The following is a 70,750-nucleotide window of genomic DNA, read 5'->3' as shown; positions in this document are numbered from 1 at the left end:
ATCTCAAAGATGTTGTTACATTTTCCTTTAAAAACTTTGTTTTACCTTTCTCATTTTTTTTAAAGTTTTTTTTTTTTTTATTTTTTAGTAATTTCTTCTCCCAGTGTAGGGCTCAAACTCACAGCCCTGAGATCAAGAGCCACATGTTCTACCAACTAACCAGCCAGGTGCCCCTACCTTTCTCATTTAAATCTGCAATCCATCTGGAAATATTTTTGTATATTGTATGAAGTAATAATTGAGATTCATATTGGTTCATGTGTATATCTGCTTCACCCAGCACTGCTGGTTGAGAAGAGCATTCTACCCCCATTGGTTTCAGTATCCTTTTTGTGGATCAGTTTCTGGACTCTCTATGCTATCCCATTCTTGACTTTTTCTATCCTTGAGTCTACCACACTGTCTTAATTATTATAGCTTTCTATTGGGTAGTCCTCTTGCTTTGTTCTTCTTCAAGATAGCTGCTCTTGGTCCTTTTGGTCCCACATGAATTTTAAAATCAGCTTGTCAGTTTCTGCCAAAAAACCCACAAAACTTGTTGGTATCTTGATTGGATTTGCTTTGAATGACATCTTCATGATACTGAGTGTTCTGACCCATGATATATACTATCATTCCATTTATTTAGTTTTTTTTTATTTCTTTCTGTAATATTTTGCAGAATCCTAAGTGCTCAGAATACAAGGAAACAAGATAAAGTCTCCTGCCCTTATGGAGCTTATATTCAAGTGGGGAGTTAAAAAAAGAGTAAGTCTGAAATCTTCAGTATGAGTAATATAATAAGCCAGCAAGACAGCTGAGTGTTGGACAGGCATGATGAATGTATTAAATCAGAAAGATGCTATGACTTTCTCTAGCAACACTAGAAGAGATAAAACCAACAGCAGAGGGTTGTAAATTAGAATGAGGGAAAAACAGTAACTTTGACTTGATATTCCTGAAATATATTCTAGTCTCCAAAGGTTATTGCCACAACTGATTTGCTTGGCTTTAATAAAATATAGCAAGGCCCAGATAATCCAGTGGTCAAATTTTTGGCACAAATGGCAACCAGGAAATGAAAAAGATCTTAGTGAGGCCACTAAGCTTTAAGACAAACGGCTGTTACACAGCCTTTGTCATCCTTATCCAATAACATCATGCAAAATCAGACAAAAGATTAGAAAAATTAAGATACATAGAAACCATCAGAAAGTAGTGGCTCACAGGAAGAAAAGTGAAAGCAAATAAATGCTTGGAAAGTAAACAGAATTAAAAAGGCACAGGGGTGGGGGGAGTACAGTCTTTAACTATTAGGGGAGATCAGCCTGGGTGAAAGACTCCTTATGAACATTTCCAAATCATAATAAGGTCAATCACTTAACCTAATAGAGTCAGTAAGAGAAGGTTTGTTTATATTACTTTCTTTACAAACTCAAGGACACATGTCACACTCTGGAGGGAGATACTTTTTCCCCCCAAAAAATGATATTTCTTTTTTTTTTTAAGATTTTATTTATTTATTTGACAGAGAGAGAGATAGCGAGAGCAGGAATACAAGCAGGGGGAGTGGGAGAGGGAGAAGCAGGCCTCCCATTGAGCAGGGAGCCCAACATGGGGTCCAATCCCAGGACCTTGGGACCATGACCTGAGCTACCCAGTCACCCCCCTAAAAATGATATTTCTAAGTTGTCATAAAGGAGAGGGAAAAACGATAGCTATAAAAAAAAATAGATCACATAATTGGTAATTTTTAGAGTTTTGGACACTCTCGCTAAAAGAAAGTCATGTATTTCCATATAAACACAACTTTGCAGACAATTCCAGGACCCTGATGCCTAACTTCGAATTTCAGATTGCAATCTCCAGCTCGTTTCCCAGCAATGCAAATAAATAATGTTGCTATTTTTATTCCACTTTGCCAAAGTTAATGAACCTTCCAGGAAGTCCTCTCTGCAGTTACACCCTTTAATAATAACGTGCTTAGAATCCATATTTATGACTCTAGTGTAATCTTGGCTGATCTTCCCAGCTCCATTTCATTGTACCTGTTCAGTGTACCACCTGGTTGGCCTCACCTACGGGAAACATCTGGCTTGGTCTCAGCTTCCATCCTTGCAGGTCTACATTTCCAGATCCCAGCATGCCTCCTGCCCAAGTACACCTGAGTGTTGAACCCCTGTCTCCCACTCCCACCCCACAATGTTACATCTGTGTTAGCCAAGGTTCTCAGAGAGACAGAACCAATAGGAGATGATGATAGATAGATAGATAGATAGATGATAGATAGATAGATAGATAGATGATAGATAGATAGATAGATAGATAGATAGATAGATAGATAGATAGATAGATGATAGATAGATAGAGACATAGAGACACACAGAGAGATAGATAAAGAGATTTATTTTGAGGAATTGGCTCACACAATTATGGCGCTAAGAAGTCCCATGAGCTGCAGTTTGCAAGCTGGAGACCCAGGAAAGATAGAGACATAGTTTGAAGGCTTGTGAGCCAGAGAGACAATGGTGTAGATTCTAGTCCAGTTCTGAAGACCTGAGGTCAGGAGACCAGTGTCTCAGCTCAAGCTGTCAGGCAGAGAGCGAATTCAACCTTCATCTACCTTTTTGGTCTATTCATGTCCTCAACAGATTAAATGATGCCCACTCACATGGGGGAGGACCAACTGCTTTATGCATCTCACCAATTCAAATGTTAATCTCTTCAGGAAACATCCTCAAGACGCATTCAGAAATAATATTTAAATAGCTCTCTGGGCATCCCTTGTCCCAGTCAAGGTGACACATAAAATTAACCAACACACCAACCCAGCCCCACACTTACTCCTTCTGGCATTCATCCCAGGTCCTCAGTGGAGTCAAACAAGCCCCATTGGTCCTTGATGTTCCTTCCAGGTGACCCTCTGGGCTACTTTCTCTGAATTCATCAAAGAAAGAGCTGATCTGATGGATCACTCTCCTCTGACTGGGAAAGAAGTTTTCCTAATGTGACCAAATGGTGTTTTGAGTCATTGAAGGAACTTTTTAGTTTGTTTTTTCTTTATTTGCAATGGGTGGAATATTTGACTGAGTGGAAGCACAGTGAATGGAAAAATAGAATAAAAACAAAAATAAGAAGGTAGATGAGGAAGAAAACCTGTACTACTCATGAGGCAGTCCAGCTGTGGTTAGTACCCAAGTTCCCCTCTATTTATCCTGATCACAACTTCTTTATTAAATGTAAAAGTAATGTCCTTTTTTTATGGAGAGGGTCTGTGACATCCCCCCTGCCCAGAGCTCCCTTGAGCAGCCTCAATTATCCGGAAGATATCCCAGAACTGGAGAGTCAGTAAAAAGCATTCTGTGCAGTTTTTGGATAATGTAATGCCTACAGGTGACAGCTCATGTTTCTGCTCTTAGAAAAGCCTCTCAGGCTCTACTCAGAGCCCATCTGCTTGCATATCACACACACAGGGTCCCAAGAAATTCATGACTCTTTGTTGACAAAGATTAAGAGCAAACACTTGCAAAGTTCAATGAAGGAAGCTAGCATATTTGGGGGCAAGGGTAACACTGCATTCTGTGTGTTTGTATGTGTGTGCACTTGTGTGTATTGAGTCTTTGAAATCCAGTGTGTACTTCATATCACAGCAAATCTCAGTATAGACTAGCCACACTTCCAAGTGCCCAGTAACCACATGTAAATAGTGGCTACATATTGGGCAGCACATCCATGGAAATTTACCATACAGATGCCTCCATAAAACTGTTCTTAGAGGAATCACTCCATCAAGAAGTGAAACCAGGATGGAAAAAAACATATAAGATGTAACAGTAAATAAACATTTACGAAGTGTACTGCTGTCTAAGAAATGTCCAAAAGTAAATTGGAAGCTCAAGGTCACCAGGCTTTAGCACAGGTCCCCGGGGTGTAAACTGCTTGGCTGGTCCATTACTTCTTTGAGTTTCTGCTCTCACTTGCTTTGGCCTCTGATTTATTACTTTCTTGTCAGTTCAGTGATGCATTTAGAAAGATTTTTGAGACACGTTTTATCTAGAATTTTCATTGTTTTAGCTGAAATATTGTTCAGACTATCTACTTTATCTTATCTATCCAAAAACAGATAGCTCTTTACATCCTGTTTTTAACCTTCTATTAGTTGCCCTAAACTTACATTTAAAGGCATGTTTTTCATAACATAACATCTAAAGTTAATCAGTTTATTTATTCTCCCCTTAAAGAAAAGAACCTTGTTGGGGGCACGGTGTCTGGCTGGCTCAGTCCATGGAGCATGCAACTCTTGATCTCAGGGTCATGAGTTTGAACTCCATGTTGTGGGTAGAGATTACTTAATTTTAAAAAAAAGTAAAAAAAAAAAAAAGAAAAAAAGAACCTTGGAATTTACTTACGTTGCTTCATTCTTTTGACCCCATTTCCACTCCATGTTAATGTCTAGAATTTTATTTCCATATTTTAAGAAAAAAAATGTAAAACTACTTTTAGACAATATTGTTGTTATTATTGCTGTTGATGATCTTCCATTGTGGCTTGTATCTCATTTATTTCTTCTGGAGTTTTTCCTGTCCTACTAAAGAGCTGCCTCTATGTGCCAGATAGGGTCTGGGGAGTGAGGGTAGCTCACATTTCATCTTCACATTCGAATGATAGTTTAGCTGGATATATAATTCTAATTCAAATGCATTGTGGAGACATTTGTATTATAGTCAGTGAGAAATCTGTGTGCATTGAATTCTCTGATCTTTCTTCTTGTTGACAGAATTTTTAAAAACTTTTATCCTTGACATTTAATTATGGTGTGTTTAGCTATCTTTCCCCTTACTTGTTCTATTCTGATAACACCAATCTTCTTTAGTTCTGGGAATTTCTCAGTTATTCATTCAAACATTTCCTCCCTTTTATTCTCTTTTCTCTGCTGCTGGAATTCTTCTGATGTAAATCCTCATAAGTGTAAATTTATCCTCCACATCTCTTAACTTCACACTTTCCACCTTTCTACCCATCTCTGGCACATTTAGGAAGAGTCCCAGATAACTTCCAGGCTTCCAGGCTATTCAACATACCTACAGAGTCTTTTATTTCAAAATTGCATTATTTTTGTTTCCAAGATAATAAGAACAAACATTAATTGAGTACTTAACTGTATGTCAGGTGCTATTCTAAACAATTTACAAATATTGGCTATTCAATCCTTGTGAAAACTCTGTGGAATAGATGGGATATTATTATCCCCATCTTACAAACTCACAGCACAGAGAAGGCGAGTGACTTGCCCAAGGTTACAGACCTGATAAATGGCTGATGTAGATCCAGGCAACCTGATTCCAGAGGCTGTGCATGTATCCCTACAGTACTGCATCTCCAGGAGATGGTTTTTTTTAAATAACCACTTACGCTTGTAAATAACCACTTATGCTTGTGTCATTGCCATAAAACATTATCTTACTTTCTGTGGGCATATCAATTATGCTTGTTTTATTTTTTTATTTTTTATTTTTTTTAAGATTTTATTTATTTATTTGATAGAGATAGAGAGAGGGAGAGCACAAGCAGGTGGAGTGGCAAGCAGAGGGAGAGGGAGAAGCAGGCTCCCCGCTGAGGAAGGAGCCCGACATGGGGCTCAATCCCAGGACCCTGGGATCATGACCTGAGCCGAAGGCAGCCGCTTAACTGACTGAGCCACCCAGGTGCCCCAATTATGCTTGTTTTAAATACCTGTCTGACTGCTCTGATAGCTCTAATCCCTCAGATGTAAGTTCTTCTGTTTGTTGCCTCTCTTTTCTGCTGTGTGTGTTCTTCCACCCTCCCGTGATTCCTTTCTGTGAGTTCATCTAGGAAGTGATGCTCCCCTACAAAAGTTCAGCTGTCCTGCTTTTGGAATCTATCTGGGGGATGGGCAGAACTTCCATGGGCATATTTCTTCCTCCTTTCCAGGGATAAAAAGTTTGGCTGGGTGTCCAGTGGGTAGGAGTCCTCTGCTTATTTATGGACTCCTTGTTCCTCCCTCTACTGCTATCCCTCTAGGGCACTGCCCCAACTCCTACCCTGATTACCATTCTCCCAGAGGGTAGATGTCACTTTCCCTTTAACCAGGGGCGGTGGATGTGGGGGGTGGTGAGCTCTTCATGTCAGCTGGAACAAATGCTCGTGCTGTAAAATTCTGGATAATCCTTTCATGAATGGCCACCAACCCATTCCCACTCTCCCCTCCCACTAGGCATAACCATCTCTGGATGTGGGAATTCCCATCTTGTTACTCCCACCTCATTTAGATGGTACTGTCTTGCAAGCATGCTGCACTGCTCTTTCTCTTTCGGTTGGAAAAAAAAAAGAAAAAAGAAATAAGCAAAGAAAATAAAGAGAACGAAAGATAGTATTTGAAGAAATAATAGCCGAGTACTTTTGAGCTCTAAAAAAAAACCCAATGGAGGTCTCATGTGCCAGAACTGAGGCATGTAGCCACCCCAAACCAAGCACTGCCTTAGAGAAATCAGGCTTTATCCATCAGCTGGGTCATCCTTATTCTCAGTTACATAAAGAGGTTAGAGGTAGAGCCAGGCAAAAGTGAGCATTCTGCAGCAAGGAAGAAGAGGGAGATGAGTGCTGGGTAGGCAACCTGCAGGATGTGCTTCACCACAGGTGTAGATCATTTCAATAGAAAAGGCACCCAATACCGTTCAACACATACAGTAAAGAGCTTAAGGATGAAGAATGGTAGGACCTTTTCTAACCGATAACGCTTATCTACCAAAACTTTCATCTAACATCCTGCTTACTGGTTAGACTTTAGAAGAATTTTATTAAAGACTGGAACAAGAAAGGAATGCCTGCCATCACCCACTCCTGTTATCTAACATATTTTAACAGACACTAAAAGTTAATGAGACAGAAAGAATTAGAGGCAGAGAAATAAAGGGGGGGAGTGGATAGAGAGACATAGGGAAGCATAAGGATTGGAAAGGAAGGGTGAAAAAAAAACCTATCATTTGCAGATAAACCAACCATCAAAACTAATATGAGAGTTTAGCAAGGATGCTACAAAGTCAACACCAAAATTTTATGCCAGAAAGTAGCATTAAAACATACCATTCACAAAAGCAACAAGGGTATAAAACATCTAGAAGATAAACAAAATATGTAACACTTTATGGAGGATATTATAAAATGTTATTAAAGAACACCAGAGGTTTTCCTCAACTGTACAAATTCAATGAAATGCCAATAAAAATCCCAAAAGTAGTAAGAAAAAATTCAGAGATGCAAAAGTACAATTTTGAAAAAGAACAAAGAGGGAGGACCTATTCCACCAAGTATTTCAAGTTCAAATTCATAACTTTTTAAAGTGTGGTTTTGCCATAGCAACAGACAAATGGAACAGAACAGAGCCCAGAATCAGACCCATGTCTACATGGGAACTTGGTATTCAATATTGGTAGTGTCAGAAATCTTGTGTCGAAGGAAAAATTATTCAGTAATGTTTGGGAAATTGGCTAAATATTTGGAAAAATTAACATGCAACTAGATTATGACCTAGTATACAAAATATACATATTAGAAGATAGTATAATAATATTTGTACACCTCATATATAAAAAGAAGTTCCACATGATATTGACAAAATCCTTTTTAAAATATCCTAAAATTGATATTAGCAAACTAAATCCAACAACACATTTTAAAAAATCATTTACCACGATCAAATCAAATGGGATTTATTCCTGGGAAGCAAGGGTGGTTCAATATCTGCAAATCAATTAACATGATACATCACATCAACAAGAGAAAGGATAAGAACTATATTATCATTTCAATAGATGCAGAAAAAGCATTTGACAAAGTACAACATCCATTCATGATAAAAACCCTCAACAAAGTAGGTTTAGAGGAACATACCTCACCATAATAAAGGCCTTATATGAAAAACCCACAGCTAACAATCAATGGTGAAAAAAGAGAGCTTTTCCCCTAAGGTCAGGAACAAGACAAGGATGTCCACTCTCACCACTTTCATTCAACATAGTACTGGAAGTCCTAGCCACAGCAATCAGACAACAAAAAGAAATAAAAGGCATCCAAATTAGTAAGGAAGATGTAAAATTCTCACTATTTGCAGATGGCATGAGACTATATATAGAAAATCCTAAAGATTCCACCAAAAAAAAAAAAAAACAAAAAACTACTAGAACTGAAAATTGAATTCAGTAAGGTCACAGGATACAAAATCAATATATAGAAATCCATTGCATTTTTATACACTAATAATGAAGTAGCAAAAAGAGAAATTAAGAAAACAGTCCCATTTACTATTGCACCAAAAATAATAAAATACCTAGAAATAAACTTAACCAAGGAGGTGAAAGATCTCTACTCTGAAACTATAAAAGACTGATGAAAGAAATTGAAGAGGACATAAATAAATGGAAACATATTTTATACTCATGTACTGAGAGAACAAATATTGTTAAAATATCCATACTACCCAAAGCAATCTATACATTTAATGCAATCCCTATCAAAATGCCAACAGTATTTTTCACAGAACTAGAACAAACAATCCTAAAATTTGTATGGAACCACAAAAGACCCCAAATAGCCAAAGCAATCCTGAAAAAGAAGAACAAAACTGGAGGTACCACAATCGCAGATTTCAAGATATACTACAAAGCTGTATTAATCAAAACAGTATGGTATGGTATGGGCACAAAAATAGACACATAGATCAATAGAACAGAATAGAAAACCCAGAAATAAGCTCACGATTATATGATCAATTAATCTTCTATAAAGGAGGCAAGAATATCCTATGGGAAAAAGTCCCTTCAACAAAAGATATCAGGAAAACTGAACAGCTATATGAAAAAAAAAAAAAATGAAACTGGACCACTTTCTTACACCATACACAAAAATAAACTCTAAAGGGAGTAAAGACCTAAATGTAAGATCTGAAACCATAAAAACACTAGAAGAGAGAGCAGGCAGTAATTTCTCTGACATCAGCCATAGCAACATTCTTCTAGATGTCTCCTGAGGCAAGGGAAACAAAAGTGAAAATAAACTATTGGGACAACATCAAAATAAAAAGTCAGCACAGCATAGGAAACAATCAGCAAAACCAAAAGACAGCCTACTGATGGGAGAAGACATTTGCAAGTGACATATCCGATAAGGATTGGTATCCAAAATATATAAAGAACTGATACAACTCAACATACATTAAAAAACACAAATAATCCAATTAAAATATGGGCAGAAGACATGGACAGACATTTCTCCAAAGAAGACATACAGATGACTAACAGACACATGATCACCCATCAGCAGGGAAATGCAAATCAAAACCACAGTGAGATATCACCTCACACCTGTCAGAATGGCTAAAGTCAAAAACACAAGAAACAACAAGTGTTGGCAAGGATGTGGAGAAAAAAAGAACCCTCTGGTGCACTATTGGTGGGAAGGCAACCTGGTGCATTCGCTGTAGAAAAGAGTAAGGAGGTTCCTCAAAAAATTAAAGAATTACTATATGATCCAGGAATCACACTATTGGGTATTTACCCAAAGAATAAGAAAACACTAATTTGAAAAGATATATGCACCCCAATGTTTATTACAGCATTATTTACAATAGTCAAATTATGGAAGCAGCCCAAATGTCCATCGATAGATGAATGGATAAAGAAGATGTGGTCTATATATGCAATGGAATATTACTCAGCCATAAAAAAGAATAAAATCTTGCCATTTGCAACAACACGGATGGAACTAGAGGGTACAATGCTAAGTGAAATATGCAGTTAGAGAAAGACAAATGCCATGTGGTTACATTTATATGTGGAATTTAAGGAACAAAACAAAGAAATAAAGAGACAAAAGGGTAGACTCTTAACTATAGAGAACAAACTGATGATTACTAGAGGAGGGGGTGGGCAAGGGGATGGGCGAAACAGGTGAAGGAGATGAAGAGTCCACTTACTGCGATGAGCACTGAGTAATGTATGGAATTATTGAATCACTATATTGTACATCTGAAACCCAATATAACATTGTATGTTAATTATACAGAAATTAAAAATACATATATATAAATCTAAAAAATAAAGAAATTTATTAATAATTAAAAAAATAAATATTGGAAATACAGCTAGCATATGATCCAGAAATCCCACTTGTGGGTATTCATCTGAAGGGCATAAGAATACTTTCTTGGAAAAAAAATAAAATATCCTAAAATTGAAAATCTAGGTCAAGAGTTATCGGATAAATGGTATAGAGGAAATTTTCAGTGTCGAAGCTGAAAGCAGTACCTAGTTAATCATTTATCTCAGCTTATATATATTAGAAGCATGAAGATTATGAGCCAGTTTTCTAGAAGGAATAAAGAGATATGTGAAATATTTTTCTGAGGCCAAACTAATGCAATCAAATTAAACTGAAGAATAATTGAAGTGGAAGAACCAGAAACAAGCCAATATGTAGGACCAGCCACACTGTGAGCATAATACCCAAAGTATGGAATAAATCCCAGGGTTGAGAAATATTTCTGATACAACTTAGGTAAACTTGAACTCATCAGGGCAAATGGATGCCTCATTTCTAGCTCAGTGTCATTGCAATTCTCCTACATGCTGCTCACTCCCCCAGCTTGTCAGGGTCAACTATTCGGTGCATTTTGAGTTAGGGCTATGGGTGTCTTTTGCATTTGTGTGGTGTGTGTATTGGGTTAGTAGGGGCCTTTGCTACCCAGAGGTGGTTCACAGACCTTCAGCCTCAGGCTCACCTTGGACCTTGTTAGAAATGCCGAGTCTCAACCCAATCCTACTGAATTAGAATCATTTTAAAGAGATCCTCATACACACCTTGAAGTTTGAAAAATGTTTAAAACATAAAGAAAATTCTGTTAAGCGTGAAGAGAGAGCTAGTAGCCAGCCATGCAGTGGGTAAGGCTATGATCAGTCCCCGAGTTCCACTTGGAATATCCTTCCCACACTCTCCATTAATCTACAGATAAAATTTCATCCCCTGGGAGAAAGGCCATAACATCCCTTTACTCCTGGGCTCACTTGATCATCAGGCTTAATTATCTAAAATATGGCCCAGCTGTCGGAACAAACAAAATCCTTTCTAGGTGACTAGCATGGATGTTTTAACACCTACATATCAGGGCAGAGGGAAGGCAGTCAGGTGCGTGCTTGGGGGAAGTTTACAATGAGAATTGATGGTAGAAAGAATACCTTTAACATTTTCATGGTTATTTAGTTTTATAAATCTTGTTCACACCTCATAAACAGTCGCTCAAATCTCAGAGAAGCGGTTCTCAATCCTCAGTGCACATTAGAATCACCTGAAAAATCCTTTGGGAGGGGAAGAAAGCACACCAAAGCCTCAGTCTCAGAGATTCTCGTCTAAATGGTCTGGGGTGAGGTCCAGACACAGGTATTTTATAAAAGCTTCCCAGGTGATTCTAATAAGCAGCGAGGGTTGCAATCCACTAGCTTAGTGATTTCCGGCTGTTCATTATAAGGCCCAGAGGCCTGGAGACCTATGTAGCTCTAAGTAGTTTCTTTCTTTCTTTTTTTTTTAAAGATTTTATTTACTTATTTGACAGAGAGATACACAGTGAGAGAGGTAACACAAGCAGGAGGAGAGGGAGAGGGAGAAGCAGGCCTCCCGCCGAGCAGGGAGCCCGATGTGGGGCTCGATCCCAGGACCCTGGGACCATGACCTGAGCCGAAGGCAGATGCTTAACCATCAGAGCCACCCAGGTGCCCCTCTAAGTAGTTTCTTTATAGCTTGCTGGTCATTGCCCGATGGTTGGGAGGACACTGATGACCAGGATTTTAAGAGGAAAACACTTTCTATATTAGAAGTGATTTTGACAGAAAATAAGAGAGCCTACAACTAAATGATACAGAGTCATATATCCAAGGTTTGCGTCACAGTTAGAGAAATCTAGAGGGAAATGGTAGAATGAGACACCCACCATCTCTCCCTCTTGTTTCCCCCCGTAGACCAAGGCTTAACGTGCCCACCAGTCCTCTGGGGATCTTGCTGAAATGCAGATTCTGACCCAGTTGATCTGGGGAAGGCTTGAGATATAGCTGAACTGGGGACCACACTTACATAGCAAGGTTCTAGACCCTACTGATGGTCGTGACTCACCCCCAAGGCTCTTCCTTGGGGCACAACCAAGAAGATGGCCTCCTCACTCCTGAAAAACAAATTCCATTGTGGTCTTTCATATCCAGAACCACTCTGCCCAAAACCATTCTTAACCTCCTACTAGACAACTTTATCAGAGGATCAGGGACTGTTGAGTTAGAATGGGCTTCGAGGGCAGCTAGCAGGGCCCCTTCATTACACAGGTGTGGCAATGAGGCCAAGATGGCAAAGGATTTGCCAAACTCATGGGTGATAGAGGCAGAGTTGAAACTGGATCCAAAGCCAGAACATGAAAGCATCAGTGAAGGATTCTATATTTAAAAAAAAAAAAAAAAACAACGCAAAATAATTGCTTTGTGTTACTTTGTAAATGAAACACTTGATTATCCTCAGGGAGCTTGTAGACAAATAAAGGAGTCAGGAAGTTGTATATGACTCTAAAGCTAGGCCCGCTGACCTTCGAGCCCTAAGATGGGGCAGGTAACACACTGAAGAGGCTTGCCTGTCCCTGAGACCACACAGGAGCTATTCCTTTCTCATGGGACTTCCATAAAGAAGGCTCAAGGGCCCCCCCAGAAGCTGCCCTATGGACTCCTCAGTCATCTTATGCCACTTGCATGCTTTGGAACCCCTTCTCAAATGATTTTCTAAATCCTAACAAGAATGACGTACACTCTTGCTCAATATTAAGAAGCCCTCATGTGATGCGGAAGGCATATATTGTTCTTTGAAAGGGGGTCGGGGGTGTAAGGATCATATATATTCCCAGAACATTCAGAAGCATATCCAGCCAAGGGAGACTGAATCTTGCTCCATTATTTATTCTTTTTTGGGACCTCTTCGAAAAGCAGAAGGAGTAGTAATGAAATTGGCATTTCAGTGGCATTCTGGGTCCTGGAGCCATCAACACGGCTGGGCAGTGGCCACCCTGGCTCGTAGGTGCCCCCTTCCCTTGCCACACTGTTCAAGCTGGATTTGTCATCATTTTTTACCTCAAGGCTCAGGACTGGGCTGAGACTTCCCCAGCAGACATATTAGCATATTATCTTGCTCCCAGTGGCTATCTGGGTCTGGAATTAAGAACTATCCACAGGGAAATCAGCCTGAATGCCGTAAGTCTGAATATTAAATACTAGCACTACCAGGGGCTGCCCTGGCAAGGAGGTTTGCTGGGCTCATGTCTGCCTCCTCCACTCCCCACTCGGCTTTGGCTTTTGTCTTCTATTTTGTGTTCCCGGTAAATCCAATTACATCTCTATTATCGTAGGCCACCTCAGCACTTTCTTGGGAATTAGGTTGTCTGGATCCGCAGAGAAGCAAATACATACCTTTGCTATCAGGGGATCCGGGTTAAGCTCATTCTCACTTTTGTGATATTGCAAAAGATCCCAAAGTTATTTTCTTAGCGCCTGGTCAGAGAGACAGGAAAGAGCTAGAAGATGAAGCACCAAACTGCTGCCAATGGTGATGTTTGAGCAACGAGGCCGGAGCTCAGCTTACATGTTTCTCATTGTACTTTATTTTCTTAATTGCCTTAATGGGCATGTGGTGTACTGCAAAATGAAGTGAAATTGTTTTCCTTATTTGCTGTAATTTACAGAGAGTGGGTTTGATCATATAACCCAGGGACTTTTCAATTCCATTGATCTTGGAGTGGAGAGAAGGGATTCTTTTCAAGCATTCATTTTGAACGATGTGTTCACCAATGAATTCAAAGCCTGTAAAAGGAAAACCCCATGTTTCTTCACCACCGTGTTTCACAATAGCCATTAGATGACCACACCATCATCAAAGCCGTGGAAAATGTGTGTGTGTGGGGGGGGGACTGGGGCTTCAAGAGTTGCACTTGGCCAAGGAAATTGATTCTCACACCCCATGCACAAGCTGAAGGTGATGCCGTGAACCTGGGAAAGTCCGGGCTTGGCTCAGGCTCGCATGGTTCTCTTCTGATCCCAGGAGACGAGGAAGGGGTCCTGGCTCTGGGTTGCCTGGCATCGACTGTGAGTTCCCAGCAGAGGCCTGGCGTCCCGGTCTGGGGTGTGACTTGAGCAGTCACACACAGTGGCTGACTCGGACAGTGGGGGTCTGGGCGTCCCAGGGAGTGGAGGACGCCGGCACCTCCTGACAGAGGAAAGGCCAAAGGCCACAGACAGGGGTGCCTCCCCAGCAGTGGGGAGTGGGAGCTGGAGGGCTGGGGGCGTGGAAAAAGCCACGAGTCTATGGGGCTGGGGCTGCTCTCCTAAACGCGGCCAGGGTCCCCCGGAGCAAGACCAGCTCCAGAGCGGATCCTGCCTCGCGCCCGCCCTCCTCCCGCCCCGCCGCTGGGGGGCGCCCGCGCGCGTCCCGCTATAAAGCGCCGGGGTCCCGCGTCCCGCGCACCAGCGAGTCGGTCCGAGAGGCTCCAGCGGCGGCCCCTGAGTTGCCCGGGGCGCCATGGGCGAGCTCCCGTTCTTCAGGGCGCACACAGCCTTGCACCCAGACCACCTGTGGATCTGGGAGAGGTCCGTGTACGTGGACGAGAACCAGCGCACCTGGCTGCCCATAACCATCGAGGTACAGCGGCCTTGGGGCGGGCCGGGCGGGCGGCGTGGGCGTCCGCGGCCGCCACGTGGGGGGCCCTGCCCCGGACTTCGGGGTGTCGGGGCGCCTCGGGGGAGCGCACTTCACCAGGAACGCAGTGGTATAAGGGCCGGACTAAGAGCAACATTAAAGTGTGTCCTAGCAGGACGGTTACGTTACAGAACAGCAAACAGCAAAATTTACACGGGAGTGGCTGTGTCCCCGTTTTACAGATGAGAAAACTGAGTCACACCCTCTAAACCTGCCCGAAGTAGTCCTGCTGGTAGGTGATAGGCTTGACATTCCAGGCTCTTAACCACCATGTTTATTGGCATTTAATTTCTTCTTTAAGTACACATATATGTACTTTTAAACATCAAATATTTACTTTTTTTAAGTCGGGTATTTGAAGAGAATTTAGGTGAATATCTTTTTTAAAAGCTCTGGTTGGCGAATATCTTCTTAAACATGACACCAAAACCACAAAGCAGTGTATTTCACATAATCATTATTATAAGTTATGCTCAAAGCATAACCCGCTAGCGGACTGTGGGGCAGGATTCACCCCCATGTAATTGAAAGGACTGGTATTCTTAATATGTAAAGGTTGACTTAATAAGAAAAAAAAGGAACAAGCAGACCAAAAGTGGTTGAAGGATATAGAAAACCTATACGAACGCAGCAAGAATGGTGATTTCCACTTACATCTTGCAGGATGATCTGAATTATTTTTTAACAATTCCAATTTATTTCATGGATGGAAAATTTAAAGAATGATTTCCGCTTTGGAAAGTAGTTATTGAACCAACATGAGGGCCTAGTTTATATGCCAAGCACAGTTCTAGGCTGTGAGGGTTTGCAGTGAATTTGATAAAATCCTGCTACTCTGAAGCTGACACTGCAGGGTGGGGAGGGGCAGGACATCAGAATAATTGAGGCTGCTGTGCAGGATGAGAGGCAGTAACGAGTGGGGCAGGGGGTCTACAGGCAAGACCCCTCAAGAGTATTAACTTGCACTTGCCTGTCATGCAGACCTTTGTGAAGCTCCCTTTTATAGACATGCGTGCTTCATGGGTATTTCAGAGAGTTGGATTTTGCTGAAATGTGTCCCTATAGACCTATATTTGTGCAGAGACCTGTCTCGAAGAAGGGTGTGAGCCCTGTGTAGATCTAAGGGAGAATGTTCCAGGCAGAGGACCACAAATGCAAGAGATTACTGGGAATGTGACATGTCCCCGAAATATCGAGGAGGCCCTTGTGGCCAGCACAGGGTGGAGGGTGAAGGACAGAATGGGAGATGAGGGAGGCGGGGGCCCACATTAGTGGGTCTGTGGACCGTGGTTAAGATTGCAGTTCCTTCTACCTGCCGTGAAAAGCCACTGGAGAGTTTTAGACGTGCACCCCGGCTGCTGTGCGGGGAGCTGATTGGGAGGCACATGACCATAAGGTGGCAAGTTAGCTTATTGCAGGAGAGGGGTGGTGGTGGAGGTGGGGAAAAGTATTCTCTCACCTGTTTCAGTGGGGCTTTACGGGGGGGCGCCTGGCTGGCTCCGTCGGTGGAGCGTGCGACTCTTGATCTTGGGGTTGTGGGTTTAAGCCCCACGTTGGGTATAGAGATTACTTAAAAAAAAAAAAAGTTGAATAAATAATAAATAAAATAAAATAAAACCCCATGGCAGCTGACATCAGCACCACACTGCAGTTAAGGAAGCTCAGGGACAAGCTTTAAGTCTGTCAGGAAGCAGCGGGCTCCATGTGGCCCTGTCTGGGTGTCTAGACACCTGTGAGTGCCGGTCATCCTGGCCTCGCCAGTGTCCCTGAGAGGGGCGTGCATGGCATAAGGGGGGACGTTGCTGGGAACAGTGATCACCAGCATCTCAGATGCCGGCCGGGCTGCCAGCGGGGTGGGAAGGACTCTGGGGATCTGCGTGCTGGGGAGCCCGGGCCCTGAAGGCGTGCCCTGGTCTTCCCTTCCCTTCAGACGGAGAGTAGCCTCCAGGTGCTCATGCGTCAGGAGGATGTGTCCCTGGGGGAGGCTGTGTGTCCCAGCCTACTAGCCCCATGCCCGCTGCCTTCCATGTGGCAGCTCTACCCTGGAAGAAGATACCGAGGCTCAGACTCGAGTTTCTGGCGCATAGTGTACCACATCGAGGCAAGTGTGTCCTTCTCCCAGGGGCCGTCGGGTCATCTGGGGGGGCCCTGCCCCGCCGCCCCCCATGTCTGGCCTCAGAGCTGTATCCGTTCCCCCATCTCTGCACCAAAAGCTAAACAAGGGAAGGAGTTTACACTGCAGGTTCTTAAAGGACTGGATTAGAGAGAGGTCAGAAGTGACTGCCTGGGCCACTCTGTGAGGTCTAACAGAAGCCCCCTCAGCCCAGGGGGGCCTCTCCGCTGGGCAGCCAGGGGGTGAAGGCTGGTGGGAGGAGGGGCTCCTAGAATCCCCCGCCCCCAGGCAGCTTCCTGGAAGCTCCTGGAAGGCCCGGGGTGGGGATAGAAGGACAGAAGGAAGAGTTGCCCGGCCCGGCCTCTCACCCCCTTCTCTCGTGCAGTTCAGTGGCAAGGAGGACATGCTCCTTGAGCAGCTGCCGGACCTGGAAGATGAATGACCAGGTGAGTACCTTCGGGGCCAGCACCTGTCAGTCCAGAGTGACCGGGGCAGAAAGAAAGAACACCCTCCCCCCACTGAAGGCAGTGCTGACTCCCACCCCCAGCGGACTGCCCTCTGAGGGTCTCCGGGTCTGGGCATCCAGGCGCTCCCCTTTAGCACCTTGGGGGCTAGTAATTTTGAGGGGAGCCCCCTTCCTAGTAGGGACGCACATCTACAGGGCCTCGCGGTTTAGGGCACTGCTGCTCGATCATCACATCGACCGAGCTAGGAATGATTTCATTTCAAGGTTACAAAAATGAGCTTTGAGGAAGCACAGTGACTGGGCAGGTTCCAAACCCCGGTGTTCTGACCCCAGGCTGCTCGCTCTACTCGTAATCTGCCCTGGCTCAGACGCAAGGCCTCAGCTCAGGGGGGCCCCACAGTGACCCCCAAGCTCCCTGTGCATCCTCACCCCAGCAGCTCTGCTCCTGCCCGCCCTCCACCCCGCCCCATGCCTCTGCCACGTCCTTCCCTTTGCCTTTGACTCTGTCTTCTCTTGTCCTTCTCTTGGCCTCTGGGCCCAGGTCCCGCAGCTCCTGTCTCCTCCTGCCCCCGGAGTCCAAGTGCTGCTGGCCTTCGTTCACCTTCATTTCCCGGCCCTGCGTGTTCGGTTCTGCCACTTCCCAGTCTGGGAGGGAGCGAGGGGCAGAGGATGAGCCCTCCCCGGGGCCTGCGGGGCTTGCCTGCAGCCCCCTTGGCCCCCCCCCCCCCCGGCAGATTGGGACTAGAGAGGAGGCAGGTTTGTGCGGCTTCCCCCAGCTGCCCCAGCTCTAGCTGCCGTCCGGATAGCTCCGTCCGCTGATGGCGTTTGGCCTCTCTCTGCCGTGGCCTCCCGTGGCCTCCCGTGGCTGCTTCTCACTCTGTTCCCTCAGCTCTGTGCGCCTCTGGCCGCAAGGGAATGGGGCCCACTCACTTGAGACAGGGCCAGGCCTTAGAGCCCCGGGACCAGCCGTCGCACTTGGTGCATGTCTGCACTTGACCGTGCCTATAAAAGCCCCTGCTGCGCAGGCAGGCTCTGTACAGTTCGAGGGAAGGCGCGGGAGGAGCCCAGATCTGCGTGCAGGACCAAGGAGCCCGCTGGGCCACGGGCCACGGCTCACAACCTAGTGGGAGGCCGAGCCGGCGAGCACTGCGGACACCCTTGGGTGGCCCATGTGTAGGGGGACAGAGGTCGAAGGGGCCTCTTCTTTTTAACGGTGCCCACACACCTTGGTGTTATGAAGTTGTATGTAGTGTGAACACTGCAATGTTGATTAAATGTAAAACAGTTCTCTACATTTGTGCTTGAACCAGCTTCTGTCCGTGACCTGGATTCCTGGAGAGAAGCAAGAACAGGCAGTCAGTCACCAAATTAGAAATTTAGAAAGGGAAAGAATACTCATGAATGTAGTGTATTTCTTTTACTTGGGTGAGAAGGCTGGAAATCTATTTTTCCCCTCTCCCTCCCTCCTCTCCCTCCCTCCCTCCCTCCCTCCCTTCCTTCCTTCCTTTTTTTGCTTGCATGTAATCCAAATGCTCAGAACCCTAGTGTTCTTGGAGGCATGATCTGAGAACCCTTGGAGTCCGTGACCCCAGAAAGTCTTTGTCAGCAACTCCTCGTGTTCAAGGTCCCTCTGTGTGGTCCCTCCTCCCTGCGGGGGCACTCACCAAGCACTGTCCTTACGTGCCTAGTTCCAGTGTCAGCAGGAGTCCCTCTCCTCACCTGAAACTGTCCCCAGCAGTCACAGCCCAGCCCACCCCGTGCCCTGCCCCCCTCTTCCTGAGGAGGTAAGCAGGGCCTCAGGTACTACCAAGGGATGCCTTCCAGGAGAAGCGATCCATCCTGTGTGGCGTGCTGGTCCTCACCCCTTGTGTGTTACCAGTCTGTAGCTTCCTCATCACAGAGAGATGTGGGGGGAATGATATGGATTTTGTTAAGTATCTAATAAGAAAATTCTCTAAGAAAAGTACCGCTTCTCCTATTTTATATTCCCTGATCCCAGTCTTACCTGGACAGATAGACATGGGGCCCCTCTTGTGATTTTAACCCCATGGCCTTGCACAGGGCTTGCCAGTGTAAGAGTTTGGTGTGTGGGAGCTCTTCCTAGACAGACCCCTCTTGGTAGGGACTGAGCATCAGGACGTCAGAGCAGGAAGAATGTCAGAGATCAACCAGTTGCCTCATTTTAGGAACTGGCCCAGGAAGAAGAACGTTCATGTTTTGGGCTGACTGTGTCCCCCCCACATTCATACGTTGATGCCCTAACCTCCAGGCTCCGGGTGGAGCTTTTGGGAAGTGGTTAGGGTTAGCTGGGGTCATGAGGGTGGGACCCTGTGATGGGATTAGCACCCTGATAAGAAGAGGAAGACACAGAAAGGCAAGGTCAAGTGAGGACACAGAAGACAGCTGTCTACAGGCCAGGAAGAAGGTCCTCACCAGACGCCCAGTCTACCGGCACGTTGATGTTGGACTTCCCAGCCTCTAGAACCTTGAGAAATAAATGTGTTGTTTAAGCCACCCAGTGTCTGGTATTTTGTTACAGCAGCCCAAGCAGACGGACTGTTCTTGTTCCAAATGCTTGTTTGGGAAACGTCAGACCGGCACTGTGAACTTTGCTGGGGGCTCCAGATACAGCAGTGACCAGAACCCAGGCCCTGCTCTCACGCAGCTCTTGTTTTGGAAGAAGACCAGTGAGCAGCTTGGGGTGCATAGTCCTACAGAGGAGATAGAACAGGGTAATCTGCTGGTGAGTTAGGTCAGATGGGGAAGAAATTCCCGTCTCTGGAGGTGGCCTCTAAGATTGGACCTTGAAAATGAGAGAGAGCTAGATTCTTAAAGCAGGGAAGAGAGTCCCAGGGAGAGGAAATGGCACGCGGTGCACATTTAATTTGCTGTGGAAATTAGAAACGGCAATAGTATTATTGCTCATTAAAAGGCCGTTTTATAAGAGTAAGTGGCCCTAACGAATTAACTGTAAATACAATGCAGAATCTCTGTGTTCCATGGCAAGAGTGACTTTGGGCTTCAGCTGAAACGGCTGGGTGGACGGTGATGCCACCACTTGAGTTGGGGACGAGACTTGGGCAAAGGGGGAAGTAGCAGAGTTCGGGTTTAGGGTGGTGTTGAGTTCCAGAGGCCTCTGATTCCGGAGTGTTGATGGGCTGTTGATTGAACAGGGGTCCAGAACACAGGTCCGGACTGAAACGATAAATGTAGGAGGCATTAAAAAAATACACATGATCATTAAAGCCAGGGCCTGACTGAGGTCACTTAGGCAGAGGTGGTGGTGTCTTTGGAAGCGAGAGAAGAACGTGTTTTAAGAAGGGGACCGAGGAACACATGCTGTTGGAGGCTGAGTGAAGAGGAGTGAGTGACCCACCTTGGGATCTGGTCACCTAGAGATGGACGGTGATGTCATCAGGGAAAGTTCCAGTGCTGTGACGGGTGGGCGCCAAGAGGAGGGGAGGTAAGAGGGTTGACCTCTCTCTGAGCTTTGTTAGGGGGGCTCGGAGAAGCCTGGCTTCCTGGGTGGGTTGACCCGGGGGTAACGAGCCTGGGTATGTGCACAGAAGGGGACAAACTGATGAGGGGGTGCACTCAAAGGAACAACATTCCTGAAGCTAACGGATGAACCCAGGGCACAAACGTCTGTCAGTGTCAAACGCAGACGCCCATCCTGCTTCCTTTCCCCCCATACAGAATGGGGATCCGTTTTGTTTGTTTGTTTTGCTGAAGTATTTTAAGTACTTGAGAATTTCACCCACAAACGTATCTTTACAGTCAAGACTTTTATTCCTGATAGCCACCATGCCATTATCACACCTGACAAAATTAACTGTAATTCCTTAATGCCCTCTCGTACCCAGTCTGTTTTCAGATGTCCTCACTGATCTCCAGTGTCTTTCCACAGACAGCGGGTGGTTGACGTGTCTCAGGTCTCTTGTAATCTATGCAGGTAGATTGTCCTGTAGACCTGGATTTCGTTCATGGCCTCCCAGAATATCCTTTCTATGCTTCTCCTCTTCCTATTTCCTGTAAACCTGCCATTAAATTGATTAGACTCTGCTTTAATTCTTTGGGCATGAATCTTCCATAGGTGGGGCCGTATATACTGCTCAGGGCATCGGGTCGGGAAGCACCCACGTCAGGTTACCCGACTCTGAGTGGCGGGGAGAGTGATCTGTAGGCTCTGGTGTTGTCAGCCTCCCGTCCATCCTGGAGTTCCCCCCCCCCACCATCAACCTGTCCTTTCTGCACCTTGGGCATGTTTACGATGCGCAGTCATCCTGTCCGAGAACATTGTCTTGCTTTTTATTTAAGTCTACATTGTGTCTTTCAGAATGCTTTATAGTTTTAATCATAAAGGTTTGGCACATTCTTGTTGAAGCTATTCTCGGGCTTTTTGTTTATTTTTATTATTGTAAGGGTGTCTCTCCTTTTTGTCATCTTTAACGGGACGTTGCCTGAAGGGTTGTATCTGTACTCGTGTGTGTATAAAATGCCTATTACTGTTTCCTGTATGTCGATTTTATAATCCGCTATATACTAAATTATCTCATTATTTACAGTAGTTTTAATTTAGTCTTTGAGTATTCCAGATGTATAATGATAATATCTACAAAGAGAGATGATATTCTCTTTTTTTTTTTTTTTTTTAAGATTTTATTTATTTATTTGACAGAGCACAAGTAGGGGAAGCAACAAGCAGAGGGAGAAGCAGGCTTCCTGCTGAGCAGGGCGCCCGATGCGGGGCTCGATCCCAGGACCCTGGGACCATGACCTGAGCCAAAGGCAGACGCTTAGCTACTGAGCCATCCAGGTGCCCCTTACCTCTTCCTTTCTAATTCTTGGTTAGAACTCCTTTCTCTTGTCGAATATTGCAGCACTATGGTAAATAGTGGAGGTGCTGGGCATTCTTTTATTTTCTTAATTTTATCAAGAGAGCTTCTAGAGTTTCCCCATTAAGCATGAGCCTGGCTTTGGAGCTGAAATATTTGTATTTTATCATGTTAAATATCTTTCAATTTCTTTTTTTGAATTTTAACTTGAATGGGGATTGGGTTTTGTTAACATGCCTTTTCCATATCTAAGGAGATGATCATATGATACTTTCCTTGAACTCTAATAATACCATGTTAATATTGGTTATTGACTCTTGCATTCCTGGAATAAACCCCATGTGGTCATGATGTATAAGGTATGATGGTGGATCTCTTTGCTGATATTTTATTTAACATTTTTGCATTGTAGTGGAAGTGATCTGGAGTTTTTTTCTCCCCCCTCCCTCAGTTTTTGTTAAGTTTTGGCATCAAAGTTATATTCAGTTTATAAAAATAATTTGGAGACTTTCCTTGTGTTATATCCTGTAATAGTGTAAGTTACATTCGAATTTTTTTTTTAAGGTTGGTAGAATTCCTTTATGAACCCATTCAAGCCTCGTCCCTCTTTAGAAAGAGCACTTGTACAATTTTCTATTTCTGTGAAAATTGGTCTGTTTAAGTTTTCTCTCTCTACTGGGGTCAATTTAAGTTAAATCAATTTTCCTGGGAAAGCATGAATTTCCTCTAGGTTTTATATTTTATTGTCATAGTTATTCAAAATAGTCTCATGACTTTACATATTCTCTCTGGGTTATTATTGCCCCTTGTCGTTTCTTATTTTGCCTTTTTTTGTGTTTTATCCCACTTGATAAAATTAAGTTTGTCTATTTTAAAGATTTTACTTATTTATTTCAGAGCGAGCACGAGATGGGGGAAGGTCGAGGGAGAAGCAGACTCCCCATTGAGCAGGGAGCCTGATGAGGGACTCGATCCTGGGACACTGGGATCATGACCTGAGCCGAAGGCAGACGCTTAACCGACCGAGCCACCCAGGCACCCCAAGTTTGTCTATTTTATTTCCCAAAGAACCAACTTTTTGATTCATTTATTCTATTTTTTTTTTTTTTTTGGTTTTCTATCTCATTGATGTCTGTTTTTATCTTTCATTCTGTACTTTTTGTTTTCCTTTTCCCTTTTTCTAGCTATTTTAATTGGGTGTTTATTTCCTTTTTAAAATTTCTATACAGGTATATAGCAGTTTTATTTAAATATAATCGACATACCATGCAATTCACATACTTAAAGTGTGCAATTCAATTTTTTTGCATGTTCATAGAGTTGTACCATCACCATGATTAAATTTAGAACATTTTCATTATCTCAAAAAGATACCCCACAACTACTAGCAGTTCTTCCATAATGCCCCCAAACTTCTTAGCACCAGACAATCACTAATCTCCTTTCCATCTCTGTAGATTGTGCGCCTTCTGGATATTTCATAGAAACGGAATCCTACACTATGTGGTCTTCTGTGACTGGATTCTTTAGCATAGTATTTTCTAAGTTCATACATGTTCTAGCATGTATCAGTATCTCATTCTGTTTTATGACTGAATAATACTCTATTGTATGAATATGCCACATTTTATAAGTTCATGGACATTTGGTTATTTCTGCTTTTTGCCTCTTATAAATAATGCTGCTACGAACATTCACGTATAAGTTTTTGGGTGGACGTATGTTTTTATTTCTCTTCGTTATGTACTTGGGAGTGGAATTACTGGGTCATATGGTAACCTGTTTTTGACTTTTTGAGGGATCACCAGACTGTTTTCCAAAAGTAGCTGCGCATTCCCAAGAGCAGTGTGTGAGAGTTCCAATTTCTCCACATCCTTGTCAACACTTATTATGTGGCTTTTTTGTTCTAGCCACTTGGTGTAAAATGGTATCTCACTGTGGTGTTGATTTGCACTTCCCTGATGACTAAGGATGTCTCTACATTCTCATGTACTGCCATTTGTGTATCTTCTTTGGAGAAATGCCTGTTAAGATCAATTGCCTATTATTTTAATTGAGGTGTAATTGATGTGTAACATTATATTTCAGGTGTATGACATAATAGGATATTTGTATATATTGCCCCATGATTACCACAATAAGTCTAGTTACCATCCATCACCATACACAGTTATGAAATTTTTTTTATGATGAGAACTTTTAAGATTATTTTCATAGCAACTTTCAAATATGCAATACAGTATTATTAACTATAGCTACCATGCTGTACATCTCCATGATTTATTTATTGCTCATTTTTTTAAATGGGGTTATTTTTTTATTACTGAGTTATAAGAATTCTTTATATATTTGGATTCAACTCCCTTATCAAATGTAATTTACAAATATTTTCTCCTAATCTGTATGTTGTCTTTCTTGTTTGATGGTATCCTTTGAAACACAAAACTTTTTAATTTTGATGAATTCTAATTTTTTCTTTTATCACTTGTGTTTTTAATATTATATCTAAGAAAGCTTTGCCTAACCCAAGGTCATGAATGTTTGCTCTATATTTTCTTCTAAGAGTTTTATGGTTTAAACTCTTACATTAAAGTCTGTGGTCCATTTTGGGTTAATTTTTATGTATGGTATGAGGTAGGGATCCATGTGAACAGCTAGTTGCCTCGGTGTCATTTGTTGGGAAGACTGTTTTTCCCCCCATTGAATGTCTTGGCACTCTTGTCAAAAGTCAGTTGACTGTAAAAGCAAGGGTTAATTTTTAGATTCTCAGTTCTCTTCCGTTGATAAATATACATCTGTCCTTATGTCAATACTACACTGTCCTGATTACTAGATCTTTGTGATAAATTTTGAAATCGAGGGGCGCCTGGGTGGCTCAGTCAGTCAGGCGTCTGCCTTCGGCTCAGGTCATGATCCCAGGGTCCTGGGATCGAGCCCCACGTTGGGCTTCCTGCTCTGTGGGAAGCCTGCTTCTCCTTCTCCCACTCCCCCCGCTTGTGTTCCTACTCTCGCTGTGTCTCTGTCAAATAAATAAGATCTTTAAAAAAAATTTTTTTTGAAATTGAGAAGTGTGACTCCTCCAACCTTGTTCTTTTTCAAGATTGTTTTCATTATTCTGGGCCCCTTGAACTTGCATATGAATTTCAGGATCAGCTTGTCAGTTTCTGAAGTGAAGTCAAGGAGATTTGATAAGTGATTGTGTTGAATCTGTAGGTCAATATGTAGAGAATCCCTATCTGTATCTGCTTAGGCTGCCATAACCAAATACCATAGGTCAGATGTTTTGTTTCCATGGTTACCTTTACACTGATATCTCAGGGTGGTATCCTTACTCCTTTTAAAAATGCTATTTGGTTATGCTCGCTTTGGCAGCATATACACTAAAATTGAAACAATACAGAGATGAGCATGGCCCCTGCACAAGGATGACACGTAAATTCCTGAAGCATTCCAGATCTAAAAAAAAAAAAAAAAAGCTATCAGTTGTAACAGTGTCCAAAGAACTTTCTATAATGATGAACATGTTCTTCATTTGTGTTCTCCAGTGTGGAAGCTACTAGCTGCATATGAAATGAAATGTGAATTGTAGCTACTCTAATTGAGAAACCAAATTCAAGATTTCATTTAATGTCAATTAACTTACATTTAAATAGCCATATATAGCTGGTGGCTACCATGTTAGATGGTGTAGGTCTTTTTTTAATCCCTTACTATGAACAATATTGAAATTAGTAACCTCTTCTTTCCCCTCTGCTCCTTCTCCCCAAAGTATTTAATGTGGTATCTGTTTAGTGCTAAATGAAACCTTTAAGGCAACCAGCAAGCTTACTTTCTATGTAATTTTTTCCTTCTCTGTCCATTTTTGATACCTGAATTACATCTTCATTATCAGAGGGTATGACAAGTACAAAGTATTTTTCACCCTAGGCCCACTATTCTTCATTCTACAGTTAAATATATTCAGTGCTCATCGGTAGTTCTTAGGAAAAGCTTCTCTAAGTGTTTCTTGATTGTCTGAAGCATATTGGTTAGTATATTACTCAGGAAGGGCACACAGGAGCATTATTCCCTGATTACCTCAACTTCATCACAGTTTGTAGCCTTTACACTTGAAGGTCACTTTGGCCAAATTAGAAAAAAAAAAAGTTGGCTTCCATTTTCTTTCTTGGGTATCTGTACTATGTTACTTCATTTCTTCCATTGTGTTTTAGCATTAAAGTATTCTGTGAAGGTGTAATACCTTGTAAGTTACTTAGTCATTTTACCTTATGCCAAAAGGATTTCTATTCAGTAAAGTCTTAATAATTTTAATAGACTATGTCTTGGAGTTGACTGTTCTGGTCCAGGCACAACATGTCCCCTTTAAACGCACAGGTTCAAGTCAGTGTGTTTGTTTGTTTTCAGGAAAGTTTTTCTTTAATAGTTGCTTTTATTTGTTCCTCTCTACAGCCTTACTTTTACTTTCTTTCCTTTTGTTGCAGGGGGAAGGGGGGAAGGAGGGTCTCTTATGTGTATGTTGGATTCTTTGGCTCTCTTCTGTATCCATCACTGTCTCTTAAATCCTTTTGATCTTTTTCTTCTACTAATTTTTTTTTATGTTTCCATTTTATATACTTTTTCCCTTTTTCTCTCCCAGTTACTCTGCTAGTTTTGTAATTTGAGGAGACTGGAAAACCATGCCACTGTCACCACCTTGCCCTGATCCTTATTGTGTTTTAAAGTTGCTTTGTTCGTGTCATTGTATTTTGCTCACAAAGCAACTTTATTTAAGAAGGGGAAATACCTTTAGAGGTATATTAATTCTAAAAGATTCCTCCTCATCTTTTTATACCAGATGAGTTAACGTGAACTGGTCCAGTGAAGTCATTGTCAGTGAATGCTCCCAGTGTTGGGAAGTGAACCTCCTATGGCAAACGCCATTTACAAATTTAAGTGAGGTGTTTTCCAAGAAAATGCTCTCAGAAATACTTCACCAAAATGGCCATTCATAGTTTTGAGGTAAAAAATCAATAGCCCTTGAAACTATTAAACTGAACATTTCAATGTGGAAGAGCTCTTTGCAAAACTCAGCTTTGGAACCTGATCCAGTTGATGTGGTACTCACACAGCAGGTTCATTGGTTGAGGTGCTGATTACCTGGGCCTCTGGGCTTGGAGGGCCGAAAAAGCTGGACTCTAGAGACCTTGGCTGGTGTTGCTCTGAGCTGAGCAACAGTTGGGGGTACCTCCCCCCAACACTTGCCTCATCACCTACCAACCAAGGACACCAAGAAGCCATGTCCACTTCACTGCCTGGTTGGTTGGATTGTACGGGGTTAAATATCTGACGTCTCATTTCTGCTGATCCTCTAACCCTTGAGGCTCATGGACAACCACAGTAAACCTTCATCTTGGAAGGCACACACACATTTAGTTCATCCTGTAGAAAAATAATAGACTCTGCTCGTAATTTGGTAGTTCTGTCCAGTTCATCATGAAATCCCCTGCATTTGCTGTAATCTGTACGCCAGTCAGGGAACTCTATCCTTTTAGACAAGATTTAATTTAGTCCGACTCCCGCCACCTCCATATCACCCTTCACTGTCTCTCCAGAGGCTTCGGTGAGGTCCCACTTCTCCCCATCACCTCCCCTTACTTCAGAACTACAGCATCTACTGATTTAGTTTGGTTTCTGGATGCTCTCCCATGCCTCTCATTCTTGTTCCATACCCATCACTCCCACCTCACACTGGGCGCCGCTCGGATGCTTTCGCCACAGGGCTGCAGGTGACAGACTTTGGGGGCCTGTTTGGAGTGAAGCGTGAGGGTTTGAGGAGGTTTGTGGATTAACATTCAGACTAATGCCTTAAAGTGGGATCTTAGACACTTGTTTTGAAAAAAATCTCTTAGTCACTGTTATAGCAGCATCCCTCCACTCCCCACTAAGCCCATCACCTCATCTTTCTGGGCTCCCCCCTCCCTCACAGACCCTTCTTTCCTTCATGTAGCTACTCCTTGAAAAACTAGCATTCTTAACTTTATTGTGCAGAACAACTTGGTTCTGTTTGCCTGGGGCTAGCTCTTCAGTGACTCAGTGCCACATCACCGGGTTTTGCTAAATAAAAGACTATTCCAAGAAGGACTATGTGTCTCTCCTAGGAGCCAGAGCTGCTGTGGCCAATTACGGGTTCTCTCTTGTCTTTCTCTTTCTGTCTCCTTTCTTGCTAGTAGCCCTGCTCAGAGTGTTTGAGTTGAGAAGGAAGAAGGGCGAGAGAGTGTTTGTACGGACAGCAACAATGGAGGAACGCTTGCTGGAAATCAGGTGGGATGCGGGTCTGCGGGGGGCCTGAGCCAGGCCCAGGACTGAGAGCCAGCCGGCCGTGGCTAAGAAAGACCCATTCTGAGAACCTACCCGTCAGGGAGGGATTATTATAATGCTGCCTCTTTCACACAAATGAAAATAGCATCTTGGATTCCACACTTTGCCCCAAGTTAACAGAGCTGGTAAGCAGCAGGCGTGGAGTAAAGCGGGCTCCTGGCTCTGGTCCACACTCTTGGTCACGGTGCTGCTTTTGCTCACTTGGAAGACAAACACACTTAGAATGCCGGTCGACCGCTTTCTTCCTCAAACCCACAGTAAAGCGCTTCACCTCGCAGAGGCTCTGTCTCCTTGCCTCTAACAAGATGGGCATGTGGAAACCTATCTCATGATGTTGCTTTGAAGATTAAATGAGCCAGCAGATGTGAAGCCTAGCAAGTAGTAGATTCAGTAAAAATCAGCATTCCTTCTTTATGATATATGTTCTGTATTTAGTGGGAAGGATCATTAACAGTGTTCTTAAGGGGAAAAAAAGATCAAAAACTTTCTAAGATTATTTTACTTTGTCAAGAGTCATAAAAAGCATTGAGGGACAAACCAAACGTCAGTGCCTGTTCTTTTATTTTGATTAATATAATTTAAACGGGGGAAAGAATGACTATGGGTTTGTAGCTAGAGATGAAGAAATGTTGCAAGAATAATACAATTTGCTCGATTAAAAAAATCACAATTGGCGTATTGAAGGGCTCGCCTTTAAAAACATGACATATAATCACAAATAATTAGGTCAATTTTTGCTCCAAGTTACAACTGCCTTTTTTCAACGTTTCTGCTTTCCTTGGAGACTGTTGAACAGGGTGACAAGCACCCCCAGCCCCTTTGCTTCATACTATCTAAGAATGAATTTATCCAGGTGTTAATGCCACAGACGGAGAAGGTAAACTTGAAATAACACTGTATTATTAGCTTTGTTATGGCTACTTAAAGGTTTTTGCGTACATAAAGAAAAGAATGAAACTTGTATATTATGCATTTTTATTCTCATATTTCTGCATAATCCTTAAAGACAGATTTGTAAATACCATATCCTGATTTTTGTTCACTAATCCCAATTTTTACTTTTTTTTTAAAGATTTTATTTATCTATTTGTCAGAGAGAGAGAGAGCACAAGCAGGGGGAGCTGCAAGCAGAGGGAGAAGCAGGCTCCCCGCTGAGCAAGGAGCGCAATATGGGACTCAATCCCAGGATCCTGGGATCATGACCTGCTGCTGAACCGGCAGACGTTTAACCAACTGAGCCACCCAGGCGTCCCAGTTTTCACTATTTTTAAACGTACGCAGCTCCTTGGGTTCCTAGAAGACGCTCCAGGGAACCCACCCAATGGTTGGCCGCGCAAGGAGGGAAGGTATGGGCCACAGTGGAGTGTCGAGGCTGCTTTTCGGTCTCAACTACTGACTGACTTGCTGTAGGAACGAGTCACGCCAGCCCCTCTCTGCACCTCAGCCACTTCCTCAGTCAAGAAAGGGAGTTAGGCTAACAAGTAATGACAGTGAGCTAGTTACCGTGATACGTGATTAATACAGATGATCTCCTTTTAGCCTCACCGAGAGAAGTCAGTACTTCCGTTATCCCCCATTCCCTGGTGGAGAAACAGCCTCAGAGACACGGTCACCTGTCCAAAGTTAGTACGTGGTGTGGCCCAAATGTTCCCAGAGTCTGTCCTGTTTCTGGCTTGCAGTATTCATGTATTCAACTCAGTCTTTGGTCCTCAGCTAGGTGCATGGACACGGAGCTCTCTGGGATGCGGGTTCCAGCCCAGAAGGAAGCACCATGATGGGGTGGATGGAGGGCACCCATCAGGAACGCGGGAAGGGCTGGCTGTGGACGGGCCTATCAGGCAGGCCCCTCTCGGGAGGTAACACTCACGCTGAGCCCAGAGCGGAGAGAAGGTGCCAGAGAAACCAGTTAAGAAGTCTAGTCAGAGGTCAGCAACCTTTTTCTATAAAGGGCCAGATAGTAAGTATTTTGGCTTTATGGGCCATAACCGTCTCTGTTGTCGCTACTCTGCCCATGTGGTATGGAAGGCGGCCACGTACAACACGTAAATGATGAGCCTGGCTCAGTTCTAACAGAACCTGGTTTATAGAAGCAGTATCTCCCATTCTCTGACACGCATGTATCCTATGAGGGCAGCTGCGGTACCTGCCACTTCCTGTTCATCGGGGCCAATCGCCTGAAGTCTTCCATATAGTGGACCAGCATCATGTCCCATGAAACGCCAAGGCTCAAGGTCCAGGAGAGTTGGAGCAAGACAATGAATGTGTGCTGCTTGCCTTCCCGATAAAGGCAAACTATTTTCAACCTCTCTATAGATGGAGAATAAGTGCACTGAGCAGACCAAGGGGCATATACCAAGAATGAAAAACCGATTTGTACCAATAATGGTATCTGGTATGAGAGTTGTGATTGGGCTACCATCATCTGCCACCACCATGGACCGAATGTTTGTGTCCCCCCAAAATTCCTATGTTGAAACCCTAATCCCCAGCATGATGGCATTTGGTGGTGGGGCCTTTGGGAGTTACTTAGAACATAAGGGTGGAGCCCACATGATGGGATTAGTGCCTTTATAGGAAGAGACTCTCTCCCCTCTCCACCATGTGAGGATGCTGCAAGAAGAGGGTCATCTGCAAACCAGGAAGCGGGTTCTCACCAACATTGGATCTTCTGGTGCCTTGATCTTGGACTTCCCAGCCTCCACAACCATGAGAAATAAATGTTGTTTAAGCCACCCTGATCTTGTTAAGACAACTATTCTTCATCTTTCTCCACACCCCTTCCCCAGGAGTCAAACTGGTGGACTGACTAGGGACCACTTATGGATGGGAACCACTACTTTAAATCTTATTTTCTGGCATGCATCTCTACAGTTCCTCCCAAGATAGAGCATTGCTTCTGATACTACCTAAGCTGGTGAGAGGAGGAATAGGAGGGGCTGTTTCAGGGGGTTCCACTTGGCCCTTCTTCCCACAGTGGCTCCTACTCCACAGGTCAGGGAACCAGAGTGAGGGTCCTTCCAGCTGCTACGAATTTCCCAATTATACCTTCAGGGATGACAGACCACCACCCAGGGGGTCCATTTTCCTCTTAGAGCTAGACAGTCTCGGCCAGGATTGCATTTGACACTTGACTTCCCTTAAGTGTCTGCTCCAGCTAGAGAGCCATGATGGAATCTCACATCCCCTGCCATCCATATCAGCTAGGACCCCATGTCCAGCAGTCCTCCAGAAGGCTGAGTATTTATTTCCCTCTCCCTGGCGCAGAGTTCCTGCAGAGAGACTGGAGGATATACACTTGCACTGGCTTTGCAGGGATCTTCCTCAGGGGACCTGGCCTTATCTTTAGTCAATGGGCTCTGGGTCTGTGAACTGTCTGGAAACTGGGTGAGGGGTCATGATTTCCCTTTTTGAGGACTGAGGTCAGACTTCAGCTCAACGGGTTTCTTCCTTCTCCTCCTCCTCCTCTTCATCCCTCTCCTTTTCTCCCCCTCCTCCTCTTCCTCCTCCTCTGAGCCTAACAACACTCTAGTCAGCTGCTCATTGATCTCATTTCTAGAAGCATCCTGGTCTGTCAGCCACAAATCCCCTTCCAGCAAGTCCCCGGCTTTCCTAACTGTGGTCACTACGTCCATCTGGCTTTGGTGGTTTGGTTCTGTCAGCAGGCCTCTGCCATTTCAGAATCCCATCCTGCCCACAGATATTTCCATTGCAGCATCTCTCAGTCCTGGCCTGCAGGGACAGCCCACCCGGAGTTTTCAAAGGCGTGGGCACCCCTCATCAGCACGTCATTTGTGCCTTAGTGAAGGGAGGCCTCTAGACCCCCCAAGAATGTGGCCTCGTGGGTGGGGGCAGACTCCCCTGGTCTCTCCTAATAAATCCATTCTGGCATTCCCACCACCCTGAGCCTCTGACCGCTTCCTCTATACTGTGGCAAGGAAGTGCCAGCATCTCTGTTTCCTTGACCGTAGGCCATTGCCACATCCAAGTTCAAGGAGCCTTTAAGAGAACATTAGGACCAACTCCTGGTGTCCCTAGCAAAATACCGAATGCAGAATCACAGGTTAGGGTCCCCATGCCAATACTCTCCTTTATTCTGTTTTATATCCCCCCGTGCCTTCTCTGGGCCAGCACCGTGGGATGTGTTCCCCCATGTAAACTAGCTCCTCCCAGCTCAGGCATGGTGTTTCCTCACCCTGGTTATGAGCACTGAGATTTGCAAGGTCAGCAGGGAAGGAGTAGGTAGCATATTAAGGTCTATAGCCTGGTGTTTGCATTTTAGTTTAGGAGCAAAGGAAAGCCTCTGCAGAGTTTTAAGCAGGAGAATGACCTGATTTATTTCATTAAAAGTTCACCCTGATTACTGTGTGGAAAAGGGAGCGGATTAGGCAGGAGTGGAATCTGGGAGTCCATTTAGTTGACAATCGTGCACCCCAGGTGAAATGGGAGTGGTGGTGGTGCTGACAGGGAGTTGAGAAGGATTCCAGGTGCACGTCTGACCAGGCTTCTTCACAGTCACTGGGTTGGCATGGCGTGGGGTGGAGGGCAGGAGAGCAGTCAGAGGGACCCCTGGGTTTCGGGCTTGGGCAACTTAACAGATGGTGTTTTCAAGTGCCAAGATATGGAAGCTGAGGCAGGGGCTGGTGGAATTGGGAGAGAAGTGTGTTATGTTTGAGAGGCCTCCTAGATATTAGAGATGCCGATTATTTTTTTCTCTAAGTCTAACTCCTATCAGACAGTCCTGGTCCCTGAGTTCTGCCAACATTGACTCCTTATTTCATCCCTCCAGGCCAGGGGAGTTGTTATTCTCTGAGTTACTTGTCTTCAGTCCTCCCAGCACCTCTGGACCGATTCCCTATGTCATTGTTCCTCTGCTGGAACTCGCTGGTGTGGGCTCTGTTTTCCTGACTGCACGCCCCAGTGAGGCAATTGTGTAAGGAGCCTGCAACTCAAAGGCAACGTCCGGACTAGAGACAGGAAATTGGAAATCACTGCCCAGCTGGATGAGCTGATTTAGAGAGAAGTCAGGGGAGGGAGGAAGCATGCCCAAGACAGAGCCCTGGGCTGCTCCAACATTCAGAGAGCAGATGAGAAGCGGCCAAGGCCACTGAGAAGAAGTGGTGGTAAGGTGCAAGGAAATTCAGGAGTGTGTGATGTCACGGAAGCCAAGTGGCAAGGATGAGGGGATGATCAATTAGATCAGATGTGTGGAGACATTGAATAAGGAGTGGAAAGAGAATGAGCATTGGCTTTGTCCCCATGGAGGCCATGGGTGACCTTGACAAGAGCAATTTCAGAGTCGTGGGGATGGAAGGCCCTAGGAGTGGGTGGAAGAGAAAAGCCGGGGCATGAAGTATGCATAGACGACTCTTACAGGAACCGGATGCTGAAGGCAAGCAAAGGAAGCAGGCACGGTGGGAGCAGGTGTGCGTCGTGGAGCATCTGGAGACCAGAGCTACCGGAGGTTGTGTGTGAATGGGGATGAGGTGGCCCTGAGGTGTCAGAAGAAGCAAGAAGGAATGGCCTTCGATGGGAGGGCACCTTGCCATTCCATTGTGACAGAAGGGACAAAGGGAAGATGTTGCAGATGTGGGCCAGACTGGAGCTCTGGTGGGAGAAGTGAGAGAGTGTGAGGACTACTGTGTTCTCAGTCATTGATGGGATGAGATTATCACTAAGATGGAGGAGGAAACAGAGTCAGAGTAGAGTTGAGAGAGGAGAAGTCTGACGCAGTCATTAGGGAGAATGTTATGGGCTGATTTGTGTCCCTATAAAACTCCTATGTTGAAGTCCTCACCCCCCAGCACCTCAGAATGTGACTGTATTTGGACACGGGGTCTTTAAAGAGGTAAATAAAATTAAAAATGAGGCCATTAGGGTAGACCTAATCCAATGTGACCGGTGCCCATAGAAGAAGAGATTAGGACACAGACACACACTGAGGGAAGACCACGTGAGGACACAGGGGGAAGACAGCCATCTACAAGCCAAGGAGCGAGGCCTCAGAGGAAACCAACCCTGCCAACACCTTGATCTCAGACCTCCAGCCTCCAGAACTGTGAGGAAATAAATTTCAGTCATTTAAGCCACCCGGTCTGTGGGTCTTTGTGATGGCAGCCCCAGCAAACTGATTCAGAGAGCATGGGAATCATGGACTCTGGGGACCCTCCTGGGGTTGAAAGAGTGAGGACCCCACTGAGGCTTAGGACAGTGCCTCGCACAGTTGGTTACTGTAACATCACCAGTGTTCTGTGCATTACCATGTATCACTGGGACAACTACTTCCTGGGCTTAAGGGGACACGTGGGAAGATGAGCATGGGATTTTAATGGGCGGGAAGGTGGAATTCCCAGTTGAAGTCCTCTGTTTTCCCAGGAAGTGTGAGGCAAGGCCATGAGCTGAGAGGTAGGGGAGGAAGAAGTCCTAAGTTTAAGAAAAGTTGTAAATGGAACAACCCATCTCAGACCCAGTGAAGACAGATGTACCAGAGAAGTTTCACGGGATGGCCGAATAGATCTCAGACCTCTCGAGGTTTGCAACCAGGAACAGAAAATGAACGCTTACCCGTTGCATGAGTATTATTTTGTCCACCAGTATTTATCTGCTGGGTTTAGAAAAGAAGGCAGCAAATCGGGTTCAGCCAACTTGGGCATTTTACCTGGCAAATAATTCAGAAGGGGGCAAGGAGTCGTGAGTTTGCAAAGGCGTGTTTGGGACATGGAATCTAACTAAGCTGGTGAGGCCATTAGAGAAGAGGAAACAGTTACAAGGGATCTTTCTATATTCAGAAAACCAGTCCTTGGCCAAATTTTCCCTGCACACTTGTCTTCTTACTCTAGTTAAGTTGGTTTGGGGTTTAGGGTTTTTGTTTGTTTCTACTATGCAGAAATTTTTCATTTTTTATGTCATTGCATTTATTGCTTACTTAATCCACCTGAAATTTATTTTCATATGAGAAATGAGGTAGCAACCTAACCAAAACTTTCTTTTCTAAATGGCTAGCCAGTTGGCTGAAGTTGGCTTTGCCGATACCTTGAAATGCCAGCCGGATCATATACTGAACTCCCCGGGGCATCTTCCTCTCTTCCCAAAGCCTGGTCCATTCCTCAGCTCTAACAGCTCTACCACCTAGACCCACGCTGGGTTATTCATGCAGCTGTGGGGGAGAGCCCCAGACCACCCTTCCTTCTCTCCCAGACTTCCCCCAGAGTCTCTGACATGTTCCATTTTCCATGCAGACTTTAGAACCAAATTGACCACATACAAAATTCTTCCTTTAAGTGTTTTTTAATCGTGATTACATTACATTTATTATAAGTTACATGGGGGAGATATTGCATCTTTGCGATACTGGGTCTTCCCATTTCTTGAACTTACCAACATTTATGTAGCCCTGTATGCCGCAGGAACTTTTCTGACTCAGCTAATCCTCACAGCAGCCGTAGGAGGTGACTTGCTCTTATTATTTCCATCTTACAGATGAGGAAACTGAGGCGCAGAGGTCAATTGCCCAGTTCACTGGACTGTTCTAAAATGAGCATGCCTTCTCATGTATTTCAGACTGTTCTTCTGTCCTCCAGTAGAATTTTAAAATCTGCTTTATACAGGTATATCTAATGTGACCTTTCATTATTTTTGTCTGACTCGTGCCTGCATTCGGAAGACAGGTTTTGTGTGTTAAATGTATAACCATTTGCCTTCTTGAATTCTCTTATTGGTTCAAGTGTATTTGGGCGGCAAATGTTTTTCTTATGATAATTTGGAAAGTTTCTATGGTACGTTTAGAGGTTTAGGTAATAAGTAGCTCTGTTTTGCAACAACCTCTCTCAGCCCTCCACCAGGAAAGCTGATGAAGTGGTGCCCTTGGGCTTCCCCCCACTGCCAGTTCTTGCCTCCACCACCGACTGTGGTTGGTTTTGAGTCTTATTCTTCCAGCGGTTACTTTTCCTCTTTATGTAATATGTGCCTAGCTCTGTTACTTGGCCTTTCAGCAGTATTTTCTGAAGCCATTTCCATGAAGACCCTGTGTGTACTTACTCCACCCTGCCTTCTTGTTCCTCTTCCCACTGTTTGCAAACAAAGTTATCTTTTTATCTTGTCATCCTAACCTAATCCTGTCAGAAATGTAATAGTCTGTGCTGTAAGCAGAATTCCTAAGATAATGGCTGATTTTCTAAGTAAATTCAGTACTCTCCACCAGACTTTTTTTTCCTTTTTAATAAAACATACAGACAGAAAGGTACAAAATTCCTAAATTGATAGCTTGGTGAATTTGACAAAACAAATATGCCCAGGGGACAGGAACAGACAGGTCCAGCGCCCAGAAGCTCATTCACACCCACAACCCCACCAACCCTCCGTCTGTTCTTTACCCTGACTTTTCTGTTCGGGGTTTACTAGCAATCATCTTCAAGAAGGGCTCGTGGGAGCTATATACCCTTTGGTGTCACATGTTTGGAAATATATCTTGCCTTTATATTTGCTCACAGCCCTTCTGGATATCAAATTACTGTGTCCCACTTTCTTTTCCTGGGGCCTTTATGCACCGCTCCCCTGCCTTCTTGCACGGCACTGACTTTTGTGGAAAAGAATTCTCGGAATGACTTGACTTGGTGGTGGGAGGTGCAGGAGGTCCGGAGGCTCCCTGTAGGGTTCCTTTATCCTGACACTAAAGTTTTACCAGGCTGGGTCTCAGCTTGCCTGTTCTACTGCAGCTTTTCCTGCAACCCGGCTGGAGTGTTTTACAATAAATAAGATAAATAAGATGTCTTATTTATTGCAGGCAGTTTTCTTCAATGAACTGTTTCAAACATCTCCTTTTCACTGTTTATTTTTAAGTTCATTTATTTATTGCTAAGTAATCTCTGCACCCAACGTGGGGCTCGAACTCAGGACCCCAAGATCAAGAACCACGCACTCCTCGGACTGAGCCAGGCAGGCGCCCCAAGCTTTCACTGTTTTAGTCCTCTTGAAGGAGGCCATTTCCATGAATGTTGGACCTCCTCGGAGCGTCTTCTGCTCCTGCCACTTTCCTTTCAATCCTGTGTAAACCTGTATTTTTTCCCCAAAGAGTTGCCTCCATTTCATCAAGCCCATCCTCCATAACCTTGACTGGGTCAGCAAGTGCTTCTGAAGTGACTTTGGCGTCTGTAGCGTCTTTTCTCCCGTTTCTTCCCAAGGCTCCACCAGCCCATGTTTCTCTCTCTCTGTTGTCTGACTCGGTGGGCTCTGATGGCGGAGACCCTATGTTCTTTATTGGATTTCAGAGAGAAGTATTCACTCATGGTTTTCAGCTGTCCACGATGGCATTTTCCAGTGTCTGGACTTTGCCTTTTATTTTTTGTGTCCTGTGTGGTTATGAACCATCGGAGGGGTGCGTGGCCTCCATCATGCACCGCTCTGGGGGTACCAGGCCATCGTGGCTGCCCGGATGGTGCCCCCTGGGCTTGCGCAGAGAGCAGCCCGAGGAGCCGCAAGGGGTGCCTTGTCTCAGCCACTTGCCATCGTTAAGGGGAAGATTATATCTCTTTTTTTTGACTCCTACTTGTTCTCCACGTACATCAGACTTTTCTCTCTCTTTCAACTAGCCATCTTCCGTCTTGGGCTTTTTCCTACTAGATCTTTTTGACTTAGTTTCCTTTGCTGACCCATTTGCTGTCATGCTTGAGATCTGCCATTTTCTTTCTGCTCTGTACCCGTTCTCTTGATCCGGGGTCCGTAAGCTATGGCCGGTGAGCCAGGTCTGGCTTGCTGACTCCTTTTAAGCAGAGTTCTCCTGGGGCACAGCATGCTCATCGTGACGGTTGTGCGTAGCTCCTTTTTCGGGCCCCGAAAGCACAGTTGCTACAAAGACCGTATTGCCTGTAGAGGGAATATTTACTCTGTGGCCCTGTGCAGAAGGATGGGAGCCCCACATAGTTCCCTCCTCTCCTCTGGCTGCAATGGCCACTTCTCTGCTGACTCCCCAGTCTATGAATTCAGCCCAGATCTTTCTCTAGACCCACACAACACCTGCTTACAGGAGGCCTCCCCTTGGATGTTCCACATGCATCCGGAACTCAACACTCAACTTTGAACTCATCCCTTTACTGACCCTAGCGCTCTGCCTCCCTGCACGCTCGGCTTTGGGCCTGGCACAAAGTTGAGGTTCTGTAAATGTTTGCAGAACCGGCCACACGCCCTCAGGAAGCTCCCATATTGAGGAAGAACAAACACACAAATGAGTGATCTGGCTCAGAGACCCAGCACATGAAGTCTCAAACAGCTCCCACGGAGGAAGACGCTCCGTGGGCGACACGGCCCGGAAAGAGCCAGAACAGGGCTCACCCAGGATGCAGACCTCCAGGGATGCGTGACCAGCGTCTGTAAGCCCGTTGTGATGGTCCTGGATACGCACCGGGAGGGATTTTAAACATCTTGCCGTGCTTTTCTCTTTGCTCTCTCCCACCCCAAGCCTCTGTCCCGGACCGCCTTAGACACCACCTCCCCACAGAAAGGGCAGACTTGGTCTTCGTTCCCAGGAAACAGGGAGGAATCCAAGGCTTTTGACATTTGCAGCTGGACTTGGCAGGCCAGCACCCTTGCCCGGGCAGGCTGCTGTCCTTTGAAAAGATTTCCAGATTTCTCTGGATGGCTCCTTATCCTGGAGCGGATCCACAACTGAGCTCAAAGACCAGGGGAGGCAAAAGGAGAGCCTGCTGCTTTTCCTGCCCCAGAGCAGGGGTGGGAAGGAGAGGCGGGCACAGAGGGAGGGAAGGAGGGAGGGAGGAGAAAAATCAAGCAGGCCCACTTGCCCTTCCTGAGCTGAGAGAGAGGGAAAATCACAAGGGAAGTGAGGGAAACCTACCTTCAGGAGGAGCCGGGGTGGGCCCCTGGGCCCCAGCCAAAGCGGACGGCACAATACAGTGAGGTGGGGCGAGGCTCCTGGAGCATATCCTCTAGGAGCCACCACCATAGCCCGTGTGGCACCAGCCAGGTGTCAGGGCAAGCAGAGCCCCCGGCAGACACGGAGGCAGGCCACCCAGACAGAAGCTGCATGGGAGTTCCGGCAGACACCTGGCACCACGAGCAGTGGGAGCCCAGGTGGAAGCCATCACGGGCACAGAACACATGTGGTGACACTGCAGACTTCGGGGGGCCATGTGGGCGTGCGGACCCCTGACAGTGCCTAGAAGGCAGCAGACCGCCATGGTGCATCCCCAGAGACCAGCCCAAGCCCGGGGACCCTCCCCATGCTATAGGACCAGTAGGCCCTGGGATGCAAGCTGCAGAGCCGTCCCAGCCTGACCCTGGGGACTTCCTGCAGGGGGCAGGGACCGGAGGTCCTGTTTCTCCCAGAAGAGGCTGCACCCCAGCCCAGCTACCCACGGGACTAGTGGCTTCCTTCCGCCATCCTGGGGCCTGTCCAGGTGCTGGACAGCTGGCATTCCCAGACATCTGTAAATAGCTGGCACCCCAAAACCAGCCTGCCTGGCACCCAAGAGGTGTGTGTGTTTCTTGATCGTGACACTGGTCTCGTGGCTACCAGGTAAGAAGGGAGATGAACGGGGGCTGAGTCCCCTGCCCTGGGCCACACACGCCCTGGGGGTCCAGTAGACCCCCCCACCTTGACATGCCTCCTTTCCCTGCCGACCCTGGCTCTGTAAACTTCCCCCTGAACTAAAAGGACAGTTTCCTCACTCTTGCTCATGCCTGCTTTGTGACCATGATGCGGGCTGCATGACACCCCCGCTCCCAGGCCCCCGTCTCAGGCCAGGGGGAGGGGAGGGCTTGCTGAGGGCAGGAGGGTTTTCTAAAGAGCCTATTTCTCAGAGCACAGAAGCCTTTAACTGGAAGGGGCTCAGCCCAACCTCTGCTCCTGGGGTCTCCTTTTACTCAACAGCTCCTCCACGATGGACCCCTGCTGTGACCACGATGCTCCCTCCCCTGACCTCTCATGCACACGTGCAAGTGATTTCTGCCCCAGGGCACATTTGGAAATTACTGGAGACACTTGTCTTCAAAACTTCAAAGGGGCAGGGGGTGCCCCTGGGATCTAGCAGGCAGAGAGACCAGGGATGCTGCCAAGCACCCTACAATGCTCAGGGCAGCTCGCCATGGTAAGGAAGTACCCGGTCCCCAATGTCTGCACTGCTGAGCTTGACCACCCTGCTGTAGGGAAGCACTCTGGGTAAGGGCCCCGTGTGCCATTTTAGGAATTGTCCTCCAAACCCCCAAAGTGGCTATAACAATGGACACTCCCACCATGCAATCCCAATCAAGCCTCTACTTCTACCGACACCAAGGATCTAGATTTCTGAGTTCTGAAATCTGTACTTCTCCCCTCCAACATCTGGGCGTCTCCTGTTCTGTAAGTTGCTAGTTCCTGGCACACGCCCCCTTCTCTTAGCGATTTCTAGAAGTTTTCTGTGCATTCTGCATCCTAGGGCCTTGGTATCCAGTCCCAATGTCCTCCACCTTTGCCTTCTAGTACACTGTCCTACAGAAAATGTTTAACTAGAACAACTGTCTACACTGGCTTTGGCTTTCTACATCTCGCTTAAGGTTTCTTGTACCCCAAGATCATGACTGTATTTTCCTGTGCTTTCACGGATTCATTTTTAAGGTTAGGACTTTAATCCACTGGTGATTGCTTCTCATGACTGGTATGAGAGAGGCTATGCCCTCTTCTTCCCACCGCTAAATCGTCACCCCGCCCCTCGTCCACACCACCCTCTTCTTCCGTCGTGGCCCCAGTCAGCACCTCAGAGTCCGCCTCATGTGCCACTCAGATGGTTCCCTCTGCCATCCTGCGAAGACATGCGGGGGTGTCGTCCATCTGTGAGAGCTGGGGTCCCCCCACCGGCTCCTGCCACAGTCTTGCCTGCCTTCTCCGAGCTTCACACAGAACCCCAGGGGAGGTTCACCTCCCTCCCTTCCCCTAGCATCCTGCTCCTGAAATGGGCCGATCACAACTTCCTCCCGGGGTGGAAAACACTCAATGGGTAATTAAAATTCATCTCAACCTCAAGTGCCAGCTTAAGTGCTGCTGCTTTTCTGCACTAGAAACCAGCTGAAGCTAAGCTCTGATTCAGCACCAAGCAGACCACAAGCAAGTTTAATCAACCAGTACTGCGAGGAGCCCTCATGGACCAGCGTCACATCCACGAGCTGAAGGACTGAAGAAGCAGGAGGACCTCGGGCCAAGTCCGTCCCTCTGTGTGCCCCTGGTGCAGGTGGGCCTCCTGGGACTCCACCTCCTCCGGGCCAGCAGGTCAGCAGAATGGATGCCCGTCTGAGTCCCAAGTCCAGGCCTGGCTCCCGCTCTGAAGGTGTCTCTAAAACTGAGCCACTCCCTGCCTGATGGGAGCAGGTTGATGGCAAGTTCCAATCATGGGCTCCAACCAGGGGTCTGGCTGGAGCTGGGCCTGGGGGCCTCAGAGGGGATCTGCAGAGGGGCACCTGGAAGATCAGCATCAGGGGCACAAAAGGGAAAGAGAAACCATGGCTTGCAGCCAGTGGGGAAGCTGGGCCCAGCACTCAGATGGGGCCCATCCAGGCAGGTCACGCTGAGTGCAGAGCCGAGCAGGGTGGGACTGCTGAGGAAAACAAGAAAAGCAGAGTCAGCAAGGGCCCCGCTGCCTCCTTCTCCCAGGGAGGCCATGCTACGTGTGCAAACAGAAGAGCAGGTATGCAAAGATCCTCACAGAGGATCCACGGGGCCAGCAAGACCTGGGAGAAGACAAAAGGAGGCAGAGCATCATGGAGGAATGGGGCCCCCAATGCAAGCAGGACCAAAGGCTGGGAGGCAAGGCCCCAGCTCCAGTCCCTCCAATGCACGAGGCCCTGCCCCGGTCAGTCTCAGAGAGAAGGCGACTGTGGGGGGAGGCAGGGTCCTTGAAGGCCACTGCCATTGATTAGACTTGTGGTACCCCAGTGTCATGGTCAGACCTAGGAAGAGAGCCGCACTCACTGGACTTGAGCTTGATCACTACTATTTCCGGGCTCCAGGTCTTGGGGCAATCCTATCCAGCCCACAGAGCCTCAGCTTTCTCATCTGTAAAGTGGGACATTAATACATGCACCTTACAGAATTCTTGCAAAGATTAAATGATGACTATTATCTGATGAGATCTCATGCTTTGTGAAGGTCGGCGGGGGGGGGGGGCTGCGCACAGTGAAAACCACAGACCAGGGGGGTGGGGGGGTGGCTATGTGAGATGAGCTCAGGGAACAGCAGGAGGGAAAGGAACCCAGCACTGTCTTCCTATAAAGAGGAGAGGGCTCCTTGCTTTTGTTGGCTCTCCACATTGCGGGACACGTACCCCGTCGTACCAGCCTGTGAGCGGCTCTCCGCTGTCAGTCACTCCCCGGGTGGCAGCTGGGTCAGGATCAGCTGCTCTGTGGAGGCAATCTGCAGGAGGGGGGGCAGCAGTCAGCGCCCCCCGGAAATGCTTGTCCGGCCACCTGAAGCAGACGGAACCCGGGTTTGTGGATTTCAGCAGCCTGGGCCCTCCACCCCTGCTCCCTCCACCCCTGGCCCCTCCACCCCTGCTCCCTCCACCCCTGGCCCCTCCACCCCTGCTCCCTCCACCCCTGCTCCCTCCACCCCTGCTCCCTCCACACCTGGCCCCTCCACCCCTGCTCCCTCTACCCCTGGCCCCTCCACCCCTGGCCCCTCCACCCTGGCCCCTCCACCCCTGCTCCCTCCACCCATGGCCCCTCCACCCCTGGCCCCTCCACCCCTGGTCCCACTTTGCAGGATGCAGTCAGCACCTGCCCCTCTTCACCCTCTGAGGTGGTTATAGTTGGTGAGGCCACATACACTTGCCTGGCCATGGTCCACTACTTCCCAGAGCCTGGAGTCCATTGTTCTGTACCTTCTTCCTGGGTAGAGCTGCCACATGAGGGGCAGCTGGGAGAGTGTCAGCTGGCTGGGGGACATGGGCTCCTGGGGGTGCACTGGCATCTGCCACATGTGGACTGTGATGCTGGGTTCATGCTGAAGGGACCAGAGAGGAGGCAGCGCATCAGGGACAGGGCTCCCTGACAGCTGGGCTGCACGCAAACACACTCAGTCCTGGATGCCTGGCCCCGCTGGGGAGCTGCCCCTTCAGATGTGAATGTTTTGAGAATCCCAGACCTAAAGCCATGGCACCATCTCTTGGGGATTTGGTCTAGACCTGAGATGATGGATTCTCTCCTGGCTCCCCCAAGTATGGTCCTCCCACTGACCTGCACCCCACCTTACCCCTGAAAAGTTAGCCACTCTTCCCACCCATCAGCAACCTTGGGTCTGCACTGATTATGCCTTGGGCCTCTGTTTCAGCCATTTCTAGAGTTTTTTAACTTCTTTTTGTAAGTAAGGCATCCACACACCTCAGGACCTAGGAGTGATGGGTTTTCCCCAAAAATATGTTGTAATTTTGATCCTGACCTTCACATACTTATTATAAACATAAAAAAAAAAATAAAATGAAATTTGGTCAATACAGAAAGGTATAAAAGTGAGTGGGGAAAACCACCACCAACTATAACCAAAGTTCCCTTTGTTATGCAACAAAATGGAAAGTTCTTTACAGCGGTTTTATCTGAGTATTTAATGTCTTTGTGATGAGCATACTAGCCTTTTATCAATTATACATATGGCAAATAATTCTCAGTTTGTTGTCTTAACTTTGTTATGGGCTCTTTTTGCAGAGGAAATGCTTTTAATTACATGGCAAAATCTCTTTCTCTTTGGATTCTGGCTTTAGATAGGGTGTCAGCAAAGTGTGGGCCCAATCTGGCCTGCTAAGCTCTTTTTGTAAATAAAGATTTATTGTAGATAAACAGATGCTCATTCCTTTACATGCTGTCTTTGGCTGGTTTTGCACTACAGGGCAGAGTCAAGTAGTCACTGTAGGGTCCTTCAGACCTGCAAAGCTGAAAATATTTACTATCAGACCCTCTACAGAAAGTTTGCTGGGCTTTGGGTTAGGTCAGGCTCAGAACGCCGCTTCCCATCCTAAGATTATATGTGAAAATACAGGTCTACTAATAAGAAGTAATTATTCTAAATAGGGGGAAATGTTCATTCTCCAGGTACCCCACTGCATCCATAGCTACATTATTTGAATCCACTTTTCCCATTGGATACATTTTTATGCTCTAAAAAAAAAAACTACCAAAATATTTTGTCCAGAATTTTTTGCATGCTTTATTTGGTGCAGGTGTGGAAAAGATTTTCAGTGTTCTCCACCAAAAATGTTCTGGATAACCTCTTTGAAGAGCGCTAGAAGTGTTCTGTATTGTTTAAAATGTCAGCAAATCGTTTATAATGGCCTAAATGGCATTTTGCAGTAGCTTGACAGGCTTTTCCCGTATTACACGAGGTATTTATTGTACCCCTCTAAGATGGATCTAAACCCCTCACCTGGGGCAACTGTTGCCAACCTGAGTGATTATCTTTAACACCTGGGGAGCTTTTGAGGGGTGGGGGGGTGGGTAAGGGTCTTAGACTCCACCCTAGCTTCCGGATCCGCAATTCGTTTCCCAAGTGGGATTCCAGAAGGTGTTATCTGTCAAACGCCCCCAAGGCTTTTCAGCTGTGGCATCCATGACTCACCTGCCACAGAGGTATATTATTCCTGTTTTGTAGATAAGGAACCCAAAGCTGACGTTTCTTTTCCACTGTCGGCTCACCTGCTGCCTCTAGGTTGCAAAGCCTCCTGCCTGGGACCTGGAAAACTCCTACTCATCCTGCAGGGCCCAGGTGAATAGCTGCCCGATCCGTGAAGCCTTCCCAGCATGCACTGGGGACAGGACTGGGCCCTGACCTACTGAACCCCTCGGCCTCCCAATGAGGGTTACATCCTCTCCTGCAGATAAGCTCATGCCACTGGCCCCTCCAGGCAGGGGTTCCGGGGGTCTGCATCAGGCATAGACATCCCTGAGCTTGGGACCCTGCACGGCCGAGTTTTTCAGGCCAAGTGAGAACGGCCTCCTCTCGCCTCTATCCCGGGCCCTATTGCTGAATGTGCCAGGCCCACATGGGCTGAGGTCCTTGCGCAGTCCTCCCACCTCCCACCCCCCACGCCTGACAACTCACTGTGCTGCCCGGGGAGCCCCTGCCCCGAGCTCTCTGGGAGGGACTGAGCCGCACGACCACGGTCACCCAGGTCCTCCCCTTCTCGTCCTCGTAGATGCCAGGCCTCACGGCCCACAGACGGTGCGGAGGCACCCCAAAGCACGGAGAAGCCCCCGAGGCCATGGCAAGACCGCATCCCGCGCGGCCCTAAAGACACAAGTGAGGCCTCCAGGTGCGGGGCGGCCTTAAGCAGGGCGGTTCCCGCGCGGGGCGGGGCCAGCAGGCGCGGCCCCAGCGGGGAGCAGGGTCTGGGCCGCAGGGGGGAAGCAGTGGGGGCAGCAAGGGGTGGACCCACCCAGGGGTGGGGGAGGCAGCGCACCGCAGCGGGGCAGACAGAGGCGGGGCCAAAGAGCAGGGGCGGGGGGAGCTGGGCCAGTTCCGGACTGCTGAGACAGGGCCTTGAGCTGCAGGGGGAGGGAAGGCGCCTTCCTGGGTACGGGGTCACCCCCGGCTCTGCGCCCAGGGCAGGGGTGTCGCCGTAAGACCAACACTCCACTTCCCTCCCATGATCCTTCCGCAGCCCCCTCCCTGAACACCCCCCTCCAGTTTTCTCCGCAGGCTATGTCCCTGATTGCCCCTCCCCACCCCTGCCTTGGGGCTTGTGCCCAGACCTCAGGCAACCTCCCTGCCCCAGATCCTGAGCTAGCATAGACTGCTCATCTTCTTCCACCCCTGGGACCATTCCTTCCACAGGGCTCCACGTCAGGACCCTTTTGTGAGCTTGGAGGCATCCCTCAAGCTCAGTGGGCTCTTTCCCGTGGCGGCATCTGACCAGGAGTAGAGGACAAATCAAGCCCTCCCATCAGAGAGTGAGCCAGTGCCCCAGGGACATTTGAGATCAGAATCATGTGATGACAGAAACCAGGCCCGGGGAGAGAGGGCGTGTGGCCATCTTGTCCACCTATCCCTGGCCATGGGGTCCAGAGTGCCCCCCTGGCCTGGCCATCTTATTAGCTCTGCTTTGCCATGAGGCCACAGAGGCGAGAGGCAGGCCATTTGGTAAGCACCCCGGGCTTTGTCTGAATGCACCATGAAGTGATCATTTTCTTTTTGAAAACCAGACGTATGAGTCTTCTAGTTCACATTATAATGATTATGGAGGTGATGTCATTCCTCTGGGAAGACTGAAAAATGATTTCTGGTCCCACCCACATCCAAACAGAGGGCACCCATCACACAAGGGTGTGGATACCAGGAGCCAGGAATCATGGGGACCCCCCAGAGCCTGTCTGCTGCAAGTACCAGCCCCCCAGGTTGCTATGAGGATCAGATGAATGTGTGTAAAGAGCAGTGCCTGGTACACAATGGGTCCTCAAAACCTGATGTCCGATAGTTATGTCCGCACACCTGTCCCCTCCCCCGAGGACAGTCCCTCAGCCCTGCCTTTGTAACGCTGCTGCAGCTGGTACTCATCTCTGTCACTCCTCTGAGAGTGATGTTCTCAGCCTCACTCCCTGATGAGCAGGTGTGTGGCTGTAGATGGGCTGGGAGCAGAGTTGGTCAATAGGTGCAGAGCACCCGTGCCAAGCGAGACAGTTGACCTATGTCATCTCATTTATGTCCTCCCAACAGCTCCGTGAGCTAGAGGTTGTCATCTGCATTTGATAAACCAAGAAACTGCAGCTTGAACAGTTTCGTAGCCTGAGCACGGTGGGTGGTAGGGAAAGAGGGTGAACCCACCTGCTCTTGGCTCTAAGGGCCCATAGGCATGCAGGCGGGGAACACAGAGGCAGAACCAGGAGTAGAGAGATTTCCCCCCACTGCTGCTGAAATGGCAGCAGGGTCTGAGGTAAAGACGAAGAACACCTCCCCATCAGTTCGGGGACAAGATGTAAGTAAAGGCTTCCATTAGCAATAAGAACAAAATCAGTAGCGAGTGTAGAGGTCCCTAATGAACAGACCGCTTCACTGAGTGCCCTTCTCCTGCCGTGTCCCCTTGTCCCTTGGACCTGCCCTGAAGAAAGACCAGGGCTGGCAGGCAATGAGAACAAAAGTTTGGACCCTTGTCCTGCAGCTCGCCTTTGTGCATATCATGTCTGAGATATGGCAATGTCTCCTGGCCAGGTTGTCCATCGTTGGGACCTGCAACTTGAAGTATTCACTCTCTGCAGTGGATGTCACCAAAGTCTTAAGACTTTGAGACACGGACCTCTCCAGGATTGCTCCCTGGCAGAGCCTGGTAATGACTGTGTAGCCTTGCCTGGACCCTTTGCTGTCCTCCTCCAGCAGGGGAAGCCCTTCACAAGCCCTCCTAAGCCCCGGTGTCCCAGCACTAAGACCACTCAACCTGGGAGATGACTCTAGGCCCCGAATAAAGGGGCACAGAGCAGGGCTCAGAAGGCTCTAAGAGTCACTGAGATCTCTGCATGGTCTGCTCGGCTTCTCCCACATGCTGAGCCCAAACTGGCCGAGGCAGGCAGGACACTGGGGGCAGATGGCCTGGAAACAGCATGGCACAGAAGGGCTTCTTCCACTGGGGAAGCAGCAGGAACAGACTTGGAAGAGGGAATATTCAGGGTGTGTTTGGAGACCAGGAATTAATGAGGATTAGCCGGGGCTGAGGGCGCAGGCTCGTAAGATGAAGGATAAGAAATGGGGCAGTGTTGGGGCTCAGTTGTTAAGCGTCTGCCTTCAGCTCAGGTCATGATCGCGGGGTCCTGGGATCGAGCCCCGCATCGGGCTCCCTGCTCAACGGGAAGCCGGCTTCTCCCTCTCCCACTCCCCCTGCTTGTGTTCCCTTTCTCACAGTCTCTCTCTGTCTAAATAAATAAATAAAATCTTTAAAAAAAAAAAAAAAGGAAAGAAAGAAAGAAATGGGGCAGTGTAAGTGGGAGGAGGATGTCCATGATCAGTTGGTTTTGACCAAGTTGGTCAGAAGCAGTGATGGTGCTGGACAAAGGGAATGGCACACTTGATAAATGTCTGAACTAATGGTAAAACAAACGAGTGACACAGTAATCAGCAACCACTAGAAAAGGCCTGGATGGGGATGGTTCAGTTAACAACATAAATAAGAACATCTAAATTCCAGTTCTGCTTATGTCGATCGGTGAACAGAATAAATTTGCAGGACGATAAAAGAAACTGAACCTAATCATGGAACTGAAGAAGGATTAGGACAGCTTTGCTAATACCCAGGCATTGAGCTAATAGCTTTTCTGATATTTTGGAAAATTCTCAGCCATTGTATCTCCAGTTATTCCTACCTTGTTCTCTCCTCTCCCTCCAGGACTCCAATTACACCTTTAGACCTTTTAAACTGTGAGTCATGCCTCCTATGCTCTGTTCTGCTTTTTTAATTATTATTTTCCTCTCTGAACTTCAATTTTGGTGTTTTATAGTGGCTTATCTTACTTTTTATTAATCCTGGTATCTGCCGTGTCTGATCTGCTCTTAAACCAATCAGATTTCTTAACTGCAGCTATTGTATTTATTGGGGCTAGAATGCCCATTTGATGCTTTTTTACAGATTCGAACTTTCTCTGATTATCTGTACCCTTTTAACCATTTGTTCATTATTCGCTCTATATCCTTCCACATACTAATCAGTTATTTTCAAGTTCTTTTCTGACAACTCTGGATTGCCGGTGGGTTTTCTTCTATTGTCTGCTTTTTCTCTTGGAGTAATTTTTAAAGGAATACCAAGTATTGTGTATAAAAGCCCTGAAAGGTCCTAGATAATGTAATCTTCCCCCCAGAAGGAGTTAACCCTTTCCTGGCTGGGCAGGTGGAGTGAAGAATGTGGTCTTGAACAGCTTAATTCCAGAAGGACAGAACAGAGTCAAGGTTTGGTTCCAATAGGAATCAGCTGATATATACTTCCAGTCTGCCCTGTCCCCATAGTGTGGCTTCCAGTCAAGGGCCTGGCAGGCCTTGGTCTCAGCACAGAGAGGCTACAGACGGTTTTGTCTTGGGGAGAGGGGTGTGTCTCTGCCCTTTAGCGTCCTGTCCCAAGCTGCATCTGTTTGTAAAAGGCCTTTAGGGACGGGACAGCAGCCCTGTGTTTGAGGCCTCTCAAGCCTCCACGTTTGTCCAGCAGCACACAGAAATCAGCAGGGGCTGCAGGTGGCCGATGGCTGATGGTTGATGGCTGGTGTCAGGTCACTGCTCCCTCCAGTGCCTTTGGCTCTTCTCACATTGTCTCAGAAACCCCAACCCCTGGCATGTGTTTGTCTTCTCAAGAGGCACCAGAAAACTCCACTTGGCTTTTCAGGGGTCTTCAGCCTCTCATAACACACAGCTTTGTAGTTCAAAACATATCTCGAGGTGGAAGCTGGCTGGGTGTTTGGGCCCCTCAAGCCTCCGCAGAGCCCTCTGAGTGGACCCAACCCAGATTTCAGCCTCTAGACTGTGCCCAGAATCAGAGATGGCCTGGAGGGAAAAGCAGCTGCAGATAGTCACCTCTGCGCAGCCGTCCGTTCTCCAGAGGTTTTGTTATTCTGGTGCTTCTTGCTTCCATAGCTCCCTGATGCTTTGGAAAATACAATGTTTACTTTTACCCAGATTTTTTACAGCTTGGCAGTGTTACAGAACCTGGACTGGATCGTCTGACGGAAAACCAAGTGGCACTTGGAGATCTTGGAGGTTAGGAAGTTTATTTAACACCGGCAGGCTCAGAGGAGAGTGGTCTCCAAAGATCTGAGCCCCAAGCACAAACAAAGAGGGCAATTTATACACTTCTACTTCCTCATACTGGGCACTTTTGGTGCGTTCGTGAAGCGGGGCAGGGAGAAGAACCCGGATTGGTACGCACGGGAAGCAGAGCCGGGAGAAGAACCTGGAAGAGCCCTGGGGCGAGGACTGGGGACTCTCTCGCTGGCTCGGTTGGCCATCTTAGGACACAGATTTTCCTTATCATTCCCCCCCCTTTGATGCCCCTTTAAACACCTCGTTTAGAGGGCATCATTCTGTTTGACTCTGAGGATTGACTGCAAGGCTTGGGGTGAACACGGACTTAATCATAAACTTAACAGCACACCAGGCAGCAGAGGACCAGGACTGACGGGGGCCAGGAAAACCATGGTGAAATGCGCTCAGGAGTAGACAGCAGTGGGCCAGTAAAAGTGGGGTCTATGACCTTAGGTAGAAGCCTCTGGGGGAAAGTCTAGTCAGGAGGGGCAACAGTGTAGAGTCAGACTCCCAAGATGAGGGAAATCACCCCGATGACAGCCAGGGACCATGGTAAGCAGGTGTTCATCAGTCGGTGGGGTCTCGTCGAAGGTGAAGCCGAAGTGGGTTCGTGAAGTCTGGCTGGACTCTCCACTGGCGGGGCTCCTCGTCCGAATGATAGCAGAGGGCCAGTACCTGAGACCCTAAGGAGATTAGGGCCCTCTCAATGGTGCTTATTTAGGGTGGCCCCCAGGGCCTGAAGCTGCTCCTTTATCCCTTTATCTCCAACCTGATGCAAGTTTCCTGGAAGGCTTCCCAAGCATGGGGGAGGCCGTCCATATATTAATTCGAATGGGGAGAAACCTGATGTCCCAGGCATGCAGCGAGCACACAGGAGAGCTGGGGTAGCAGATCCAGTCATGGAAGGTTAATCTCCTGACAAAACTTTGCTAAGGTTCCTTTGAGGGTACAGTTCATTCGCTCTACTTTCCCCGAACTTTGGGGCCGGTAAGCAGTGTGGAGTCTCCAGGTGATGTTGAGAGATTTGGTCAAGACCTGTACAACATCTGCCACAAATGCGGGTCCACTGTCATGATGGATTGTTTTTTGTTTTGTTTTGTTTTGTTTTAAGATTTTATTTGTTTATTTGACAGAGAGAGACACAGCGAGAGAGGGAACACAAGCAAGGGGAGTGGGAGAGGGAGAAGCAAGCTTCCCGCAGAGCAGGAAGCTGATGTGGGGCTCGATCCCAGGACTCTGGGATCATGACCTGAGCCGAAGGCAGATGCTTAACGACTGAGCCACCAAGGTGCCCCTGTCACCATGGGTTGTTAATGGCATGCCAAACCGGGGCACGATCTCCCACAAGAGGACTTTAGCTACTTCCTGGCTTTGCTCCATCCTGGTTGGGAAGGCTTCGACCCACCCAGAGTATGTGCATACTATTACTAGGAGATATTTGAACCCCCTGCTCGGCTGCACATCTGTGAAGTCTACCTCGAAATCTTCGAAGGGGGTTGCTCCCATCCTCTGGACATCTGGCGGGGGCCGTGGTGCAGACCGAGCATTATTTTTAGAACATGTTACGCATCATTCACTCATTGCTCGGCGTAGTGCTGGGAGCTGACTGAGGTAGTAGTGCTTCTTGAGAAGGGCCTCTGATGCAGTTTTCCCAGATGAGTGAGTTGGTGGTGTTCCTTGACTAGATGCCCTCCAGTTGCTGTTGGAATGAATATGTGCCCATCTGGCACCATCCACCATCCCTTTTCAGTCAGGGTTGCCCCCTCAGCCAAGGCCCATTCTTTTTCCTTTTTAGTGTAGCTGGGTGGAGGGATTTCTTCCGGGGGTGTCAGGGCCATGGTGAGGGAAGGGGCTCTGTGCATGTCCTCACTGGCTGCGGTCTTGGCTGCCTCATCGGCCAGATGATTTCCCTACACTATGGGGTCGTCTCCTTTCTGGTGTCCCTGACAGTGCAGGATTGCTACTTCCTTTGGAAGCCAGATGGCTTTGAGGAGTCTCAGTATTTCCTCCTTGTTCTTGATAGCTTTTCCTGCTGCGGTTAGGAGGCCCCTTTCCTTGTAGATGGCTCCATGTATATGTACAGAAGCAAAGGCGTACCGAGAGTCAGTATAGATGTTGACTTGCTTGCCTTCACCGAGGGTGAGGGCTCGGACTAAGGCATATAATTCAGCCCATTGAGCTGACCATCCAGCTGGTAATGCCTTAGCTTCTAGGACTTCAGTGGTTGTAGTTACTGCATAACCCGCTTTCCAGGCACCCTCTCGTAGGTAACTGCTGCCATTGCTGAACAGCGTGAGCTCTGGATTCTTTATGGCTTGATCCTGCAGATCTGGACGGCTCGCGTAGACTTCATCAGTCACCTCAGAGCAGTCATGGTCTGGTTCCCCCTCTTCTGTGGGGAGAAAGGTTGCTGGATTTAATGTCCTTACTGTTTTGAGGGTGACCCATGGATTTTCGCAGAGGAGCCCTTGGTATTGTGCTAGCCAAGAGTTGGGAAAGAAGCGGTGTCCCTGTGCATTCATGAGGGACACAAATGCATGAGGGAACTTGATGTTAAGTTCTTGCCCCAGGGTAAGTTTTTCTGCCTCCTTGATGAGTAGGACTGTGGCTGCCAGCACTCTGAGGCATGGTGGCCATCCCGCTGCCATGGGGTCCAACTTCTTTGACAGGTAAGCAAGTGGCCATTGCCAGGGTCCAACAGTCTGGGTGAGTACCCCGAGCACTATTTTTTCCTTTTCATGCACAAAGAGATTTAAGGGTTTTTCTACATCTGGTAGGCCCAGGGCTAGAACCCACTTCAGGGCGGTCTTTATCTCTGTGAAAGTGGCTTCTGCTTTCTCAGTCCAGGCAGGGGGTTCTCGATCTGGTCCCCCTAAGAGATCATAAGGGGGTCTTGCTATTGCCAAGAACCCAGGGATCCAAATGTGGCAGAATCCTGCAGCCCCCAGGAATTCTCGTAGGCCCCTTTTTGTCTGGGGCTGTGGCAGGGAGATGATGACCCTTTTCCTCTCTGGCCCTAGTTCTCTTTTCCCGTGGGTGAGGAGAAAACCAAGGTATCGGACCTGTTGTTGGCAGATTTGTGCCTTCTTCCATGAGGCTCGGTATCCCGAGTCTGACAGGAGCTGTAGGAGAGCCTTTGTGTTTTTGTGCAGTCTTCTTGTGTGTCACTGGCGAGGAGGAGGTCATCCACATACTGGAGGAGGGTGCATCGTGTGGCCTCTCTTGGGAAGCTGGTGAGGTCCGCGGCCAGCCCTTCCCCAAAGAGGGTTGGTGAGTTTTTAAACCCCTGCGGGAGGTGTGTCCAAGTCAGTTGCATCTGGCCTCCTGTATCGGATTTAGACCATTCAAAGGCAAATGGCTGGCTCCCCAAAGGCTGGCTCTTGCGAGCTAAGCGGAGGCAGAAGAAGGCATCCTTCAAATCTAGGCAAGTGAACCATCTCGCCGACCCTGGGATTTGGCCAAGGAGGGTGTATGGATTTGGGACCACTGGGTGCAGAGAGATGGTCACCTTGTTGATGGCCCACAGGTCTTGAACTGGTCAGTGTCCCTCTCCTGGCTTCTTGACTGGCAGGAGTGGGGTATTCCAGGCCGACTGGCACTCGACTAGAATACCTGCTTCTTTGAGTTTGGTCAGATGTTCTTGGATGCCAATCTTAGCTTCTTGTGGAAGGGGGTATTGCCTTTGCCTCTGAGGAGGGATCCTGGGATCAGTTCAACAATGACAGCTGCCTGATTCCGGGCTAGTCCAGGTGGGTTGTTTTCAGCCCATACTGAAGGAAAGGCGAGTCTGAACTCTGGCGGGCTGCTCGTTTGGGCCTGGGCACAGAATAGCCCCCATTCTTCTTCCCTTGGCGTGGTAATTGCTAGTATTAGAGACCCCGTCTCCTCTTGCCTTGGGTTCAATCAGAGGCTAGTGTGTCCAGTGGGCTCAAAGGTTATCTGAGCCCTAAGCTTGGAGAGTAAAAGTCACTGGTTGGCACCCCCCCACCTTCATTCTGACCATGGGCTCATGGGGGCCAAGGAGGAAAGAGCCCAGTCCCCCTCAGTCTGAGTCCATTCCCACAAGGCCTATGAGGTCCTCCTCTCGGGGTTCTTCCTTATAGTGGCTGGGCTTTTGAGCCTTTCCTTGGTTGGGACATTCGTTTTTCCAATGCCCTTTCTCTTTACAGTAGGCACATTGATCCCTTGCCAAGGGGGTTCCAGGCTTCCCCCTTTTCGGTGGTTGGGGTCTCACCATCTTTGTGTTGTCCTTTTCTTTCAGGGCGGTGGCGAGGAGGCTGACTTTCTTTTTCATCTTTTTGTCGGCTTCCCATTCGGCTGCAACCTCCCTGTTCATGTAGACCTTATTGGCAATCTCTATTAGTTGGGTGATGTTCATCCCGGCAAAACCCTCTAGTTTCTGAAGTTTTTTTCTGATGTCTGGGGTGGCCTGAGCCATGAAGGTGGTGTTTACCATCTGTTGGCTTTCCTGTGCCTCGGGGTCAAATGGAGTGTATATCCTGTAGGCTTCACATAGTCTTTCATAGTATTCCCTGGGGGACTCCCCTGGTTGTTGAGTGACCGAGGATACCTTAGTCATGTTCATGGGTTTCTTAGCTCCTGCCCAGATTCCCTGGAGGGGGGCCTCCTAGTACCAGTGGATGTGGGCCTGTCCCTCGGTTGTGGTGAAGTCCCATGCTGGGCGCTCTTCGGTATTAGCCCAGGCAGCAGGGTCGATGACTCCCGCTGGTGCGTGCTCTTCCAGGTACCGCCGTGTACCTTTCATTATTCTCCTCCTTTCCTCTGTGTTAAACAGGGTGGGGAGTAACTGTTGGCAGTCTTCCCAGGTTGGCCGATGAGTCTGGAAGAGGGATTCTATGAGGTCTAGGATGGGGTGTTATGTTTCCGGTTGAGGAGGTCGGTGGTGGAGAAGGGCTGATAATACATCATGGAACGGCCAGGTTGGACTGTCTCGTCTTCATCGCGCCTCTCGGGTTCCCGTGTCTCTCATACTGGCATTTGGAGGGCGCTTGTGCCTGTCCTGGGGCGCAGCCTGGCTGCTGGTCGTGGGGAAAGTGGATCCTTTGGGTCTGGGGGCGCTGGTGGATCTTCTGGGCCTGGAGGCACCGGTGGATCCTCTGGGCCTGGGGGTGCCAGTGAAACCGATGGCAGCAGAGTGTCTGGAGCTAAAGGGCCAGGTGTAGATGGTCTTGGGGGTACGTACGGTGGGGGCAGGGTCAGTTCGTCCTCGGGATCTCCAGCTAGGATTTGTGGAGACTGGGGCTTTTGCTGATTTTCTTTAGGTCGCTTGGATGAGGCGATTAAGACCCTGGCCTGTCCCTGCCTATTGCAAGCAAATCACACCTGGGAGGGGGAAGGGTCTGAGCAATTCCTAGCCAGGAGTCAATGTACAGAAACTGGTCAGGGTGTCCTGGTTCTCCTGTTATGATTCGCCATACTCAACGAATCGTTGGGACATCCAATGTCCTTTCTGAAGGCCACCCCCCATCAAAGATGGGCCATTCCTATGTTGAGAACATAAGGTTCTCAACTTGCCAGGGTTCATCCTGACTCCATAGTCTCCTGAAAACCCCTTCTTGAAATTTTTAATCATGGTCTCTAGAACCATAGGTTTACTCTGCCCTGACCCCATAGTGATGTCCCTGTGTGCGGTGGCACAGAGACAGACTGGGGGGTGGGGGTGCCTTCTAAGATGAGGAAACCAATCAGATGCCCGTCTGGCTGTACCCTGAAGGAGCTTAGGCGGGGTTTAGCCATAGCGGTCTCAGCATTGCGACTTACGATCGGAAACTACTCCGATGCCGCCATAGACTGTATGCCGTTCACCACGGAATTGCAGATGGGCCCACTCAGACTCAGTAGGCTTCTGGGGACCTTAAGGGTGCCCGCCCATGGAGTCACAGAATCAGTCTGCTTGAGCAAGCCAGGTCGGACTGCACATTCACTCACACATTCACACTCCAGAAGTTATTACATTCCCTCCCTGGGAATCCCTACCTGTGAGACCTCTAAGAGGTCTCTGGGAGGTGATCAGGCTCCCCTTCCACCCCAGTGGGGGTGGGCCTGTCTGGGTCCTGGGGCCCCAGGCCTTACTGGAATCCGACGCCGGGACCAGGTCCTCACCTGCAAAGTCTCCTCGAGTCCGGCGGGAACATTGGAGCGGGGCCGGCCCAAGGCGACCAGGGCAGGAGACTGCCGAAAATCAGGCAGGGCGCGCCTTCTCCGTTAGGATCCCTCGTTCCATCACTGCCCCACCATTGCCCCCAAACCGGTGGCAACAATGGGCCAGTGCAGTTGGGTTTCCCTGTCAGGGAAACAAATGTTACGGAACCTGGACCGGATCGCCCGACGGAAGAACCAAGCAGGCACCTGGAGATCTTGGAGGATAGGATACCCAGCAGGCTCAGAGGAGAGTGGTCTCCAAAGGTCTGAGCTCCGAGCACAAACAAAGGGGGCAATTTATACACTTCTACTTCTGCATTCTGGGCACTTTTGGCGCCTGCGAGAAGTGGGGCAGGGAGAAGAACCCGGATTGGTGCGCGCGGGAAGCAGAGCAGGGAGAAGAACCTGGAAGAGCCCCAGGGCAAGGACTGGGACTCTCTCACTGCCTCGGTGGGCCATCTTAGGACACAGATTTTCCTTATCAGCAGTAGCATTGGCCTGTTGCAAGCTACCCCGTCTTACCCCAAGGGAGGGAGGGCTCTTTGAGGGTGGGGGGAATGAAACCATGTCTTTGTGCTGATGAAAATGATCCAGGAGGGAAGGAAAGAATGATGACAGGCGAAGTAGTCACTGAAGGATGTCTTGCAGAAAGAACACGCAGAGGTTGGAGCCCCAGTGGAAGTCTTGTCCTAGAGTGGGGAGGACTCTCCATTGCAATGGAGAGAACAGGGGCAAGGGGGCTAGACGTGTGTCAGCACTTGGACTAGCGGGGGCAAGAGGAAATTCCCCTCCTCCACCTTTTATGAGATAAAATAAAAAATGGCTTAGAGAGATCTAACTTTGGAAAAGAAATACATGAAATTATTAAGAGATAATCACAGAAAACCTGTTTATGATTGGAGTAGGGGCAGCCTTCTTAGAGATGAATGAAAAAAACAATGAAAACACTGGTGAATTTTGGGGTGTCCTGGGTGCCTGACTGGTTCAGTCGGTTAAGCATCTGACTCTTGATTTTGGCTCAGGTCATGATCTCAGGGTTGTGGGGTCAAGCCCCATGTCAGGCTCTGTGCTGAGAGGGAAGTCTGCTCTAGATTCTCTCTCTCTCTTCCTCTGCCCCTCCCCCACCTCAAAAAAATTTTTTTCAGGTGCCCAAAAGTATCCCTTCTATGGCAATACCTTGAGTAAAACATAACGACCAAAGTGAGAGAAAATACTACCAGCATATAACAATGTGTTAGTTTCTGGAATATATAAAGAACTCTTGCAAATCAACAAGTAAAAAGAATAACCCATTGGAAAAATAGGGAAAGGTTCAAATAAATTCACAGAAAAGGAAATGCCAACGGCCAGCCACCATGTGAGAACACACTCAGCCTCACAATGGAGAAAATGCAACTTATATAATTATGCATTTTAAATATGTATAGTATCAGCACACACCCACACACAAAAGCACTCAATAATATAGAACATTGCCAAGTGGCATGGTCCACCTCCTTGGCCACGCCCTTTCTCCACAAGGAGGGGGCGAAATGGAACCCCCTATCAGTTTCCACAAAATTAGCTAGGAACTTAGGCCTTCCCAAGCAGAGGTTCCCCCAGTGGCTTGTCCCTCCAGCCCCTTCTCCTGCCATCCCCCCCCAACCCCCTGTGGTATAGCTTCTCACCTCATAGACATCCACTTCTCAAGTCTCCCACTGGATAGACTCTACCCCTGCCCACAGGTGAGCCCTCCCTTCCCATGATCCTCCTCCTCTGCAGAGTGTCCGCCTGGTCTGGTCCTTGCTCTAGAGCAGGGCGCAGGCTTTGGCCAGGTGGGTGTTCTCAGGTGGGCTCTGCCCGGTCTTACAAGCTTGGGGGAGGAGGGGAGCAGTTAGTCTGATGGGCTCCAGCCTGTGGACCCAGGGTGGGCCTGGCCCCTCTGATTCAAGTTTCCTTATGGGCAAGAACTGTGAGCTGCCAGATATTTCACTAATAAATCTATAAAGTTGGCATTTCTCCCAAGGACAGACATGTTTCCCGTAGGATAGGACAGTCCAGAGCCAAATTGAAGAAACAACATTTTCTTCATTAGCTGGGGGCCTGTCTTGCCCTTGCAAACTTTGGTCTCTATTATTGTCAGAGGGGCTTTTGATTTCTTCCCTGCTCCAAAGGAAAGGGTATGGGGTGGAGAGCGGCTCTCAGCTTTCTTAGCAGAGCTTTGCTGGAGGAACGCCAAGGGTGAAATTTGTTTAGCCCCGCCCTTCTTTGTTCCTCCCCATAAAAGTGGAGAGAAAGGGAGGCATGGGTGCTGATCCCTCCAGCCACAGTAATATTTTCCATCTGCCAGGGAGTCAGAAAATCAGGGGTACACAGGGTGCAGCCTGGGGCAGGGACTCCTTCCTGCCTTCTCTTTGGTCAGAATGAATGGCTCACACCTTCTTGGTCAGACTTCTGTGATGACCTCCTGCTTCCTTAGCCTTGACTTACAGCATGTGGGTTTATATTGTCGGGATAGTATTTAAGGCTTTATGTCTTTGTCTCCACTCGACCCTGGCTCCCTGACAGAAAGGTAGCTCAGAGTACTTGAAAGCATGTGGGGTTTGCTGTCAAACATCCCTGAATCCAAAGCTCCGTTCCTTCCTACTTGTGTGACCTTGAGCTGATCACTTAACCTTTGTGAGCCTCCTACTTCTACGTAACACGAAGGTGGTAACTACTTTATCTGGTTGTTGTGGGGAAGAAAAACAACATTCTTAAAGCCTCTGTCTGGCATGTGATACGGCTTCAGTCAATGGTAATTTACCAACTGAGGGTAAGATCCCATTTCTTATTCATCTCTGTATTGCAGCATGAAAGCCGGGGCCAGAAACATTGGAAGGCCACAGCAAACATTTGTTGGACTGCAATGTCCTTTAGTCAGATTGTTAACTGGTTCAAAACAGCCCCAGAGGATGCCTGGGTGGCTCAGTCAGTTAAGCGTCTGCCTTCGGCTCAGGTCATGATCTCAGGGTCCTGGGATCCAGCCCCACATCGGGCTCCCCACTTAGCCGGGAGCCTGCTTCTCCCTCTCCCTCTGCTGCTCCCCCTGCTTGTGCTCGCTCTCTCTCTGCCAAATAAATAAATAAAATCTTAAAACAAACAAACAAGAAAACCCAGCCCCAGCCAAGTCCAACAGGAGCACAGAGGTGGGTTGGAAACATAACTCGGAGACTCTCATTCTGCAAATGCCTGGTCGCAAGTGCACTCAGAAATAAAAGTATTCTCAGCACAGCAGAGGCCCTGGGTATTGCGAGTTTGCAGTGAAATAGGAAAGGTTGGAGGGGTCAGGGTAGATGGAGCAGCATGGGGCACACTCGGCCCCAGGGTCCCTGTAATTGCCAGGGCTTACTGAGGGCTCGCTTTGTGACTGGCCTAGTTAGGTGAGCACAATCGCAAGGTAGGTCGTGCCATCTGATTGGCGCTGGGGCCCTCCTAGCGCGCCCGGAGCTCTTCCTGACTGCAGTACAAAGTTTCCTCGCACATGCCTCTCCCTCTGGCTCTTTGGGCTGTACTTTTAAATGGTTCTTCATTTAATCCACCAGGACGACCCAGAAGGAAGAAATTGGCTGTAAGTGGGTCATCCCCTGAAGCCCAGTGGCAGCCTTCTGATGATTAAGAAATTGGGTCTTTGCAAAGAGCAAGCATCTCACCAAAGGCTGGGATGAGGGGAGGGAGCTCCCCATGGGAGCTGTGCTGTGTGGGCTCTTCTCCTCATTTTGGAGATGAGGACCCAAGGCTGGGAAAATGACCATCACTTGGCCAAGATCACAGAGCTGGTTAGCGGAGGTTAGCTAAGACCTGAACCCCAGTGTGCCCAATTCAAACGTCCAAAGGACATGGTGGACACTCTGCAAACTGGATTCATTAGTTGATGGAAACCAGCTATTGACAAGCTGGGCCCCGGACCCAAGAACTCAGCAAACCTCTCTGATTACATTGCCAAATGCTCATCACTCCTATAATCCTTGCAGGGCACCTGGGGCCCAGCATCATGTTACACTGTCATAACGAAGGGCATCATCTTATCGAAACTCGGGCCCTATAGGCTCTAGCTTGTCTAGGAGATGTTCTGGGGATGAAGTGGAGAGCACGCTGCATGAATGTAATGGATAGAACACCTGATATGCGGGGCGCCTGGGTGGCTCAGTCGTTAAGCGTCTGCCTTCTGCTCAGGTCATGATCCCAGCGTCCTGGGATCGAGCCCCACATTGGGCTCCCTGCTCGGCGGGAAGCCTGCTTCTCCCACTCCCCCTGCTTGTGTTCCCTCTCTCGCTGTGTCTCTCTTTGTCAAATAAATAAATAAAATCTTTAAAAAAAACAAAAACAAAAACACCTGATATGCAAGGCTGTGGTCATGGTTCCAGTTGCTTGGAGATTTCAGGTCCCAGGGATGCTGGCCGATACGTGGCTTTCAGAAGGGGAGAGGGATTAAGCTACCTCTCCCTCCCTGTCGTTCATGTAAATATCATGAGGACCTTCCCACTCTTTACAATGAGCCTCCCCCCACCATGTTTCTGTGTTGGAAAAAAGCGGAGTACGTGGGTTATAAACACTCTCTGGAGCCAGGCTGCCTGGGTTCAAATCCCAGTCCTGCTATTTACTAGCCATGCGACCTTCAGCAAGTACTTTGCCTGACCCACAGGCATAATGAGAATACCACCTACTTCCTGTAGTTGTGGATTAAATGAGTTCACGTACGCGGAGCCCTCGGGACTCAGTGCCTGGCACCCAGGAAGAGCTTCAGGGGCTGCTGACTCTCTTCGGGTACTGCGCTCACTGTCTAGCTTCTCCTATACAGCCAGACTTCCCAGAAAAGGCTGGAGGTTCTGTACCTCGAGCTTAACACCTCGCACAGAGCACCCAATCATCTTGTTACTGCCAACCCCCTCACCAGCCACGCCCCCCGCATCCTCTACTGAAAATGCTCTCTGGAGGGCTCCCCAGGGGCCACCCTCCTAATGGTCAGGGGCGATGGCTTCTTCTGGCAGACACCATCCTGCATCTCTGCCCCGGTCACACTGCCGCCCCTCCTGCCTTCTTGTAACACTCTGGTTTTCCCTTTGGTTTCCACATCCTGACACTGGGATGCTCACCTTTTGACATAGGGAGGTTTAAGGTGTGAGGTGGAGATGCAACCTGCCATCATTCCTCTCCCAGAAGTTCCTCCGAAACTTCTGACAACAGCGGGTATTTGTCCCTGACCGTTCACCTTTCTCAATCGAAGAAATCTGAGTGTTTTGATCGATGATGGGGGATCTGGCTAACGGAGGCTTCACCGAACACAGAGTCCTGGATGTCATCTCTCAACAGCTGCTCACCGCTTCCCCCACACTGGATTCCTGGGCGAGCAGGAGAAGTGTGATTCCCCGCAGAGTTCCTGTCGTTATCACGCTACAGGGACCTGCTCCAGGAGATGGGCAGGCACAGGCGCAAAGCAGAAGCGAGGAAAAACCCCTAAATGTTCACAGACACGCAATGGAGAGCCAAGCCCACTGTGCCGTGACCCACTGGGTCCAGATCTGTCCTCACGCCTCCTTTCTCGGTACTGAGAGCCATTCATCCCCCGCAAGCTCAGCCCAGGCTTGGAGCAGCTCTGAGCCCAGGTGTACCCTGATTTAGAGAAGGGAGTGTATGGAGGAGGCCTGGCCCAGCTCCCGTGAGGGCTCAGCATCTCCAGGCTCGTCTACTGGCCACATTGGATCAGAAACGAGAGTCTGAACTCCTGCCCCACACCCAGTGCCTGCATCCCAGGAGAACTGCCTTAATGTTGATAGTGCAGGGAGCACCTTCCATCCCCGATCCTAACACCCAACACACACGCACGCACACATGCTCATCCTTTGCAGAAACTGGAGGCCTGCCTCTGATCCAGGCCTCTTCCTGGAGCCCCTCTTCCTGATAACAATCTCCCTGATGCTGAACGGATAACACAGATTATGCGCTACATCTGTCTGGTGTTTGCAGCAGCCTGGCACACATAGGGGCGTGATAAACGTCAGAACTACGCTCGTGCTGCTGATGGCCTCCCCCCTGCTGTAAGGAGTCATGAAGAGCACGACCGTAGGACTAAGACACCCAGGCTTGAGTTTGCATTCTGAAACTTACCAGCTTGGGGATGGCCAACATGCCGCTCAACCTCTTTCCTCCAGTTTGTAAGGATTAGAGATGACATATGGAAATGTGAACTGTAACAATGCCTGGCCGGGGTCGTTCTTAATGGATGGTGCCATGAAGACCTAATATCGTAACCTCCCCAGCCCACAAGTGCTTCAAGAAGGGAAACAAGCCAGAAATAGAAATTTTCCATCAGGAGAAGAAGTAGCTGGGGTTAAAAGAAACTAGGAAGCAATCACTTGGACCTCTGTCCAGTGCAAAAAAAGTTGTCTCTGCTCTGAAATAGTTGTGGGACCTTAAGGGTTACAAAGCTTGTGAGTTGGAATACTAAAATCAAAGGTCTCCATTCAGACCTTTCCTACGCTCAGATCTTTTTTCTGGGTGTTTCTGCTCCTAAGCTTCCTGACTCTCCATCCAGGAATGCAAGGGATTTCTTGGCTGCAAATAGGGTCTGTCTTTATCTCTTTTTAAAGTAGAAATCGGTACCCTGTGTTCTGTGTAGACTTCAAGTTTCGTGAAACACGCTTTCCATTATAGTAGCGGGCCTGTAAGCACGGCCAGGGTACGAGAGGATGGAGTCCGTACGATCAATTAAGATGTGAGCATTCAGGATTTTAAATGCCTTTCCTCTCGTCCTTCTCGCCCTGGGTCCTGTGTTCTCCAGCACAGGGGTAACTCCCTGTGCCTTCCGGTATTTGAGGGAGGCATCTTCCTCTGCTGATTCTGCCTGTCATACTGATGGGTCACCCGCCTCTGTGGATAATGTCAGAACCTAAAACACAACCCAATGCACAAAAGGAGCAGTTGTAATTATTGCTATTAAATCCCCAAATACAGACGCACCTGCTTAGGTGCCAGATTTAACCCTTGGCTGGCTCTGCCTCCCTTGGCCTTCCATCTCCTAGATGGCATTAATTCCTTCAGTCAAGATTTATCCAGCCCCTGCTTTGTGCAGGGCACGGTCCCGGATGCTGCGGGTCCAGTAGAGAATGAGACAGACGTGTCTCTCTCTGCTCTTATCTGTGGCCCATCTGGTGCCTGGCGACCGCTGATGTACTTCTGGACAGTGGGGACGTAAAACACGGCGACGGGCTAGACAGGCACTAGGTCAGACCACGCGGTCAAGGCAGACATGGGGAGGGGGGCGTGTGAGCAGGTGGCCCGTGTGGGGGAGGAGCCGACTGCATGATCCGGGGAAGCACGCTCCCAGGAGACAGATGGGTGGTGTGAAGGTACCAGGAGCAGGACTAACTGGGGCTGTCTGAGGACCAGAAGGGCCGGTGCAGAGAGGGGAGAGTGAGCTCAGTTGGGATTAGGAGGTCGGTGGGCGGCAGGTGTGTAGGGCCCCAGAGGTCAGGATTCATTCCAGGCGGCGAGAGACGGAGGAGAGCTGTCTCCATCCACCTGCTGTGTGGAGAGGGAGCTGTAAGACGCGAGCGCTGAAGCCAGACAGCCCAGAGACAGTGTGCGGGCTGGTGCAGAAGCCCCCATGAGAGACATGGTGGCCTGGACTGGAAGGGAGGACGGGTTGGCTTGGAGATGTGTTCTGGAGGTCAAGGTCAGAGGACCAGCTGGCGACTGCGGTGGGGTGTGAGGGGAAGGGAGGAGGGACAGTTGCCCTCACACTTGCTCGGCCAGCCTTCCTGGGCTCCTCCCAAGCCATGGGGGAGGGTCTGCCTCCCTGCTCTGGCCCCTTCCTGGCTCCATCCTCCCAGCCTGGACATTCCAGAGCCCCTGCCCCTCTGCCCCCCACCCTCACCGCCCCACCTTCTCCTCTGACCAACCCCAGGAAGGACAGCGTGGGGGAAAGCTCCTCCTGGTCCAGCGTAAATGTGCTTGGGAGATAAATCTGTTGTCTAGGTGGATAACACAGGAAACAATTACTCATGCAGATGAGAACCTTTCATTCCTCTCCTTGGCAGCTAACAGCTCAAGGAGCCTTTACTATGTCAGTCCTCAGCGGAGACAGAAGCAAATATTTTCTATCTGTAGTCTCTGGGATATAATATAAGGCAGCGCCTGGTTTAATAATGAGCCTCCAGTTTTTGGCAGGGCCCAGGAGTTCCAATCAGGGGAAGGAGGGAGGCAAAGAAGGGCGAGAGAGTTTCCAGGAAAGAGCATCTGAGCACTGCAGGGGAAGAGTTATTTCAAAGTCGGGGCAAGTCAGACATGGCACCGGCCTGGTTACTGAGATGACACAGGGGCTTCGGGGAGAGGTGGTGCAGCAGAGGGCCCGGGCAGGGGCCGGGGCCCAGAGTGGGAGCCGGGGCCCGGGGTTCCAAGCTAGGGCCTCCTTACTTCCTCTATCCATTCGTTCTTTCCGCAAGCATTTAGTGTGCATGTGCAGCGTGCCAGGTCCTGGGCAGAGTCCAGGCAGGCATGAGCAGGGGTGGGTGAAAGGGGGCAGAACTGACAAGTAAACAGAAAAATTACAATGCAAGGTGATCCATGGTATGATGGAAGAAGCCCACACACGGGTGTGGCTACTGCCGGCAAGAGCCCAGAGGAAATAACCTCTAAGCAGAGGCTTTAGGACAAGGTGGGCAAAGGTAGAGGGGCGGGAGGGAACAGCATAGGCAAAGGCAGACGGCAGGGTTCAGGGAGTCACTCGGAGCGCCGGGTAGCTGAAACAGGGATTGTAAGGTGTGGTAGGCAGCTTCGAAAACGGGGCCCAATGATCTGCGCCCCAATACTCACACCCGTGCCAAGTCCCCCCCCCTCGAGCGTGGGAGTGGGATTCAGTGTTCACTCCGCAAACTCTGCCAAGTGCCGGGCTCTTGACTTTCGGCACCTCTGCCTCCATCTCTGGAAAACTGAGAATGGACACCTTTCTTATTCAACATGTGTTCACGCAGTGCTTCCTGAGGACCAGTTACTGGCCCGGGTCCTTCCGGTTGCAAGATCCAAATGAGATGCTGAGCGTGACTCATAATCATACTGACATTATACACACGTTACACAGATTACGTAGTCATGCTCCGCTGTGTAATACTATAATAGAGCTTCCGTTCTTCTAGACCAGGTCCTGAACTGAATGTCTTATATCCAGTGTCTCATTATACCTACAGCCCAAGGGGAGGTAGTATTGCCCCCTTAGCACAGGAGGAGGGGGAGCGTCAGGAAGGGAAGCACCTGCCCAAGTAGATGCGGCCTCACACAGCAAAGCGGGGCCTCCCAGCACCTCTCGGAGACTCTGCACCTAGAAAGTTCTGGGCAGATGCTTGGGATTAGGCCCGGTGGCCTCTCCCTGTGGCTGTGGGTGCCTCCGGCTGGTCCGGGATGACTGGTGGAGGGTGGACAGCCTGACTGAGCATTACCGCGCAAGTCAGAAGGCCTGCCCCCTACCTCACGGTGGGACCTCGGCCAAGTCACTCCCTGTCTGGGCGTGGGCATTAGAGAGGGGACAGATGATAAAAGTCTTTGGCGAGTTCTCAGAGTGCTGATCAAATTTAAGGAGTGGCTATTTGGGGGAGAGGACTGTCGGGACTCGGAGCCCAGGCCTGCGATGCTCTAGCTGTGCGACCTTGGGTGAGTCACTCAATCTCTCTGAGCCTCGGTCCAACTCAGTTTTCTGGTCTGCACAACAGGGTTGCTCCGAGGGTCAAGGAGACGGTGCAGGCAGAGTGCCAAAGCACGGTGCCAGGCGCCCGCTGGTGTGTGATGAATGATGGGGTGATGGAGGAGCACTGGGTGTTGGCCCTATTTCCCTGCCTTCTGCTGGCCCCGGGCACGGGAAGCAAGGCCCAAGGAAGAACCTGTGGAATTGAATGAAATCGATCAGCCCATGCACGGTCGTGACATGAACCTCCGTGCAGTTAGGGTAAAACCCGAAGGCAATAGAGTATGCTTTGCCCACATGAAGGCAGGAAGCCCAGTGGTGAGCAGGGTGCCGCTTGGGGCAGAATCTATTCTCTTTCCCTCCAGATTAGAGTCAAGTCATGTGGAGGGAGCTCTGACTCTGGGGAGGTCACAGACTGTGTCTGCAGGGGAGGGGTTGTAGTGGGGAAAAGACCCACTAGGGGTCAGAAGACCCTGGTGACCTCTGGCACTTCACCTCTCCAGACCTCACCCTCCCCATGTGCCATCCAGGACCCCGTGGCCCCAGCCTCCTCCTGCGTGTCACTCTGAGTCCCACCCTTTCAGTGGATTTGGAGTCAGATGGGATCTGACTTCAAATCCTGGCTCTGCCACTGAGAAACCACAGGAACTGAGGTGACTTCCCCGACCTCAGTGGGCCTCAGTCTCCTCCTCTGTGAAAGGGGCTGATGCTGCTTCCCCGGCATCATTTTTTGTGAGGATAGAGATGGACACTGTTGCCTTAGTAGGCAAATATGCCACATACACACAAGGTATCATTTTTTACCTTTTATATTTTCAATCTAGAACTAAGTTTAATAGGTCACACCAGCTGGGAGGAGCTCTCCCCTGAGTCCACTCTAAAGGGTGGGTTAATTAGTACAGAAGCCTGAATAATGGCCCCCAAGATGTCTGTACCTAATCCCTGGAACCCCTGAATATGTTATTTCATGTGTTAAAAGAGACTTTGTAGGTATAATTACATGAAGGATCTTGAGATGAGCAATTATCCTGGATTATGTGGATAGGGCCAGTGTAACCATAAGGATCCTTCTAGAAGAAAGGTAGGGTGGTCAAGGTAGGGTGGTCAGAGTCAGAGAAGATATGACCACAGACGTAGGAGTTTGGAGTGAAGGAAGGAAGGAGCCACAAGCCAAGGAATGTGGGTGCCTCATGGATCTGGAGAAGGCAAGCAAAAAGATTCTCGCCTGAAGCCTCCAGAAGGGACCAGCCCTGCCAACACCTTAATTTTAGCCTGGTAAGACTAATTTCAGACTTCTCACTTCCAGAACTGTAAGAGAGTAAATTAGTTGTTTCAAACCAGTAAGTGTGTGGTAGCTTGTTATAGCAGCAACTGGAAATTAATGCAATTAGTATTATCCAGAGACGGGGTTCCACCGGCTGAGGTGTGGCCCAGGGGGGCTGCAAGGTCCAGTGAACGCCCACTACCCTTTTGCTCGTGGCTCATGCTGGTGTTAGATGGACAGCAGGGAGTGCTAACTAATGATCAACTGAACAGGGATGATTAGAAATGAGGTGAGGAGACAGGAGCAATTCTGTTTACAGATTAGGAAATTAAGAGCCCTGGTGTTGAGTGGGACAGAGAGTTAATGGCAGAGATGTATCTATAGCCAGGGTTCTGAACTCCTGGTCCAGTGATTGTCTCCATCACCCGCCATCCTTCATCCATCAACCCAACACCAAAGACCTGAGGGATGAGTCAGTGCCAGCCTAGAAAGAAGAGAAGAAAGAGAGGAGACATTTTAATGCAGGGACTCACTGATGCTCCCAATCTTGTGGGGCAGGTGCTGTCATTACTCCCGTTTGACAGATGAGGGAACCAAAGCACAGAGAGGCTAAGTTAACCTGTCCAAAGTCACTCAGCCAATACGGTAGACTGCAGTAATGACCGCAATTAATGACCGCCTGCATCCACTATTTCTAACTCTGCAGACCCCTTCCAATCCCATTCTGGGCTTTGGCCAAAGTGATGTGATGTAAGCAGAGGCTTGAAAGCAAGTACACAGCTCCACCGGCCCTCTCCCGTGACGGGGCTGGCTCCCTCTTAGATTCCCGCCATCACCATGGAAACACGCTCCCGCTAACCCAATGGAGGTATGTGGGAGGCATTTGAAAGAGAACCAAATCATCCCATCCAGCCTGCCCTACACCAGCTAGCCCCCAGGCGACCTGCCAGCCGACCCTGGACACGTGAGCAAGCCCAGCCAACGTCCGCTGTGCCGGGCCCAGATTGACAGAACCACACAGCTGACCCGAAGACTTGCAAGTAACAATAAATGGTTCTTATTTTAAGCCACTACATCTTGGAGTGGCTTGTTATACAGCAGTAGCTGACTGATACAACCCATAAGGAGCGGACTGGTGTGTTTGGGAAACCCAGTAGCCCCGCTTGGGAGGAACTTTTAGTGCAGATTGAAAAGAAACATCAGGAGAACCAACAGCTTAGAAGCAGGGTGGGTGTGAGGTCTGGTGCTGTGGGGGTGATTTTGTTACCACGAGAGAGGCCAGCCTGACACAGCAGACGTGGGGAGGAGGAAGAACCAGAGGACTGGTGGAGACCCCATTCTCCCACCTGCCCCCCTTCTGGGCTTGCACATGGTGCAGATATTTGCCACCCCGACCTGTGATGGCCATCTTACAGAAGTGAAGGAAAGGAAAAATGGATCACAGAACGTCAGCTCAGTGCCCTGGCTCAACACACCAATGCCTGCAGCTTCTATGAAGACCCTATTTCAGACACATCAGCCAGGTTTTCTCTTACCTGCAGCTGAAAGTGCTCCTGGCTGACGCACGGTGGCCGCGTGGGCCCGGCAACTCTCCAGTGCCTGCAAGGCTGGGCCTGACACAACAAGGCTCACATCCAGTGTCCATGCCAGAGATCTGTGCCTTGCTGGTGCTCTTCGAATTTGGTAAAATGCTTATTTGGTGCTCAGCCCAGATGTGGGACAGGCAATCTGATTCCATTTTCTTTTTTCTCAACTGTTTTTTATAAAAAGTTCTTGGCCTGCTATGTGTTGTCAATTACCCCACCCCGTGTCACCTCCCCAGAAAAGCACAACCTAATAAGGACTGGTACAGCTCCAAATCACTCTCTACTTAAGACCCATAAAAGGTCCTGGGACACCCGGGTGGCTCAGTCGGTTAAGTGTCTGCCTTCAGCTCCTGGGATCGAGCCCCGCATCGGGCTCCCTGCTCAGGGGGGGAGACTGCTTCTCTCTCTCCCACTCCCCCTGCTTGTGTTCCCTCTCTCGCTGTGTCTCTCTCTGTCAAATAAATAAAATCTTTAAAAAAATAATAAAAACAAACAAAGACTCATAAAAAGTCCGAAAAGAATGTGGGGGGAGATAAACCCCAAGACACACAAAACCTGCGGCCGCTCCCCACCTTCCTCAGCTCCACACACACACTCAGAACTTCCCATTTCTGATTTCAGATGCCTAGCCAGAAAGTGAACAGACGTAGAGCGTGAAAACGGGGAGCACGGGGTGCAGGAGGGGCGTGGGCTGCTCGCCGTCACGTGGCCATGTGACCTTGGACAAGGCAATCCTCCACCTGGGCTTCAGTCTTCTCCTCTGTGAAGGGGCTTCTCACTGAGCCCCTCCCCACTCTGCTCTCCTGAGTCTAGCGAGGGTCTTTCCCAGGTTCGGCCTCCATCTGCATACAAACGTGTCGGGGGGAGCGCAGTAGGGCTGGGGGTGTTCGGGAGACAGGCAGACCTGAGTTTTAATTCCAACTCTGGGGCCTAAATGTTAAGTTAATTTTGGACAAATCCGTAATCAATCTGATCTTCGATGTGTCATTTGTAAAAGGGGAATAATGATACTCCCTTAATCATTAGGGATCATGCACAGGAGGTAGGTGCCCGTAGCAGATGTTCCATGGATGGCAAACGTTGCTCCGTATTATTAGTGTTATTGTTGCAATCTCCCGTTATCTGGCCATAATGGGAGGCAGATGGGCATTTGCCTGGGGGAGGGGCAGGTGGAGCCCACGAGCTCGTGAGAATAAAGTGACTAGAATGGAAACGGGAAATTAGGTGCCCCACCTGCCATAACTCACTCTTGGCTGGAAGTTGTACAGACCTCGGTTGGGGGCATCATTAAAAACTTGGAAAGGACTGGAGGTGACAGGCGCAGGTGTCCGGGCTGACCTCGCGGCGCTAGCGCTTGCGTTCCTGTCAGATGGCAGAGAGAGCCGGTGCGCCGGGAGCCTAAGACGTGAGTTACACACACTTACTCTGTGTGTGGCCATCATAGAGTGATGTCCCAGGCTACTCGCTACGAGGGGCAAAAACTTTCCAGTAGCCGGGTCTGTTGGGACAGCCCCAAGGACTATCGACTTATAACCTGAGATTAGAGTGTTGGTTGTGGAAACCCCACTTGTCAGAGGTTTGTGGTAGGATACCGCACTCCCCCGACACGTTAAGTGGAAACCCACATTTGTCATAGGTGGCTGATCCCACTCAACATTCTTGGAGATCATGAACTCACCTCCAGCTCTCATCAACTTGCCCTATAAAAAGGGAGCTTATGGATACTGGTAAAATTAGAAACGCAGCTAAAGGCAGTTTTCTCCATATAAGTATT

General features: G+C 48.3%; 2 protein-coding genes and 1 non-coding gene across 3 annotated transcripts; 2 read left to right on the top strand and 1 right to left on the bottom strand.

The window, feature by feature from the left end:
- Positions 1-14,589: 14,589 nt before the first annotated feature.
- Positions 14,590-17,321, top strand: TCL1A (TCL1 family AKT coactivator A). The gene is made up of 3 exons (XM_036106147.2): positions 14,590-14,709; positions 16,697-16,867; positions 17,265-17,321. The coding sequence occupies exons 1-3, from the start codon at positions 14,590-14,592 to the stop codon at positions 17,319-17,321; spliced, it is 348 nt and encodes a 115-aa protein (XP_035962040.2).
- An 8,215-nt stretch (positions 17,322-25,536) lies between these two features.
- On the top strand, positions 25,537-25,640 carry LOC118544362 (U6 spliceosomal RNA). Its single transcript, XR_004921541.1, has one exon. It is a non-coding gene; the product is annotated as a U6 spliceosomal RNA (small nuclear RNA).
- A 17,235-nt stretch (positions 25,641-42,875) lies between these two features.
- On the bottom strand, positions 42,876-45,764 carry TCL1B (TCL1 family AKT coactivator B). Its single transcript, XM_036106148.1, has 3 exons — positions 45,603-45,764; positions 43,344-43,514; positions 42,876-42,926 (listed from the first exon to the last, which is right to left on the bottom strand). The coding sequence occupies exons 1-3, from the start codon at positions 45,762-45,764 to the stop codon at positions 42,876-42,878; spliced, it is 384 nt and encodes a 127-aa protein (XP_035962041.1).
- Between the last annotated feature and the right edge of the window lie 24,986 nt (positions 45,765-70,750).

The sequence above is a fragment of the Halichoerus grypus genome, chromosome 8, assembly GCF_964656455.1.
Source record: "Halichoerus grypus chromosome 8, mHalGry1.hap1.1, whole genome shotgun sequence".
NCBI lineage: Eukaryota > Metazoa > Chordata > Mammalia > Carnivora > Phocidae > Halichoerus > Halichoerus grypus.
This window is presented reverse-complemented; position numbering and strand designations above follow the sequence as displayed.

Bases quoted from the DNA above. Each gene is read 5' to 3' on its own strand.
- TCL1A (XM_036106147.2), top strand. From the start codon at position 14,590: ATGGGCGAGCTCCCGTTCTTCAGGGCGCACACAGCCTTGCACCCAGAC. The intron at 14,710-16,696 runs GTACAGCGGCCT...CCTTCCCTTCAG, and splicing joins GGCTGCCCATAACCATCGAG to ACGGAGAGTAGCCTCCAGGT. The intron at 16,868-17,264 runs GCAAGTGTGTCC...TCTCTCGTGCAG, and splicing joins GCATAGTGTACCACATCGAG to TTCAGTGGCAAGGAGGACAT.
- TCL1B (XM_036106148.1), bottom strand. From the start codon at position 45,764: ATGGCCTCGGGGGCTTCTCCGTGCTTTGGGGTGCCTCCGCACCGTCTG. The intron at 43,515-45,602 runs GTGAGTTGTCAG...TGGTCCCTTCAG, and splicing joins GGGGCTCCCCGGGCAGCACA to CATGAACCCAGCATCACAGT. The intron at 42,927-43,343 runs GCAAGTGTATGT...CCCCTCCTGCAG, and splicing joins AAGTAGTGGACCATGGCCAG to ATTGCCTCCACAGAGCAGCT.